Below are 68807 nucleotides of genomic sequence, written 5' to 3'. Positions count from 1 at the left end.
GGCGACGGCTGGTACTGATTCCTGGGCATCGCCCACGGCTCTCAGCCAAGTCACGGGGCGGTGGGCCACCCTCGTCTGCCCTGTGGGTCCCCTGTGATCTCACTCTTGAGGGTCTGGCCCAGAGTCGGGCCGCAAGGGTCTCCGGAACGGTGAGGCAGGCAAGCGAAGGGAGCCTTTTCCAGAAGGAAATGGACAGCAAGAGGGTCTGCAGCGCAGCCGGGCCCCTGGCAGGGGCGGGGCGGGCTCTGGAGAGGTGCCGGCAGCCTGGGCTCGTTGGGAGGGAGGCGGGGCTGCTGTGAGACCCCACAGCGGCCCTGCGAGTCACTGGGGCTCCCGCGGCCCTTGACTTTGGGGAAGAGAATCAGATGACAGCGTTTTCCTCTGTTTTTACGCTGAACTTTCGCAGCCACGCCATCTGACCTCCTTTTTTTTTTTTTTTTTTTTTGCTGTACGCGGGCCTCTCACTGCTGTGGCCTCTCCCGCTGCGGAGCACAGGCTCCGGACGCACAGGCACAGCAGCCATGGCTCACGGGCCCAGCCGCTCCACGGCACGCGGGATCCTCCCGGACCGGGGCACAAACCCGCGTCCCCTGCATCGGCAGGCGGACCCCCAACCACTGCGCCACCGAGGAAGCCCTGACCTCCTTTTAACATCAGACCTGAAGCACAATTCAGCCGCTGGGCTACCGACCCAGGCGTCCACGAGGGACATTTCTCCTCCTGAGGGAGGGACTCGGGGCACCACCGCGGTTCCTGTGTGACTGTTTCTGACAGGTTTTGCACGCTCAGTGCTGGAAACTTCTATTAAATGGATGCATCCTGCAGACAAGAGGATTGCTTGTAAGGCCTCCCCTCCATGGCTTCAAGCTCTGGGCCTGGGTCTGCCCCAGCCGCCCAGTTTCAAGGGCTAGAGACACTTGCTCTGGTCCCCAACCCACTGGGCCCCACAGGGAAGCCCCTACCCCAGGGAGATGCTGCTGGCCTGAGCCTTCCCGAAAAGCAGGAAGCAACTCAGGTGGTGGCGGGGACGGGGTCCAGGAGGGCTCCCTGGCGAGCTGCCCGGCCCTGGAGCCCGGCTGTGCCCAGGAGGGGCGTGTGCCCCACGCCAGCACAAGGCAGCCATGTTTGTCTTGGGGTGGGGCCCCCGCTCCTCCAGAGAGTATTCCCAGAGGCTGGCGTAGGGCGGGGCCACACAGCTGCTGGAGGGGCCTGCCCTGAGGGAGGGGCACACTTGCAGTTCCTCTCCTCCACACTGGCTGCCTGGGGACACCCCCTCCTGCCCAGAGAGCGTCTACATGCCTAGGGGATGGTGTGGGCTGTGGGCAGTCAGGAAGGGGGCTGACCGGCTTGGGAGACCCCAGGGCCCTTGATGGAGCGACAGGCCGCCAACGTGGGCTAGGGTGGCCTCTGGGGCCAGGGCCCGTCCCAGCAGGGTCAGTGGCTCCTGGGGTCCTGCCAGTGAGCGTCGTCTCCTGCACCCGCCACCTCTCCTGGCACCCACGCTCCAACTCCCTGAGGGGAGGGGACCCTGCTTGGCCGCTGGACCGGGGGCTCCAACCAGGTGGGGCTGCAGCCCCTGGAACCCCGGCAGGGATCCTCAGGAGTTGCCTGACTTGAGTCTGGGGTGCACAAGACAGGCGGTGAGAAGTGGGGTTCGTCTCCAGACCGGGATGCACACTCACACCCACTGCTAAGTGCAGACAGAGGGCCCAGCGGAGGCTGGAGACCTGCATCCAGGCGCCCTGACCGAGCGAGTAGAGAACATTTCTCAATGTTTTGCCGAGTTTTTCAAACATAACAAAATTAAGAGAAAAACCTCTGTTTTTTTTATTCCTATAGAAAGCTGGTCAAAACAATAATGCCAGCAACGTGCTGGCCATTCCAGCTTGTCAAGGGCGCAGGGCCTGGGAACACCGGCTTAAGGTGCCCGCTCGCCCCACCCCGGAGCCGAGTGTTCACAGGCAGACGTGCGGCAGGTGCAAGTGGGCACCCAGGCACGGGGCGGCCGCCCAGAATCTCACAAAGAAGTGCAACTGGCAGCTGGGGGCCGAAAGGATACGGAACCACAGCAAATGCTTACTAAAGCCAGAGAAGGCAGAAAGAGGGAGAAACAAAGGACAGGGCGTGCACAGCACAGTCCTCTACCCCAAGTCCACCTGTCAAGAGAGGAAGGAGGCCCCTCATCGGGACGGCGCCGGCCCACCCCATGCCCCGGAGGCCGAACACGGATGCGTGTTTGGCCTCCGCAGGACCGTAAGGCGGGCACCCCACAACGCTCTTGGCCCTCATCTCGACCCCGGTCCACACCCAGTGGTCTCAGAGGTGCCTCTTCCTTTCAGGGGCAGCTGTGCGCCCTGATGGGTGGGTCTCTCAGAAGAGTCGCAGCATTTTCCTGTGAGATTGGCGAGCTACGGCTTCCTGCGTCCCAGGCAGGGCTGCGTCCCGGGGTCCCCCGACAGGCGTGCCGGCTGGGGTGTGCCGTCCAGGACCTTAGTCTGCCCGCTCTGAAGGCAGCCCCGCCCACCTGGGGCTTGGGGGGCTCAGCTGGGGCCTCCAGGGGTGGGGGCTGGGGGAGCACCCCCGGCATTCCAGGCCCCCAGGGGTGGCCAGATGGCCAGAGCCACCTTCGTCCTCCGTGATATCAGCAGGAGCTTGGGGGCCTAGCAGGGTGGTCTCGGGGAACTCGGATGCCCAGAGCAGGCCCTCCAGGCGGGACTGTCAGAGACAGTCTGCAGCACGTTCCATGGCCCTGGTCACAGAGCACAGAGCTGGGAATGACCATCAGGTCCTCCATGCCCCGGGCACCCTGCATGGGCACCTCCAGGTACCCTCAAGGGCCTGCCTGGGGGGGTGGGGGGGGCACACAGCACTGAACCACACCCTCTGCAGCCCTTCTGCAGCAGGGGGACCTCCTGGCCCCTAGCCTGGCACACCACTGCAGGCTCCAAGAGGCCCGCTGGACCCGGAAGTGTGGGCCAGGCTTGGCTGCACCTTCCTGTCTCCAGGGGGACACCCTTCCCGGCAGCCCGGCCTCTATCAGGGACCTGACTGTGGCTGTGAGTTCCCAGCAGGCCCGAGGCCTCGCCTGTCAAGGGCAGAGAGCTGCCCTCCCAGGTCCTGAACTCCAGCCGCTGCCCGGAAGATGGAGGAGCAGCAGACCATCCGTCCTTCAGGGAGGGGCCGTGGTCAGGACTCTACCTCGCCCTCCTCTTGGGCACCTGGGAAGCCTCAGGGGCCAGGCAGCCAGGAGGAGGTTCCGGAGCATGAGGTTTGCACTGGGGATGCGGTGTGAGCGTGTGGAATGGGGGGGAAGAGCCCGTGTCCACCCGAGGGTCTCGTCGTGGCACTCTAACACCCCTGCCTGGGCGGGCTGTGGGGTCCCTGTCACCCCAGGGCCTGTCCCCTCTCACGAGGACTTGGGCAGAAGGTACAGCAGCATGCCGTGGGCTAAGACCTGCCTTCCCGCCATCCCCAGGCAGGCTTGGGGCTCGGAGGCTGCAGACTGTACCCGGTCCCGCTGTGGGCCCTGCTCTCCCACCAGGGAGGGGACCCTCAGGCTTGAGTCTCATACTTTAGGAGACTGTGGTACGGGGGGCGAGGGGTGCAAGATGAGTCTTGGATAGAAAAAGCACCTCTACCCAGGACTATTGCACACCAGCCTCCCCCAAGTTCCAAGTGACTGAGGCCCAAGTTAACAACGTGGGTTCACAGTGGACCTCCATTCTGGCTCTGGTCACCTGCAGGGAGACCACCCGGCCCCTGCAGACCCCTTCTCTGGCTGGGACCCCTGTCACCTCAGAGCGGCTCCTCGTCAGGGGTTAGGGTCCCGGAAGGTGTTCAGGGAACCTGGCCCCGAGGCAGGGGTCCTCGAAGCCAAGCACCACACCTCCAGGGTCCCTCTGGGTCATGCTGGGGAGGACAGCTCCCCCAGGCCGCCTGCCTGCTGCCCCGCACCGTCCCAGGGACCCGGGCCACAGCCCCCGGGATGGCAGGGGCTCCACACGCTGGGCGTCTGCCACAGCCCGTCCTCCTGCCCATCTCGGGGCCGGCCCTTCAGGCCAGCAGCCCCAAGAGTCCGGACGGAGGGGGCCCATGGGGAGCTCAGTGCCCACCTTGGCTCTGAGGCAATCCCTGTGGCTGGTTCCTGGCTGCCCTGCTGCACAGGGCGGTTCGGGGGTCTTCCCAGGGGAACTCCTCCCCCAGGGCCTCCCCCAAGAGCTGGTGCTGAGCCTGGGTCCTCACTGAGGGGGGCTGAGCCTGGGTCCTCACTGAGGGGGGCTGAGCCTGGGTCCTCACTGAGGGGGGCTGAGCCTGGGTCCTCACTGAGGCTGGACGGGGAACCAAATAAGCCTTGAGAAACGCTGCCTATCACAACACCAAAAAGAGAGTGAAGAAGTGCTGAACAGGTATGATAACACAGAAGATAACATAAATATGCTTTAAAAACTTACCTTCTGTATATTGTTTAGAAAAAGATAGACGACCCAGCAGGAAAATAAGCAAACAACTTGAAGAGACATTTCACAAAAGAAGAAAATCAAGAAGACAAACAAAGAGATTGAAATATGCTCTACTCATCTGTAACCAGGGAGACGCCAATTAAAAACACTAAGAGGGGCTTCCCTGGTGGCGCAGTGGTTGAGAGTCCGCCTGCTGATGCAGGGGACACGGGTTTGTGCCCCGCTCCGGGAGGATCCCACATGCCGCAGAGCAGCTGGGCCTGTGAGCCATGGCCGCTGAGCCTGCATGTCCAGAGCCTGTGCTCCGCAACGGGAGAGGCCACAGCAGGGAGAGGCCTGCGTACCGCAAAAAAGATAAAAAATTAAAAAGTGGCGCAGTGGTTAAGAATCCTCCTGCCAATGCAGGGGACACAGGTTCAAGCCCTGGGCCGGGAAGATCCCACGTGTCGCAGAGCAACTAAGCCCGTGCGCCACAACTACCGAGCCTGTGCTCTAGAGCCCGCGAGCCACAGCTACTGAGCCCACGCGCTGCTACTACTGAAGCCCGTGCACCTACAGCCCGTGCTCCGCAACAAGAGAAGCCACTGCAATGAGAAGCCCGCGCACCGCAACGAAGAGTAGCCCCCGCTCGCCACAACTAGAGAAAGCCCGTGTGCAGCAACGAAGACACAACGCAGCCAAAACTAAATAAATAAATAATGCTAAGAGAAGGGGTTATATTCCAAACACCAACAGTAAAAAAAAAAAAAAGCCACGCTTTGGCATATGTGCTGCTCCCATAAAGAATCCTGTCTAGATTATTTTAAAATCTTCTATGAATCCGTAAGAAAAAGAACCACCCAGTTAGAGTGGCCCAATTGAAAGTGGGCAAAGGAAATGACCAGAATCTCCCAGAAAGGGAAGCGTGAATTTGCTCTGTAGACATCTGAAAAAATGCTTCACCCTCATGTCAGGGGACGCCCAGTGACACCAGCAGGACAGCCGTTGGGATTCCACGTGAGCCCACCGTGCACCCGCTGTGCCAGCCCGAGCAGAGCCCCCGCACCCCCCGACCTGCTCTGAGACCCCAGGGCTCGTGGGCTTAGTCCCACAGGATGGACTCCCCGCCACGCCACCCCCAGTGGGACTGCACCCCGTGTGGGCGGAGGGAGCTGCAGTCCACGTGGAGGCACGTGGCCCTGCTCACCTGCTGGGGCCCAGCCCCTCCCAAGCCCAGACGACAGGGCGAAGGCAGGCACCCGAGTCAGGGCTCCTTGTCCTGGGTCCCCAGAGCCAAACCCTGAATCAGCAGATGACACCCCGTGGAGAGTCCTCTGGGGATTTTGTGTGGGGTGGCGGCCCATCTGCAGACCCGGCGGGAGGGGTCGGCACCTGGAGACTTTGAACCTCGGGCTTAGTCACACCTCCGGGATGCCCTAAGTGACCGTAAGCGGCTGTTCGGGGAGTCAGCAGTGGGCTTCACTTCCCGTGACCGCCCTGCTCAATGCACGCGCTGGTCACGAGCGGGTCTGGAAACGCTTCAGTTTGCATGCTGGTCGCTGTGCTTCTAACCCTCACCACCTCCTCCTGTGCTTTTCTAGGAGGACTTTTATATCTCTGCCAATAAAGACGGTTTGGGCTTTTCTCCTCCTACCTTTAAACCTCCTGTTTCCCCGTCTTATTACAACGGCTCAGATGTCCAGGAAAGCCCTGGCTACTCACTGTGACCACAGGCAAACTGGCCTCCACCCTGACTTAACAGTGAAACACTGAAAGTGTCCCCAGTTAAGTGTGGGGCTCGCTGGAGGTCTCCAGCGGGTATCATCAAATTACGAGAATTCTAACGGCAGCGTTTTTCATCGTGAATAATACCTACTGAACGCCATCAACGTTTTTTTACATGTGGTTTCCCTCTTACACAACGTAAATTACACTTTCTCACGTTGAATCTTTATCCCCATTTAAACACTGCTGAGCATAATGTCTCAGTCTGGGTTCATTTTAGTATTTTATATTCACCAGCAGGAACTAGAGCATGATTTTCGGTCCCTGTGTCTTTGGCCAGGTTTTGATGCAGAGAAACCGAGTTGTACGCGTCACTCTACCGTGTGGCCTTGCACAGCACCCCTACCTGAGCCTCCTCGCGCCTGAGATGTGCCCTGCCCCGCCCCCAGACACACCTGAACATCTCTGAGGGTGTCTCCTGGTCAACGACACGGCACAGTCTGCATGACAGCACTTCCCCTTCTTGGTGGCACATCTTAAAATTAAGGACATCTTAGACCAGCAGACACGGGTCCTTCTAGTCACCCGTCTCAGAGGCTCCACGAGGACAGGGCGCCCAGGGGCCGCTTGCTGACGCCACCTGCCCCGTGTGTGCGACGTCCGAGTCTGCGGATGCCCGGGAGGGTCTGGAAGCGTGGACAGCGGTGACCCCCTGGGCACTGGCACTGGGGGTAGGCAGCCTTCAGCTTCCCCTGGTGTGATTCTCAACTGTTTACTGCATTTGATGCTTTTAAGGAGTACATTATTTTATAAATAAACAAAAGTAACATAAAACACAATTGTCCGGAAAGCAGGGCTTGTTTGTTCATTTGATCCATTTCTAGTCCAAGGAAAGCGTCTCCAAGTAGGGAGCACTACCCAGTGTTTCCTCAAGGGCGGCGCCTTTGGGCAGAGTGGGTTCCGGGCAGTGGGAGGCCTGGCGGTGGGTGGGTGGGGGGTTGCCCTCACTGAGGGCTGCCTGCCCTGCGCAAAACCCCCCAAGTTCCAGGGCAAGGCCTTGCCCTTGTACCTAGTTCTATGCAGCTGAGGTGCCACCTGCCCGGGGCTTCTAGAACGAGGTCTGCAGCGCCAGTGTTTACGTGAGGGCCTGGGCGCTCAGAAAGCCAGACCAGATGCCCCAGTCCCGGCACCCAAATCACCCGTAGGTCTGTCTCTAACAGATGATCCTGCCCGACTTCAGGGTGGCCCTCCACTCCTGCCCTTCCCATGGGACCATACCTGGCACCGGACGATGAGCAGGGCTCCAGGTGGGATGGGCCCCGCCCCGTTCTCCAGTCCACGTGTGACCGGGCAGTGGCCTCCACATCCCCATCCCTGGGCTCTGGGCCCCACCCTACGCCCCATGGGTCCCCAGGATTTGTGACGCAAACGTCCCGCGAGTTCATCCCACATCCAGGTGCAAGAGCGAGGGCTTGGCGTCCCCCAGCCCCAGCCCGGCAGCAAGTTTAACCAACTTTCACCAAACGTCCAGCTGGTGCCGGCAACATGGTCCGAGGGCCGAGAACAAATAAAGAGAGACGCCCCCGCTGCCCCCAAGAAGCCCCGTGTCCGCCCCACGTGCCCTCACCTGGCCGGTCATCTGCCCCCTGACCCTCCCCCTCACGCATACCCTCCCAAAGCAGCCACGTCGTCCTAAGCAGGTGACACCTAATGCCTGACCCCCGTGGATTCTCCCCGGGAGGGCTGCCTCTCTGGTGCAGCAAACACTCCTTGGATGAGGAATCTTAGTGCCCATAAAACACAGGGCGCTCGCGAGCTGAACAGGAGTCTGGTGTGAAGAAATATAAAGATAACAACGTATTTTCCACCCCGCACACAGTGGCTTGCAACAATGCTTCTCCAGCTGATCGACTCCTACTGGCAGTTCCATGCCTACTACGAAAACCACACAAAGTAACCATTAATAAATATACTTTAGAAGCAAAAAACTCCAGGGAGAACTCTGGTGACAAATACTGAGAGCCACTCATTTAAAAAATGAGAATAAACACTTTGTCAAATTTTATCAAGCTCTGTACTTGGGATCCGTTTGCTTTTCTGTAGGTACGTTCTACTTCAATTTTAAAAAAAGAACAAGAGTTGTATTGTGATGAAAACAACAAAAAACTCACCACCTAGAATTAAAAGGGCAAAAAACCAGATTGTTTCTTGCAAAAATGGAGACTAGAGAGGTTTATCAGTTCAACTGAAAATAACTGCTTTAAAAAAAACCCAAACACACACTTTAAGTCCTGACGCTTCAGCCTGCCTAGCAGTGCTGCTGACGCCGTCTGGATGCTCAGAAACTCCCATCACAGGATCCTGACCTGGATGAGCAAAGAGCACGCATGGTCCAAGGCCATCTGAGCCCCCATCTCAATGCCTGGTCCTTGGAGCTGCAGGCTTGTCCATTTAACCAATCACATCATTACAGCATTTCAAACTGTAACCTTGGAACGTGTGCGCAGCCGAGGCCCACAGTAATGGTACCTCAGCATTCCCAGTTCCAGACAATCAGTCACCAAATGAAAACACAGGCCCAGAGATGTGACTCCAAGGCCAAGATTGCTAGCTTCTGACCTTCGTAATAGCACCAGCCTAGACTTCACTTTTATGGGAAAGTCGGTTTTTATGCTGTTGCTATTTCTTTGCACCAGCGGCGACCCCAAATTCTCATTGCCAAGAAAGGGTTCCCGTGAAACAAATCTTTCACAAATTACATCCGGGCTTGACGACGTGGAGTTCAGGCTATAATTTTTACTACGCTTTGTTCAATTATTCATTCCCACTGTAAGTGGCTTTTCCTTGCTATTTAGGAAATCACTTGGATACGGTAACTTGCTCTTTCTAAAGAACAGAGAACAACGTAAGGAGTGGAGATCACCCCCTCCTAGATGAGCACAGGGAGGGGTAGGGAGACAGAGGGGCCTTGCTTCTTCCCAGGGCAAGTTCTGCCCCCGAGATCGCAAACGGTCCCCACAGCTCGGGCCTTCGCACGGAGATGCAGTCAGGGACGGCCCAGAGAAGGCTCCAGACCACAGCAAGGTGCCCCCAATCCCTGCAAGAGGCGGCCTGGTGGGATGCCACCCAGACGCGTTCTGCTCCCCGCCAATGCTGGCGGACTTGGCCGTGACTGTGACGCAGAAGCGCAGCCCATCCTCCCCACACGCAGAGCCCCCACCAGAAACGAGGGCCATGAACTGGGAGGGGGCTGCCTAAAGCCGCTCACTGCCGCTTCTCAAAGGCCAAACCGCGTTTCACAGAGTAGGTCAGCATCAATTAGGAAAGGCTGGCTAAGTTCATCTTAACAGGAAATTTTATTTCAGGTACTTTTCCCCCCAAGTAAGAACTACCGTTTCAAAAAATAAAAGTATAACCTAGGGACTTCCCTGGCGGTCCAGTGGTTAGGATTCCATGCTTCCACTGCAGGGGGCGCGTGCTCAATCTCTGGTCGGGAAACTAAGATCCCACAAGCTGTGCAGTGCAGCCAAAAATAAATAATAAGTAAAAGAAGATAACACACACACAAAAAGTATAACCTAGACATAACTTTGGAATTATTCTATTTTTCAATTTGCCAGAGCAAAGAACATAGTTTGGGTCCAAACACACTACTCTGCAGTGACGTGCAAAGTCAAGTCAAAGGACACACAGGAAAGACAGTCCGTCTCTGGTGTGTGCGAGCGTCCACCCCCCCACACCCCGCCATGTACACACACTCATGCACACGTGTGTGGGGATAAGTTAATACATCTGCACATATATTTGTAAAATATGGGGCTCACTCACTGCAGTTTTATTTGGGCTCCTGGGATCCCAGCTCACCACCAAGGACTCATACATGAACCTCATCATGTGCTCAGCCATTCAGGCAACGCTTTCTTCACCAAGTTAAATTCTAAACGGGTAGACAGGTGGCTGGTCAGAATGCTGAGAAGCAAGGAAAGACGTACAACCCTCCACCGTAAGAACACGACACAAATATGCAGGTACCCTGGAAGGCGAAACAGTTACAGAGAGACCTACAAGGCAATTAACGACTTTACCACCACCAAAGCCAGAGAGGACTGAAATCTCCACCACGAAAGGGAACCCCGCGTCTGAAACTTCCTGGGACGCACAGGGGGCCCGAGGGGAGCATCCGTCCCCACGCCCCGAGCACTGGTCCTCACTGGCTTCACGAAGGGCACAAAGCACCACATGCGAACAACCTTCACGACGCTCCACAGGCTGACTGACTGTATCAGAAAACCCAGAGTTCACCCAGAACTTTGGGAGGAACGAGATTTCCAGCACTGGGCCGGCAGTGCCTCTAAATCTTCACTGAAAACAATCAAATTCCGCTGACTTCAACAGGACTGTGTTATAAAATGACAGAGAAGTTGTCACACGTCTTGTCTGCATAAAGGAAGAAGTTGGAAAGCGTCCCTTCTCTAGAAACATGTGATTCTCTAATAAAAGGGACGTTAGTTAACTAGAGACCACATGGAATTTCTCTACAGCAAGGAGCTGGGGACACTGACCAACAAAACAAGTCACGACAACCTCACGCAGACGTGATCATAAAAAGCAAATTAGTTAATTACTTTATTACATTTTAGTGCTTTCTTAAAATAAATATAATAATATAATATCAAACATACAGTGAGAAATAAAGCACACGTGTGAACGGCATGGTAACAGGAAAGTTCACTCAGGACTGTTTAATACTCAGCACTGGAGAAACCGCACAGCTTCGTTACCTATTTACAGACAGAGCTGCTGGCTACCGATATATACAAACCCAACCGGGAGAGGGCAAGGCCCTGCCGTTTCTGTACCACGTTCCCTCCATCCTCATGGACACAGTCCACTCACCCTTTCATTGAAAATTACCAGTATACTTGTCTTAACTGTTTCTCTCCACTGATCTTTAGTTTTTTTCTGCAGTTTGAGATAGATTCAAGTAACACTCCCGAGAAAACATGTGCAAAACTAACATATGTGACTCCAGAATCTTCCGGCAGTCGGGTCAGCTGCTCAGCTGCACAGGTGTCGGCAGACTTCCGGTGCCGTGTGGAGTCCGGGCAGGAACGTCTGGTCCGGAGGAGCACTAGTGACTGTCAGGACCACCGTGGAGAGAACCCAGAGCATTCCGCTGACCTGGCATTCCGAGACAGCTGCAAATAACCCCTTTAATTGTCTTTAAGCAGGCGACACAACAAAATGCTCAAACTAAACCGAGATCCGCACCCTTACTGCTCTTCCAGAAGCAAGAATCAGGACGGGTGAGTGATGACGTGATCAAAACACGAAAAGAACTGTCAGCGTAAGTGCATCACCTTTTAAGAGAAACATGCTCAGAGTGAAAAAGATTCTGCTTTACCAAAATCCGTCTTTATTACAGTGAACAAAGCATGAGTGCACTACCCCAGACGTAATGAACGAGGGCTGTAATTGGCTCTGCTTCCTAGTTTCAACGAGGCAAGCGCCAGCAAGAGTACCATTCACCATCCTCGTGATTGCGTGTCGGCGAGAACCCCTCCGTACTTGTAAACGTTATTTTAGCAGAAGACAGACTTTGCAGATTTCAGTGCTTTTAGTGAACTGGTATTTTCAGTAAACTTTTTCTGAGCAGCAAGGAACAAGAATTTTTTTCAGAAATCTTAGAATTGGATATAAACGTTGGCAGTAGACACAATCAATAAATATACAATTTCTCAAATGAAAACGATTTCCCCAACACGAGCTCCTTTCCTACAGACATTCAAAAACCCTGACCCAAGATCGAGTCTCAGTCCTATAATCTCGTGAGATTACAGCTGGCCAACAAGAGGGGTGTCAGGTCATGTGCAAAAGGGGGTGAGGTGAGAGGCAAGAAAGCAAAGGAAATCACTTTTTAATTTATACCGAAGGAGAACTTCAAGTAAAAGGAATCCGCTGCCTGGAGCTTCTGGGCACGCACCCCCCGTCTGGGAGCCTCCGCGTAGCGGTGACCACGGCGGCCGCGAGCCGCTGGAAACGGAGCTGAGTCCTCACTCCGGCTCCACCTGCCGTCCTGTGTGCTGGGACCTAAGGGAGGGTTTTCTCGTGTTGTCTAGAAGCCTCTTTGAAAAAGGTCTGTGATTTTGCACACTTCGTACCCAAAAGGATGAACATAATACATATCGAGCTGGCCGGCGCGTCCTCGGACTCCTGCCGCACCAGGGTCATTTACGAGTCTGTGTCTTCTTTGGCACCGAGGGCCGCTTGGGCTGCCACAAGTGGTTGTGAATGGTGAGCGCGTCCACACTGACGGACATGGTTTTGGCCGGGATCAGGTTAAACTGTTTTCGGTCTGAGCTGTATTTATACAGTTTGTCGATCATCTTCTTGGTGATGCTCTTTGGCCCTGTGCCAGTTAGTTTGTAGATTTCTTCAGTGTCAGGATAGTAGCAATAAAGTGCCCTGAACTGGCAGCCAGCATCACGAAACAGTATGATGTAGTGATTCGCGTCACACTTCTCCAGCTCCTGTGTGGAGGGAGTGAAGGAGGAGAGACAGGGAATATGAGACCCCCCCCGCAGTCAAACCGCAGCAGCCACCATCCTGACCAGGAGGCCCGCGGCCAGCGAACCGCCCACCCCGGGGCAAGCTTTCTAGGACACAAAGCTCTGGGTTATCCGTTCAGTGGAGCACCATCTACCACTGAGATTTTACTTCAGTCCAGGTATCCAAGGAAAAAAATGCTTTTAACATTAAGTGAAAAATCACAAGAAAAGATGCTCGATATCATTAGCCATCAGGGAAATGCCCATCAAAACCACAATGGGGGACTTCCCTGGTGGCGCAGTGGTTGAGAGTCCGCCTGCCGATGCAGGGGACACAGGTTTCAGCCCTGGTCCGGGAAGATCCCACATGCCTTGGAGCAATTAAGCCCATGTGCCACAACTACTGAGCCTGTGCTCTAGAGCCCGCGAGCCACAACTACTGAGCCCGCATGCCACAACTACTGAAGCCCATGCACCCAGAGCCCGTGCTCCGCAACAAGAGAAACCACCACAATGAGAAGCCTGTGCACCACAACGAAGAGTAGCCCCCACTTGCCACAACTAGAGAAAGCCCGCGTGCAGCAATGAAGACCCAATGCAGCCAAAAATAAGTAAATAAAATAAATTTAAAAAAAAAAGACAAAGTTCCATTTAAAAAAAAAAACAAACCACAATGGGGGGTACTTCCCTGGTGGCACAGTGGCTAAGACTCTGCACTCCCAACGCGAGGGGCCTGGGTTCGATCCCTGGTCAGGGAGGGAACTAGATCCCACACACATGCCGCACCTAAGAGTCCACATGCCGCAACTAAGACCCAGCACAACCAGACAAATATTTAAAAAAAGCCACACGGGGGTAGCACCTCATGCCCACTAAGCTAGAGTCAGACAGACAGTAACAAGCGCAGGCGCTGGTGCGAAGAAGCAAGCACTCATTTTCCGCTGGTGGAGGGGAGGTGACACAGCCTCTGTGTCGGCCAGTCAGTCGGCCAGTGGTTCAGAATGTCACACAGAGTTACCATGCGACCCAGCAATTCTTCTCTCAGACACTCGAGAGAAGTTAAAACACGCATCCACATAAAACCTGTGCACAAACGTTTACAGCCGCACTATTCCTAACGGTCAAAAGTAGAAACAACCCAAATGCCCATCAACAGACGAAAGGATAAACAAAATGGTCCAGCCGTACACCGGGAAGCTGTTCAGTCACAAAAAGGAATGAAGCACCACACTCGCTACAGCTCGGAGGAGCCTCGGCGACATGACGCCAAGTGAAAGAAGCCACCCCAAAGGCCGCCTCGGGTGTGGGTCCCTTCGCGGGAAGTGTCCAGAAGAGGCAAACACAGAGGGGACCGCAGACCTGGGGGGCCGGGGGCTGGGGGACGAGCGCGGGGAGCGGCCTCGGTACAGGACCCTTCTGCGGGGGGCAGGTTCTGGGATCAACTGGTGATGGCCGCACCCCCTGGGAACAGACTGAACAGCCCTGAACTAGCGCTGAAGGGGGATCTCACGCTGCGTGAGTGACCTCTCGGTAGCGCTGCCACAAGAGAACCGGAAGCAGGCGCGACCGTCAGCACTCGTTACAGCGTCTGCCGTGCCGTGTTCTCAACGTTAAGAAATCACCAACACAAAAACATTTTAAAACAGATTCTCCTCGTGCCTGAAAATGTCTAGTTTCGTTTTCTACTCCTGCAGCTCTCTGAGTGTGGGCCAGGGCTCCTGACACCCTCTCCGGGTCTCTGCTTACTACCGAGACCTGTCCCACAGTATCCTGAGACGTCATCTGCCTCGTCACCCGCCCCTCAGGGTACAATGTCATCGTCCAGCGGCCACGGGACCGTGGTCTGTAACAGAGAGACTCGGGAGCGGGTCACACCCAGCTGTCTTCTACGTAGCCAGGAGCTAAAAAGACTCGTATGATGTAAAACAATGCCGCTCTTCTCACTCTGATTTTGTTTTAGAAAACTGTCATTTTTCACAAATAGATACTATTCTTTTCAGGATCTAACAGGCTTGTTGTTTTTTAAAATAAACAAATATATTTATAAAATTAAGAAGAAAAAGCAAAATTTAAAGCTGCAAGTATAATGCTGATTTCAACGACATAAAAACTGTTTAGACGTGAACAGAACTAGAGGCGCAAAGACACATCCAGGCCCCCGGGCCCCGCCCTCCGCAGGCTCATCACGGCCCCGCCTCCCCCCTCTCGCCTCTCGCGCCTGTCCCTGCCGGCAGCCGACATGGCCGCTCAGGAGGCCGTGGCTCACGGCCGTCCTCTGCCCACAGCTGCATTCACCCCCTCACCCAAGGCAAAGCCAGGTCCCCTTCGGCCCACAGAGGCCCGACTGGAGCTGCCCTGTGACCTCTGACCCCCCAGCTCCCCGGCTCCAGCCCCAACCGGGGGATCAGTCCCACCTGGAGCCCGTGAGCCTCCCCAGATCTGCGGGGCACCCTCCCCGCTCCAGGCCTCTGCTCAAATGACACCTTCGAGTAAGACCCACTGACCGACCAGCCTACTGGCCACTGCAGCCACCCTCAGGCCCGCGTCCGGCTCCCCTTGCACTCTTTCCAGACCGCGGCCAGAATCAGCACCACCCACTTTTGTAAACAGGTTTTTGGGGACCGAGCCGCCCTCTGGTCAGGCCATGGCTGTTCTCACGCTGTGACAGCACAGATGAGCAGACCCGCCGGCCTCCAGTGTTCCTCGTGTGACTGCTCTGTCACGGGGCCGCCTCGTGCCTGGGACCGTCGGCTCCACAGCCAGGCCTTTGCGTCTGCTCCTGGACCAGCCCAGAGGCTGGAGCAGCTCGGTGACACGTGAGTGGAGAGGAGCCCCGCGCCCCGCACGGTGCCCCGAGCCAGAGCGTCACTCAGGTCACGGCACGCAGTCCTGACCTGGACCCTCCTTCCACATCTTCTACCCGCTGAGGCCACCACCACTCAACGTTAAGTGACCGAGGGCTGCTGCCCCCGGGGAGCAAACAAGTCAACCCAACGGGACAGAAACGACCAGCATTTTGCCCTGAACTCCCACTTCTCCAGTGGCCCCAGCTCAGAGCTGGGGTCCCTCCTGTCTCCACCGGACACCACCTCCGACCCGCCCGCAGATACCCTGCCCTCGACACCAAACTAACTCGAGAAACCTCACCCACTGCCCGTGGCCCACCCTGGAGGGCCTGCCCTGGACCCCCAGCCCCAACCCCAGCGCAGCCCCATCCGTCTCGCTGGTCTGAATCCCGCTCTTCCACGGAGCCGTCCCAACCGCGAGGGCCTGGGACACGAGTGTCCTGCGTGTCGTCACACACAAGTCACACACGTGCAGGACAGCAGCCTCACGTGTCAACAATCAGGATTCTCTCCTCTAGAAAGACCCCTCCTTTATAAACACCCTTATTCTACATAAAAAACTGGGGGTGAAATTCGATACTTGCCTCTAATATTGAATTCTTGTGAGGTTCATTCACCTTTCCGGCCAGACAGCAATGGGATATAGCATTGTGAATAATTGGTTTGTTTGATTTGCTGCTAGGCTCCTTAAACAGCTTGGGACCTATGAAAAGCAGGCCAAGATTGGCAAAATTATTATGTACAGCATACACACACACACACACACACACACACACACACACACAAAAGAAAGGCAACAATTTTGTAGAACCAAGCAGCAGGTAGGCTGAATTAAGGATGTTTGTAATTTTCTGAAAATGGGAAGTAATAGCCACTTCAAATCTATAACAGAATTCTAAGTTACAGATTTTAAATAAACTAAGGAAAAGACTAAAGTAAGTAATAATTTATTCCCTTTCTAATTTGGGTTTCTTTGATAAAAAGAAAAAAAGAAACCAAGCAACAGTAATTTTTAAAAGCCTAAGGTTCCAAAGTGCCCAGGACGCCAGTGAGCCATGGGCTGTGCAGACACAAGGGCATGTCACCCACTGCGCCCGTGCCCCGCACCCCCACCACGACGCAGCCGTGTGCCCGTGCCCCACAGAGAGGGAGGCTGTCACCTGTGTACTCGGCCACCGAGGCAAGGGAGGACGCGGCGGACGCCGTCTCCCAGTCTCTGTCGGTGCTCCTGCTGGGGTTGCGGCTCAGGATGGGCAAGGTTTCCAGGGACTCGACTCTGCTGGGGAAGAGGATGGGGGCGGGGCTGGGAGGGCGGCGGGAACGCCTCCTCTCGCCCGCAACTGGCACCGGCTGGCGGGATCCCGCCCTGAAACGGGCCAGGCTGCACCATTGGCACATGAAGGGCCATCGGCCGCGGCAGGAGGCTGGCAGCAACGGTGGGGTGCGCAGCCGGGCTGCTCCCTGGAGAACACAATGACAGACTCGGGGCAAGACACAAAGACCCCACCCGCCTCGGGCACCAGAGTGACCTCATCAGGGAAGGTTCGCCCTCACGCTCAGCCTTGCTGGCGTGGGAACCAGAGGACCCGGTTTGGGCCAACTGCACCGCTGCCAGACAAGGGACGGGACCCCGGGAAGGAAGGACGGGCAGAGAGGGCCGAGTCCAAAACCCCGGCAGGTCTCAAACGACTCTCCAATCCCTGGCAGGCCTGAGCCGCGTCCCTGCAGGGTCGTCTCCGCTGAGCGGGACACAGACGCTCATGCAAGGGAGACAGGTGTGGGCACAGTCTGAATCCAACCCTGGTAACCGACCGCCTGGACAAAATTCCAACCAGAATTCAGAATCCCTGGGAGGTGTCCTCCACAAAGCCCTGGAGACAAGAAGCCACCGGACGTGTGGAGAGGCAGGACAACACTCATGATAAAGGACAGGAGGGGACCCTGCCTACCAAGAGGCCAACCCCGGCCGTGGAGGTGGCCACTGAGGCCCGCGGGCAGACGTTCAGGGCCATCGGCAGGGTCCCCAGGCCTCCGCCCGAATTCCCCCTTAATCACAGAGGGAAATTCTCCAGCACCCGTGGGAAAAGAGCACCTTAACCCAAGTCAAAGTGACACACACAACTGGCTGCACTGAGAAAGATGCATCCTCCTCTCTGGGGTGTTCCCGCCAAAAACACACAGCCTGGACCTAATCCTGGGAAACCCACTGGGGGACGGGCAACAAAATAACTGGCCCGTACTCAGCAGAAGCGTCAAGGCCCAGGAGGACAAAGGAGGGTGAGGGCCTGTTCTGGACAGAAGGGACACAGTGACTCAGGGCGACCGTGGACCCGCACGGGCCTGGGCTCTCAAGGACACTCCGACAATCGGCCACGGCGGGCGTGGACTGGGGACCTAACGGCAGCAGTGGTTTGATGACCGTGGTGACACAAGACAATGTCCTTGTTCAGAGAACGTACGCTCCAAAGCGTTTAAGGATAAAGAGGATGTCACCAGCTTACTCGTCACCGATTAAAAACGAAACCGCGTGCAGGGCTGGGAGGACAAGGGGACAGGGGACAAACATGTCGAAACGTTTCACTAACTGGTGAACCTTGGTGCAGGGCGGTTAGCTCCTGCGACATGACTGCCACGGCCCTGGACGTCTGAAACCGCACCAAACTCACAGCGACAGAACCACTGCCCACACGGTGCCCCGCTGCACGGCCCCCGGCCCCTTACCGCTGGGAAGGCGTGCCCCCCGAATGCACGCTCTCGGGCTCTGTGGTCGCTGCGGAGGCCAAGGACAGGCTGGAGCCCGACTGGGCCCGGCTCAGGTCATCCGCTGCCAGAGACAAGACAAGACAAGCTTTCATGACACGCGTGTTTGGCCCGCCAGCCACCTGTGCGGCAGGAGAGAGAGTCGGGGGCCCGACGCCAGCGGGACGCGGGCCCCAGGCTGGGACCCTCCCCACGTGCACGGCTCCCACCACCTGAGCACCCAGCGCTCAGTCCCAACCTTCCCTTCTGTGCAATGGGAGAGCCCCCTCCAGCCCAGCCTCACGGCCTCGGGAGAACTGCAGCGGGCAGGGGCCGCGAAGGGGGAGGGCCCCGCGCCGCCCGCTCACGTGGGGGGGTGCTCTTGGGCCCCGAGTCGCCGCCGGGCTCCTCCCGATGCACGGACTTGGGCCGCGGCTTCCTGGGCCTGGACTTGGGCTTCCCCAGGCCCTGCTCCTCCAGGACCTGCTGCTGCTTCCGCCGCAGGTACTCCTGCTTGATGAGCTCGCGCCGCGCCTTCTCCTCCTCCTTGCGGATCCGATCTTCCTCCGCTTTACGCCTGCGGGACGGAGCGGCCAGGACGCCCGGTCACGCCAGCGCCGCGCGCGGGAGGGCACGACAGGCGCGGCGGCCACGCCGAGCGCGCGCGGTGCCTGCCAGGCCCCCGGGCCACCTACCGCGCCTCGTCTCTCCTGAGCTCGACCTCCACCTCCAGCTGCTGCCGCCGCACGCGGGCCTCCTCGGCTTTGCGTTGCTGCTTCAGGAGGAAGGCCGCCCGCTTCCTGGCGAGCTCGTCATCCGCCTTCTGTTCGTCCTGCAGGGCAGACGCCACCTACAGCGCGGCCGGGCACGACCCCCGCTGGTCCCCAGCACTGCCGCCCCCGGCCCTCAACGCACCCCAAGAACGTGAGACGTTCCCCGCTCCTCGTAACTGAGGGGGGAGCAAGCGTCTCTGTACAGACGCCCGAATACAAACGGGGGCCAAACCGCGCCCTAGAGAAGCATTTACTCTGCTGGCACCAAACTCCATTCGCCTTAAAAACTGCACTCGTATCTCCACAACAGGAGCCAAAACCCAGAGGGGTCATTTGTCTGTTTCCAACTTAAGAGCACAAACGTCAGGCAAAGGCCGTGCGTGTCTCGTGAGAAGACGGCCCTCACAGCTCCGGGGTGTGTCAGCCACCTCCTAAGCGCCAGGACAGAAGGAGACGCTATCGAGACAGAAAGGAATCTCACAACTCACTGCTCTCTCCTGAAGGAAACGCTACAAGCAAGGCACTCATAGAAACAAAAACGTTTCCTCAAGTTTCTACACCCGCCGGGACCCTTAACAGGGTGAAGCAAACCTTGGCCCAAAGGCCAAGTGCAGCCCGTGACCTGTTCTGCAGAGCCTGCGAGCTAAGAATGTGTTTTCACTCTTCAACGGTTGGAAAACCATCAAGAGAAAAACATTTCGTGACACACGAGAATGAGTCAGAACTCCCATTTCAGGGCCCAGGGCCCAAGGTCAAGCTCTGCTGGCGCACAGCCAGGCTCCCGCAAGCAGGTGCTCCCGGCTGCTTAGGGCAAGTTGGGTCCTTGCAGAGACCACGTGGCCACGAAGCCGCACGCGTCTCTCCCCAGCCTCCACAAGAGAGGTTAGGTTCTCTGTGACGCCCTCACTAGGCCAGAGTGGCGTGCCTGCCCACCAGGTGACACAGATACCACCAGCGCTTTACCTTGAAGAAGAAGCCGACCCCCGGCTTCTGGTCGCCCTCGCTGGCGAGGTCCGCGGAGCTGTGGCGGCCTTCCGTCGCCCCATCATCGTCGGGGGCCTTCAGGTCGGAGAGGTCCACCTCGATGAGGCTAGCCTTGCCCCTCGGGGGCCCGTCCAGGGCCGCGCCCCCCTCTCCTGGCCCCGCCCCCCTCACGCCGTCTTCCAGAACCTCCCTGAAGCCCATCTGTTCCGAGGTGACGCCGGCATCCCTGGAGGAGGGCAAGACAAATGTCCGCTGGTTGCTCTCATCGTGGAGCCTGTAACCGGTGAAGCAGCACTCCTCGTGGGGGTCACTCCCGGGGTCGGCAACCCCCTCCCAGCCTGGGTCAGAGGGCGTCCGGGGGGAGAAGGACCGTAGGCGAGGGGCGGCCTCGACCCCAGGCGTGAGGGCCTTGCCCCGGGAGGAAGCCTGCGCCCGCTCCTTCGGCACCTTCAGCTCAGCCGGTCTTCCCGAACGGGAATTCCGACCCGCACCGAGACGAGGGGGCTTGCGGTGGCCGGCCAGTGCCGTTGGAGAGAGCGGCTCGACGAAGTGGATGGCCCCCTTGACCTTCGGGTCCTGGGAGTTGTTCCTGGGGCCTGGCGTGGGCAGCGTGGGGGACGTGAGCAGCAGCTGCTCCTGCTGCTGGGAGATCCTGAGGATGGCCTGCTGCAGCGTGCTGATGGTCTCATTCAGCTTCTCAATGGACAGGTCGCACTCGCCCACGTCCACGCCCACGTCCACGCCCTCGACAGCCTCCAGGAGCACCGCCGACAGCGCCTTGCTCCGCTCCAGCTCGGGGAGGGCGGCGGGGTCCTTCCGTGGATGCTGCTGGACCAGAGCCAGGTCCTCTCCGTCCAGGTCGGGAGGCCCCAGGAGGTCTCCCCGCCCCTCCTCCTTGCCGAGGAAGTCTCCCACCCGGGACACGCCGCCATCGAAGTCGTCCCCATTGTGCTGAGAATGCCCCCCCGCCGAGGCCCCCGCTCTCAGCGGCCGAGGGGTGGCGTCGGCCCGGCCCCTCCTGACCACGTGCAGAAAAGCCGCCTTGCCCAGCTTCAGGCGCTGCCGTGCCGACAGCGCCTCCACCTTCTTCTTCTGTGCCTCGATGGCCCGGCGCTTCTCCTCCAGCTGCATGTGCAGCTGCACCAGCTCGGAGGCCAGCAGGCTGGCCCGGTCCGCGCCCTGCCAGCCGGGGCCCTGCTCGCCCCTCGGCGTCCACGCGGCCGGCGGGGCGGGGCAGCTCTCCGAGGCATCGGGCGTGGTCTTCCGGGAGCTGCTGGTGCTCGACTTGCTCTCACAGCTGTTGAGCCGGTGAAGCTTCCTCTCGGCAAAGCTGGTCATCTTCACGCTCCCGCTGGCCACGGAGACGCTGCTGAGCTGGCTCAGACACGGGCTGGAGCGGCCGCTGGCGTCGTCCTTGTCCTCGTGCTCCTTCACTTTCAGGTCTTCCTGCAGCTTCGCCGATTCCTCCTCCCCAGCATACCCGGCCCCCGCCACGGGGCAGTCCTCGCCGGCGAAGTCCTGCTCGGCTCCTTCCAGGTCTGCAACGTCCGAGTCGGAGTCCTGCCTCAGGAGGGCCCAGGCCTCCGGGCCAAGGGTGCTGGGGCTCTGCACACAGCTCGCGGACAGCCTGCCCTCCACGTCCTCGTCAGCTCTGCCCACGTGAAGGAAGAAGCCGTCAGCTGGCTGTCCCTGAGATGGCAGGTTGAAGATGCCGCTGGCCGGAGGCCCGCCACGGGCGTCCCCCACTGCCTGCGGCCTCGCCTCAGTGGGCGTGGGGTCGAAGCCCGTGGGAAGCTCTGAACAGGAGATCGGGGTGAAAGTCCTATTCAAGTCTCGACTGACGTGACCGCCGGGCGTCTTCTTCCGCCCAGGAAGCTGGTGGCCCTCGCCGGACCTCCGGGACGTGAAGCCCCTCGGCCGCCCCTCTCCACACTCGTCCTCCTTGGTGACCGCCTGTTTCTCCTTGGCTGGCCTGAGCACGGCCGGCATCAATGGCTCCAGGAAGAAACTGTCGGGCTGACTTTCTAAGGCGTCCGCCAGCCTCTGGGGAGACCTGGCACTTGCCACCCGGCCGGGGTCAGCACCCTGGTGAGCCGCATCCGTCCTAACGACGGCCAGGAGCTCCTCGTCCTCGTCCTCGATATCGACGTTGTTCAGGAGGCTTTTTCCATCGGTCCTGAGGGCTGCGGGCTGGGGCTGGTTCTGCGGGGTCAGATGAATGACACTGGATGCCAAGCTGTCCTTGCTGATGGAGCGGGCCAGGCTGACGCTGTCACCGGAGCCCGGGTCCACGTCGCAGCTCGCAGCATGATGGAGAGCAAAGGGCGCTGGCTGAGACGCAGGCCTGCAACATGGGGAAAGAAGCCACTGCACACGCCACGTCCCCACGAGAGGCTACGCAAGCTCGTGGGTGACAAGAACGTGAGCTAAGAAGAGAGAATCCAGATCTTACACGCGGGAGACTTACACAAACCCTCTCCCGGGCCAAAGAAAACCGGAGAGCCTTTCAGTCCAGCAATTCTCGGACACTCTGGCCCAGCTCCCCTTAAAGATGCTGAGGATCCCAAAGAGTTTTATTTATTCATCAATATTTATCACTTTGGAAATTCAAGCTGAGATGCATGAGCAGTGGCCATATTTTCTAAAACAGACAAGTGCAGAGTGTAAAGAGTGGTACCGTTCACATTTCTGCAGATCTGACATCTGGTTGGATGCTTGTGTCTGATCTGATTCAACCTGCTGTGATCCCACACTTCGTGAGGCCCTTAGAACGGGAAAAGTAGTGACAGCCCAGTGTTATCACGGATATAATTCTGACCTCCAAGGGACTCCGTGGGCCCCAGGGGTCCTTGCACCACATCTGGGGCACTGCTCTGCTAGACTAACGAGCACTTCAAGTAGAAATGTATTTGCAACGCGGACAGGTCACCTGTGTTTTTTTTCTGTCCAGGTTACTGACGCTCCTCGGGGCTGACCGTCGACTCGGGTTAAGGAATTAGATCGGTGTCGCTGGTCTGCAGTTTGGAGGAAACAGTTTATGTTCAGCATTAAGTAACTGATTTTATATCATTTGAAATTCTTTCACTATAATAACCATTTCTCAAGGAAATGCACCATAACTCAATACACCAAGACTGCTAAGGAAAGCAAATAACCACAAGACAAAAATTTTTAATAGTTTCGATAATAGGCGGTGTGTAATTCAACCGTGATCACGGTCATGAAAATAATCAGTGTTAATTACACGTCGATATCAATTAAATGCTGTCAACGCCCACTGAGATAACCAGTGGATGTCAATGTAGAAGCTCTTTTTGCCGCAAAGACAACAGTAATCTCCTGTGCGCTCCATGCGATTCACTACGTCTCAGTAATGTTTTCGCTGTAAAGACTATAAATTCTAAGATACATCAATAAAAATCAAAACAAATTCTGCCACCGTCTTCTCAACTAACATTACTACATCATGATGAGTCTGTTTACTTTGAGAGCCATGATATTAATGAACTCCAGTGAGAGGGATGAGAAACAGCAGGCAGAGGGGAGACGGCGCTTCTTACCGGGGGGCTCCTCTCCCTGCACTGTCTTTTGCTGTTTCTGTCTCAGTGGCAACAACGGATGCGACGGGCTAAAGGCAGAGGCCCCTTTCCCCCTAAACAGAGAAAGGATGGGAGAGAAAAATCACTACCTCACCAATCTTCAAGTTCAAAAACAAATGTGTAAGAAGCTACGGAGACCGTCATGAATTCACACCAACCTGTAAGAAGTTCACAGATTCCTTGGGAAAATTAATTATTATAAAAATGAACCAAAAATGTGCCAAGAACTTCAAACTTGGGATAAACATCCAAACTGCAGCTAGGGGACATACTGACCTCCGGTTATGACCTGTAATACAACAGGTTTCAAGTTTTCACAGTAAATTCAAGTTCGCATTAAGGCTCCCCTGCTCGCCTCCGGGGGAGCAGGGGCCAGAGGAGGCCTTCTCACTACCAACTCCACACAGGCCTGCCATCACCCCTGAGAAAAGGTAATTCCCACAGGAACTGTAAACCAGCAGGAAAAGGGAGGCAGGATGGCGGCTCTGCCCAGAGAGCAGAAAGACTTACAGGAGCTCAGGCTCTTCGAGGTGCAGGTGGTGCAGCTGGGTGGGGGGCTGCAGATCGGCTGGGCTCGCCGCCGCGGGGCTGCCCAGGAAGCTGCGCTTGGTGGCGTTGGAGATGGGAACAGGAGGCCGAGTGCTTCTGGGGTGCGATACTGATTTAGCTGCAAAAACAATTTTATAGAAATAGTTATTACACAAGTTACAACATTAGCAAGAAGACTCTTAAAAAAAAATCCATTTTTATAAGCACTAAAAACCCAACTTTTTTACCTGAAACCAAAACTTCTCTAAAAAAATAAAATAGTTTCAAGGTCAACAAGTGTATTCTGTAATGAATACGAGAAATATTATCCCAAAATGAGTACCAAGATCCAAAGACCCACACCGAGCAGAAGAGCGAGCGCCGGGACCGGAGGCTGCGTCTGGACAACTAACCAGCGGCCTCGTCACCGGGGCCCTGGGGGTGGAGCTGCCAGGACGCCTTGCCGGCCCAACCCTCAAGGAGGCAGCTGCCTCAGCTGCAGAAAGACCTGGTCTTCTGAGCCCAGCATGCGACCGAGCACCTCAGTGGTCACTTCAGCTCAGGCCCCCGTGGGGTCAGGTGAGGAGATCAGGCCCAGCCTGAAGCTCCAGTCTGAACAGGAACCCCGTCTCTGAGGCTGCTCCCCAGAACGCTGGCCCAAGACAGTGCCAGGGACGGTCCCGGCAGCAGGAACCAGACTCCAGAGCCAGACCGCTCACTGCCCAGGGGTCTTACGTGAGGGGAGCCGCCGAGGTCCTCAGGGGCAGGGGAGCACGCCCTGGCCACTGCCCCGAGCCCTGGCCGTCTGCTCTGCCGACACGGCGGGGGTGTATCTGTATGTCACTTCTGTTTTAATCCCTGATGAGGCTGAGCACCCTTTCCTAACGTTATGAGGTGCCCGGAGTCCTGCTTGCACGAAGCACCTGTTCAAGCCTTTTGCTCTTTTTTTTATTGGTTTGTCTTTTGCTTCTTTTGATATGTTCTGGATACTGTGGATCTGCTGTAGGCATACGACAAGGATCTTCCACCCCTGGTAGCTACTTGATTTCCCCTTTTTTTTACTCTTTGCATCATCTTTTAATGAAAAAAAGGTCTACTTTTTTTTTTTTTTTTTTTTTTTTTTTTGCGGTACACGGGCCTCTCACTGTTGTGGCCTCTCCCACTGCGGAGCACAGGCTCTGGACGTGCAGGCTCAGCGGCCATGACTCACGGGCCCAGCCACTCCGCAGCATGTGGGATCCTCCCGGACCGGGGCACAAACTCGTGTCCCCTGCATCGGCAGGTGGACTCTCAACCACTGTGCCACCAGGCAAGCCCAAGGTCTACATTTTAATGTGGCCAATTATCAATCTTTTCCTCTGTGGCTAAAATTTTTATATTCTTTGTAAGAAATCACAAGGACATGAAAACATTCTCCCATATCATCTCCTTAAAGTTTTGTAGATTCTCAAGGCTGGCAGATCATTTTACTCTGTGGTAAAACAGATTTTTTTCTGCCTTGTTTTAGGGGCAAAAAATTCAGAGCTGTGGAGCGTGAGGATTGGCATCCCGGACTAGAGCACTTCCTGCCCGAGGTTTGTCAGAATCACCTGGAAGCTTCTCTCCAACGTCTCCTGCTCGCCCCTGGATTCTGACGCTGCAGGGCCAGGACAGACCCCGAGCTCACAGTCTGGAGGGGCTCTGTGCGTGACCACCATGGTGCACCAGACAGGGGCCCAGACTGTGACAGCGCTCTGTCCTCCCGAAAGAGACCACTTAAACACCACTGTCGTACAAAAACCAGGAACCAGTTAAGCACACCTTCTGAGTGCTGTGCCACGACTCCCTTAGAGGAAACAGCTGTCACTTACGGAAAGTGTGTCACTCACCATCTTTCAGTTCCTGAACATCCCTGGGCTGAACAAAGTCTGGTTTGACGTTCTCAAACCACCAGAAGAGCTCGGCAATAAAAACCATGACGTTTGGCTAAAAGGAAAACAAGAAATCAGGACACAGTGAGGAGCTTATTCACGCAGGGCTTTAAAAATGTGTTTTTCATAATTCATTATTACCTTCAACACTAAGGGAGAGTAGAGCATATCTTCCAGAGTGAGATAAAAGCACTTGTTAAGATATTCATTTGAGAATTCTCTCAGAAGCCGAATATTATACAGACTGTCCGCCATCGACGTTACCTCTTTCAAGCATATATCTAAGAGATAAAAAGAAAACTACAATTTATTAGAAAGATATTCTGCTTCATAAGTGTGTGTGGCATTGTGCACATATATTTGTGTGTGTGCGTGTACATATACGTACAATTTTCAAGTGAAAAACAATTTAAATAAAGGTAGAGGTGAGATTTAAAAAGGTAATAACATTAACAGATTTAAACATCACAACAAGTATTATATAAATAATGTTAAATATAGAAAGAAAACACTCAAGAAAAAGACAGGAGGAATCTCCAGGAGCTGAATTTAATTGTTAACATCTTAAAAGTATACAATAATTACCTGAGCTTTTAAGACTGGGCTTCCAATAGGAATAGTAACAATCACCTTTCAGTTTATAAAGGACCTGGCGGCATAAGGCCACTTAACATTTAACCAAGTTCCTTTCCCCCATCCTTCGAGTGAGGTGATCTCCGTGGTTGGGGGAGGGGAGCATAAAACAGGAAATGTCAGGCTTATCCACAGAGAAGCACAGGAACACGGCTAATCACAAAATTCAGGGGCTGTGCGGAGCACAAGTCCTCCTCTGCTGCCCATCTGCACCTGCAGCAGGACAACTGTCCATCTTACGCTGCTCTGCAGGATGCCAGCCCCCCACCCAGGAAATTCCAGCGCAGACACCCACACTGGGCACTGAGCAGGCTCCGTGCGGGGAGGTGGGCCCACCCTCAGACAGGAACCGCTAGAACACCTAGATACCACTCAAGACTAAACTGGAGGTAGCTATAGTGACGACTTAACTTTGCCTGTAAATAAATAAACAGGACTGAGAAACATAACTTATTTTAAAGTAACTTTACTCCTAAGAAGAAATCATTTTCAGTGATTTAGAAATCTCATGCACACATGGGATTCACAGCATCCGGGATCAAGGTATGAATTCTGTCCTACGCGGCGATGCCCTAGCACTATGACTTCTCAAGAGAAAACTTCTATAAGCTGAGTAACTGTGCACATTTATATTGCTAAGAAATGTTTCTTTTTTAAAATTCAGATTATGAAATATTACAAATGTAAAGAACAGACTCCCATGTACTCTCTACCCAGATGGAACGAATATTAACGTCATACCTTCTCTGATCCAGATCTTATTTTCTTCCAGTAACAAAGCATCACAGTGCTGAAGCCCACCTCCCCCCAAGGCAAACACTCTCCTCAAGCCCCGTGACCCGTCTCGTGTGGGTGTCTTTACCACGTGTGGTCTCTGCCCATAAACCATATAAACAGTGCACTGCCGACCTGGCTGTCTTCAATTTACATTCATGACAACAAACTGCCTATCATGTTGCACCCTGTTATTTTCCCCAAACTCGGAATTACGTTTCCAAATAGTTCTCCGCTGCTGTGGGCAGATTTCAGTCACTCATTTTAACAGCTATTTAGGATTCCACAATTTTCACTATTACGTAAAATGCCAGAAGAACCAAACTTGCATGCTCTCTGCACCGGCACCTTCCCAGAAGGGGCTGCAAGCTGCGCTGCCCACACCTGACCGTCGCCTGGCCACGTCCCACCCCCACCCATACCATGGGGCCTCTCACCTGTGCCACCCCGCTGGGCCTGCTCTGCCTTCCTGCAATGGTGCACCCACCACTGCTGTGGGCTCGCCCTGACCTCCTCTTCTGTGAAAAAGCTGTTCTTGTTTTGCCTCTGGGTTGTTCATCTTTTTCTACTGATTTGTAGGAATTCTTTTTGTATTATGGTTACAAAACAATTGTATGACAATCCTTTGTCAAGTTATATTTGTTGCAAATACTTTTTCATGGGTACAGTTTTTATCACTTAATTTTGTCTGTGATGTTCCTCTGTCACCACAGTGAATTTTAATATGGTTAAACATAGGAATCTTTTCTATTACTTGGCTATTTTGTAATTTAAATAATCCATCCCAACACTAATGTCATAAAAATATTTTCCTATATTTTCTTTTCCAAGTTTTTTAATTCTGCTTTTCCGGTTTATGTCTTTCATCCAAGAAAGAGTGTCTGGCTCATGTGGGGTGGAGTCTCACTGCATTCCCCCCCCCACAGATGGCGCTTTGCCCCACATTCTGCACTGGCCAGTCCCCCTGCCCTACAAGCTGTGGGCCACCCCAGGCACTGGGGTGGCCCACAGAGAGTCACCATTCGGACCTCTCCGCATGGCTCCCCTGCATTTAGCGGATGTAAAGTTAAACAAAACTTGGTCTTTGCAGAGCAAGTACCCCATGTTCCTCTTCTTCAAAATCACAAGTTGTCTGAAATCTGGGACAAAGCAAAAGAACAATGAATGTCACGGATCATAATCCGTTGAGTAAAGTAAGCATCCATGGGGCCATCTTGATACAAATCACCGCGCGGATAAATAACGGGAGAGGAGAGGAGAGCAGCCCTCTGCACAGCAGTGCTGACCCACCAGAGAACAAGCGGCAGAGCTAGAAACTCCCGACAGACGGCAATGCCGGGGTGAGAGCGCGATGAGAGACCAAAGCCACTCCACAATCAGTAGTCGGTCATAAAGCAAAGAGCAGTGACCTCAGAGGGGAGGAAGCCAACGCACGCCACCTGAACCCAGGGACCATCCCTGCGGCATCATTCCTGTTGGAAACCCAGGCCCTGAAGGCCACCAGGAGGGAACGCCGGGCAAAGCCAAACAAGGGACAGTCGACCAACTAAGCGACCTGCGTGCCTGGAAAACGTCAAGGGCGAGAAGGGCTGAGAAAGGCTGGGACTCAGCTCCACGTACAGGGAAGCAGAGACGTGACCCTCCACAGGGTGGTGGTGCTGGGCCAGAGCCTGGATTGGACAGAAAAAAACCACACCAGGGACTTCCCTGGTGGCGCAGTGGTTAGGACTCCACGCTCCCAGTGCAGGGGCCCAGGTTCAATCCCTGGTCAGGGAACTAGATCACACATGCATGCCACAACTAAGAATTCACAGGCCACAACTAAGGAGCCCGCCTGCCGCAACTAAGAGCTGGCACAACCAAATAAAAATAAATAAATAAATGATAATAAATAAATATAAAAAACAAAAGAAAGAAAGAAGACCACACCAAGCCCCACACCAAGTCTTCACACGGACCCAAACGTGTGACGTGAGACATGTGAAGGCTGCCACCCTGGGACAAGATCCACGGCGTGGACCCCATCAAGCTCACGGGTCCTGCTTCAGTGTTCGGAGACCTGGCCCAGACCCGCACAGTCTGGAAAACAGTTATAAAGAGCTGTCTGCAGACACGACGGTTTTGTTCATCCTGGTCACGGAGGTGTACCTAGACGGGCCAGTGAGGTGCTCTCCAGCTCCCTGTTGCCCTCGCCACCCAGCACATCAGGCCAGTTCTCACACAGGCTGGGAGCACCTCACCAGCACAGTTGCGTCCTGGCACAATCCAACTGCGAGAGGCCTTGTCTCTGGCTCTGGGGCTCCTACGTTCAAGAGAAAGGTGGTGCCACAGACCGCGCATCCCTCCCCGCTGTTGGTGCACAGAGAGCTCCTTGGGTGCAGACATTTCTCTACAATCAACGCGCTGCTGCCCAAGGCCAGCGAAGTGCCCGTCAGCTGGAAGGGTCTGTGACCGTGACCCCGGGGGGCAGGGGGGGTCCTCTGAGCAGTTTTCTAGAAGCTGCTATCCAAGTATCCGTCAGTGACAAAGTCAAATTGAAAACATAATTTCCCTGGTAATTCTTTTTTTTAAATTCTTATTTTATCTATTTATTTTTTGGTTGTGCTGGGTCTTAGTTGCAGTAGGCGAGCTCCTTAGTCGCGGCACGTCTGTTCCTTAGTTGCGGCTGACGGGCTCCTTAGTTGCGGCTCTCCAGCTCTTTAGTTGTGGCATGCGAACTCTTAGTTGTGCTATGCGTGTGGGATCTAGTTCCCTGACCAGGGATCGAACCCGGGCCCCCTGCACTGGCTGCGTGGAGTCTTAACCACTATGCCAGCCACCAGGGAAGTCCCCTCCCTGGTAATTCTTAAGCACCCTGCACAAGGGAACACAGTGTCCATGGAGCAGCCATGAGCCAGGCTGCCAGGAGCGGCCAGAAATGGCAAAGCTCCCCTGCACCCTCGGCCTGGAGTACGCCGCCCACGGCTCCAGGCTCCTGGCAGGGAGATGAGGTCAAACACTCTGGACTCTCCTCCTCTTTGTTACTACTTTTATGGGTAAAGCAGGGAGACCAGCACTTTTTGGGCAGGGCCAGCTGCTACTAGTTTTCACCTGGTAGGTTAAACTTCAGGTTTGAAGGTGTCGGGTGTCTTCATTTGGAAAGGCCCCCTTCACCCAGCCTGCATTCCCATCTCGGTCAGGTTCACGGAGCCCCCAGGAAGCCTGAGGACATTTTGCAAGTTCTCAGAAATTAGGGGTCAATTTCCTGACTGCAGTCGCGGTGAAAATCGCTAAGGAACAGTCCTTGGTGGGAACCTCCAGCGACAGGCAGAGGCTGGAGAACGTGCCTGGGTCCTGCTTGGGTATTTCTAGGAATAAGCTGCGCAAGTTGAACAGGAAGAAGGAGATAGGTGGCTTTTTTTTTTTTTTTTTAAGAGGAAATGCTTTTCTCCTAGGTGCATCCTGAGTTGAGGTTTCTGAGCCAGCACAGACTGCCAAGGCTGGGTTTTGGGTTTTTTGGATTGAAATCACTTGGGGATTTTTTTTTTTTTTTTACAAGACTGGTGAATTTTGCTTTTTTAAAAAATACTTATTCAAGTGTGTGTAGATATATTTTTTTAACAGACAATCTTTATTAGGTGTGCACCTCCATCTTAGATCCTGTTGGAGATGCTGTTTTGCTGTTAGGTGGGTTAAAGGGTTAACCCTGCATGAGTTTGGTAATAAAAGGTTGTTGAAGTTTAAAAAAAAAAAAAAAAAAAGAATGTATTTGTTCTCCAGTTATTCCCAACTAGCTCAGGGAGAAAGAGCACAAATGTGACAAGATATAACGGCTGGAAAGTCTGGGAACAAGTATGCACCAATTCCTGTACCTTCTCTGTAAAAGTAAACTCACATCGAAATAAAGTCTCCAGGACTTCCCTGGTGGCGCAGTGGTTAAGAATCCACCTGTCGGGCTTCCCTGGTGGCGCAGTGGTTGAGAGTCCGCCTGCCGATGCAGGGGACACGGGTTCGTGCCCCGGTCTGGGAAGATCCCACATGCCACGGAGCGGCTGGGCCCGTGAGCCATGGCCGCTGAGCCTGCGCATCCGGAGCCTGCGCTCCGCAACGGGAGAGGCCACAACAGTGAGAGGCCCGCGTATCGCAAAAAAAAAAAAAAAAAAAAGAATCCACCTGTCAATGCAAGGGACACGGGTTTGAGCGCTGGTCTGGGAAGATCCCACAGTCTGCGGAGCCACTAAGCCTGCGAGCCACAACTACTGAAGCCCGCGCACCTAGAGCCCGTGCTCTGCAACAAGAGAAGCCACCACAATGAGAAGCCCCCGCTCGCCGCAACTAGAGAAAACCCACGCGCAGCAACAAAGACCCAACGCAGCCAAAAATAAATAAAAATAAGTCTCCAAAACAACCATTTTGCTTGTCCCTTTGGCCTCCAGTCTTCCACATGAATGTTTACACTCCCTTGTCAATTTCTGTAAAAAGGACTCGCAACAACTGCATGAACAATCAGGGGAAATCACAATTTTTATACTGCTTCTTGGCATCTAAGAATATACTTTAAGTCCCACCCTACAGCAGAGTTCATGATTTTTCCCACGGTCTCACATCTTTTTGTTGAGTTTATTCCCCAGCACTGCAGACAGGTCTTCTGTGGGTCCCAACCCTCACCAGGAGCTGGCACCGCGTGCAGGGCAGGTGGACAGAGCCACCCTGCCAGGGCTGGGGCTACCGCACCCGCTCCCGTCCCCCTGACTGCAACAGTCCAGGGTCGAGAACCTCTGTGGGGTCAGAGCACGTCAGCAGCAGGCCAAGGGCATCCACCACAAACGGGCAGTGGCTTCTAACAGACCTTGGTCTGTGCCTCCCGAGACGACTGCACAGAACACACTCAGCCGTTCAATTCTTGTTTTCTAGGACTTTACACAGGATTTTCAACCCATGTTCAGAAGGAAAGAAAGCCTGTGCCCTTCCTCCCATGCTCTGCCCCTGGTGCCGGAACAACCCCGACACAGACGCCCTGCACGTCTGCGCTGGAGCCCTCCCGGGACCCTTCTACTCCGCTCCTTCACCAGGGGCTTGTCCGGAGCCCAGGCCGTCCTCTTCAGGACGGAACCTGCAATTCAGCCTGTCTCCTCCATGTGTTGGGGTGATTTCTGATCAGAGGAGAAAGACGACTCTTTATTTTTCTTCCTTCGGCTTTTTTTGGTTTATTTCTATGTTCTTTTCGAATGCACTGAGATCAACCTGGTTCATTAATTCTTAAATTCCTTACCGTCCAGACTATGCACTGAGGCGACGTTTCCCTTCACCTGTCATTCTGAGCTGCGTCCTGTGAGTTCTGGCATGTACGTCATTCATTCATTTAATTCAACAAATACCTGACCAAAATTGTCCCAGACGCTATTTTAGACGGTTGGGATGTATCAGTGAACAAACAGATAAAAACGCCTGCCCTTACAGAGCTCCCACTAGAAAATTCCACTATGATTTCTACTTTGATCCATGAACTATTCTGAAGTATCTTCTTTGGTTTCTAAGCATTAACAATTTTAAAGGTTTGGAGAAAGACGCTGCACGTTTTTGTTACTGACTTCTCGCTGTACTGTGTTGGGAGGAACTATCAATTCTCTGCAATCTGTCGAGGTTTCTTCCGTGGCCTGAATCAAGCCCACTTTTGTAAAGGCCTCCGGGCTTCCTCATTTTGACAGAGCACGACGCCCACGAGCCGGTGCACTGGGCCCAGCCTGCGTCCGTGTGTTCAGGCCCCCTCCGACCTCACTCTGCTCGCACCTGCTTCCTCAGCCTGGTCCCGCAAGTTAAGTCATGAATCTGGCTCTGGTCACTCCGCCCTGTGGTTCTGTCATTTTCAAAGCCCCGTTCTGACGTTCTGCTATTAGGGCGCAATGACCTTCGACACTCACATCCTGCCGTGGCTTCTCCCTTCCTCGGTAGCGCGGGCTCTCTGTCCTTCGTAGTTGTTTTTGTCCTGAGACCCCGGAGGACAGGTTAGAGACAGGCTGGACAAAGCCCAAGCCAGGAGTGCCCACCCACACACGCAGCGGGCGGAGGGCCGAGGGGAGGGAGCCCCGCGCGCTCGAGCGCCCCACACGCTGGCATTTTCAACACCCTGCGCTCGCACTCAGGGCTCTTCCTCACCCAGGTCATCCGCGGCGCCTGCCGGCCCGGTGGGGGCAGGGACCCTTCTCCGCGGGCCCAGCGGGCCCTGGTGGTGGCCGCGCTCCCACACGGCAACGCTCTGCTCTGACTCCAGCCCAACGAGTCCTGGACCCGAACGAACTCGCCTGGGATGCAGCCTGGCAGCTCACTTCCTCAGGAACGACCTCCGCCTCCGCCCCGAGATGAGCCTCCTGGGTCTTCCCTGGCCGCGGGGGAGCCTCCCCAGTCCTTTCCAGGGCCCCGGTTACAGGTCTCAGTGGCACACGGCCCAGGCCGCACGGGGACAGAGGCCTAACGGGCCCGGGGCCACCACGTGCCAATTTGGGAGTTTTCAATCACAGATGGAGACCCCCTCCTGGAACCTGAGCCCCCCTTTCTTTCGAGGTCAGCTGTGTGCTTTAGAAACTACGAAACCCAGCACTTCTGCACTTGGATCAGAAGCAGGACCGACGTCAGCTCAGCGCCGGCAGTGAGTCTGACAGACACTCTACGTGCGGCCAGCGGTCGGGGCATCTGTGGGCCTCACACCTCCCTCCCCCAGAAAGAAGAGGACTCAGGAAACCTACATCAGAGTTCCTGTCCGCACGGCCCTGGACAGGTGTCCAGCGCCACGCTGCTCACGGCATCACCCGCACCTCTCCCCGCGGCCAGGCGTGAGCACCTCAGAGACACGCGACACGGTGAAACCACCAACACCAAGCCCACGTGAGTCACTCACGGCTTGGCAACAGATGGATCTGCACTCATTTTCCTAAACCACATTCTAGATGTTTTAAATCAACTAGAGTAGGGCTGACGAGCTCTCAACCATTCTGAGACTAAAGTACAGTCACCAATATTTAACACGTTACCCAAATATTTCAAAGTCCCATTTCTCCACCAGAGAAAACTGGTGGAGGCTAAAGACAAACACATCACCGTCAGATCTGTCCGCCTCTGTGCTTCCCCAGCTGGCGCTAAGGACTCGGGGTGACTCCCTGGTGTTTTGATTGTCTGGATCAGAGCATCCTAACAGCCTCCCGAGCCTCAGGTGCATTCCAGAGGCACGTGCTCCACTCACCGTCCAGCTTCATCTGCTCCGGGCAGTAGTAGTGGACCACGGCCAAGAGGGCAGCCCCGTGGCTGCCGTCCCGCATCAGGTCCTCCAACAACGGGAAGTAGGGTGGCTGCCTCGTTGACAGGTGCTCTCGGCGGTAGCGCACCTGCAGTGGAGAAAAGGGAAAGGGTCACTACGCACGAGGTGCCGTCACCGCCGCCTACGTCACAGGCAGGCCGTCAAATCTAGACTTAACAGAAGTCCTGCGGGACGACGTTTAGAACAACGGCAATCCCAGGGGAAAGCCCCAGATGTCTGGACTGCAAACTCTGCCTGGAACGTATGTCAAGATCCAGGGAACTGGGCTTCGTGGCCACACTGGGTGACAGCAGTTAGCCGCTAATGACACCGGGCCGTCTCACCCTAAAGGGCTGGGCACACCCAGGGGAAGGAAGCAGGACACACATCTACACTGCCAGAGGCCGCGCACCACCAGCGGATGAGAAACAAGTTAAACGGTGAGCACGCTACGCTGGGAAGACCCACGCTACTGTTACTTGTCTCAGGATTAGCAGCATTAACCTTGGCCGTTATGAAAAACACAAAGCAGCAGCATTAACAGAGTGTGAGGAATTCCCAAAACTAGGTCAGACAAAATGTCGTCTAATCTGTCAACCAGCCCCTCCATAAGTGCACGGAAGCGTCAGGAACCCGAGTGCCATAAAAAATAAGCATTTTTCAAGGTTTCTGTGCTTCTGCCTTTACAGGAAACCACGTGCACGGTGCTCTGAGCCTCCCCGCACCCCTGGGCGCTGCCCGTGCAACTGGGCCTCGCTCACGAGCACAGACACACAGACCGCCAGGGGACCACGTCCTGTGGCACAGGTGAGCCTGGCATTTCCTGCAGCCGCGCTTTCTCCAGGGGAGAACACAGTGCCAGCTCGAGGGAGAAAACCCGCCACCCGTGCGGCCCGCTATGGATCTCCGCGAGCTGTGCAGGGGAGTCAACCCAAAGGAAGGTGTCCCGGCAAGAATGCAGTGTGTGCACAGCGCAGGGCAGTCAGCACTGGCATCTGCGCAGAACACACCTCACCTGTGCATGTGCAACGCACGCCACTAACATTGGTCTCAACACGGACTTTAACTTGTTTCTCGGGCCGCCGCGCCCAGGGGCCAGCCTTGGGGCTCCCGCATGCAGAGCCCGAGGGACACGCCGGGCCAGGTCTCCACACACACAGACAGCACGCGGGCCGAGCACAGCATGCAGGAAAGCAGGTGGTTTCGCGGCTGAGGATGGATGGTGTGCGTTTGCATCAGGAAAGCGCTGAACGCCTGGGTCGGGGGAGCTGGTGCCACCCCTCGAGGGGGCCCTGCTCCAAACCCCCAGCGGCCTGCTCACGCTCACCCCACTACCCATGAGCCAGACATGCGCTCGGGCAACCATGGTGACCAACTGCTGGGAGGAAAGCTACAGGCGCTCTGCTCTCGGCCACATTTTCCAGTTTTTATACGAGTCTCATCTGAACCCCACTTCCTAGAGGACGCCTGCATTTCTGACTGGTCCTCACTGCACCTCGTAACTGCTTTTAATAGTTCTCTCTTTGGCCTTCAGTTTTCGAGAAGTTAAGAGATACGTAAATACGCATAAAAATGCTTACCCCCTCTTTGTTATTAATATATTTCAAAGAGAAGCAAAATTACCCATCAGCTACAAAGCAGACTATATCACCGCTCACACAGACCCCACTGACAGTTTTATATCCACGGTATCTCCTTTATGATGGAATTCTAAGGATCACGTGCTCCAAATAATTAAACTAAAGGATCAGGCAAATAAAGGAGTCTTCAAAAAGATTTGTTCTCCAAAACTTCATTTTAAAATGCACCACTTGGAGCAGCAGGTATTTTTCCGTGGGAAACAGTGTAACAAACTGGTTCTGCTTTCAGAACAGGTCCCCAGGTGGAGCACAGCTAGAGCTGCAGACCAAGCCACCATGGACCATAACGTCAGAAAGGACAAATCCAAAGGGGAACTGGGCAAATTGGCTGATTGGTCATTCCTGCTGGTACCTATTAGAAAGGAGAATACAGCCTGTCATTGACCTCGAAGTTCATCATATAAAGAAGTTAACTATGTGTCCAAGGAAGAAACTGTCTGCAAGTCTACCTAAGAAACTGGGCAAAACCACACGCTGGGTGTTGGCTACAAAATGCACCTTAGGGCTCCGGAGGGCCTTGTTACGGTCTACTCTGCCCAGAACCGGGCCATCACTGCCCCGCAGGAAATGCAACAACACCACCAAGGAGGACATTCAGACAAACAGTCACGAGCAATCTGTAATGGAAGCGAGTGGTCGCGGTGGGGTGGCCGTCTGGACGGCAGCTGGGCGCACACGCGGAGCTCACTTACAGGCACTAACTTCCAGTACCACTTGGAGGGAGACTGCTCGGGAAGCAAAGGGAAGGAAGGCAGGAGAGGAGGTCAGCGGGGCAGGTCCACGCGTGGACAGACGAGACACACACTTGCACACCACGTTCACACGAGAGGCGGGACGTCCTCTGAGAGGTAAGATCTGTCCAGCGCACGGGACCCTCTGCACTAGCAGGTGACCGCAGGGGCAGCTCACAGGCACCTCTACGACACTGGCCTCTGCGGGAGCAAAGACTACTCTGGAAACTCCGCGCAGGCCGGGCACCGAAAAGGACAGGAGCCAACCGCCATTCGGGGAGGGGCTCAGCGAGCTGTCCACGCCCACCTGAGGAAGCGGGGGGCTCACGGAAGCGTGGCCGGGGTGAGGTGCCCATGGACAGCAGCCCCGGGGTCCAGGGTAAGAGAGGGGAGCAAGGGGACAGTCGCTCACCCCGCAGCCCAGGGGCCCGCAGCCCAGGCCGGGCCACGTCGTACACGCGTTTGAAGAACAGGGATTCAGTCACACACGTGCTTGGCCAAAAAATAATAATAATCAGGTCACACAGGACGTTAGGGGGTCATTTCACTGGACACGTGACATTTACCCGCCTGAACCCCACACTGGGCTCACAGCCCGTGAGGGCTCCAAGGGGACCTCTGGCTGCAGGCAATCCCACCCCCACCCCCCATGCTGACTTCACCCCGGGTGACCCTACGTCCCTTCCTCTGGAGCTTCCGACACCTCCCACCTCTCCCCCACCCTCCCAAGTTCAACACTAGGCTGCCCCTGCCTGGGAGAAAGGACAGTGGGCCACCGCGTCCTCGCCACCAGGGCCGGGGCCCAGGGCACTCGCTCCCTGCTTGGTGAGTAAGAACAAAGAACCAGCACGGAGCACACACAGACACAGTTCTTCAAAACGGGAGCAACGTTAACTTGGTGCGTTCCAGAGAAGTGAAATTTACCCTTTACCTTTTGATGAGCTGGACTTTCCAATAACTGCTGTTTTAACTTAACTTCTTTCTCTGTTATCTCTCTCATTTTAAGATTTACCTAAAGTAGAAGAAATTAAATGCATTAAAAAGGCAACTGAAATTGATTTCCAACAGTGGTGTGTACATCTTTCCAGAACCCACCTTACTTGTTTGAACTCAGGCTCTTAGATGCAGGTAATGTTTAGACCCATTACAGAAATACACGGATTCCCTGTGACCTGGGATTCGACACGGAGAGCAAGGAAGGCCCTCATGCCCCACAGCACCCGCACGACGCTTTCCGCCTCACGACAGGATCGACAGCCTCAGCGCCGAGTGTCCCCGGTGCCCAAGTTCGCCGCCACTATCAGCGAGTGCTGCTGATGACATGGTCTGGCTGAAAACCCCCGAAGCCTAACAGGTGCTCGCACATTCCCTGACCACCAAAATAGCGCTAAGAACTGTCATGAGACACTCGTAAGCAATTAATACAACTGCTCGGAAATAAAAGTATCCTCTTCTAGAATTATTAACTCAAAGATAAAATCAAAATTGCAATTATAAAATAATACCGTGGAGAAAAACACTCATCAATGCTAACAGGGACATGGTCAAAGCTATAATCAGGTGAAATGCCACAGAACTGAATGTCTTCGCATTAAACAAGAATAAAGATAAGTGAACTCATGCACATCAAATCAAGAACGTAGAAAAAGTGTTTTTTTAAAGAGAAAGACAAAAGAAAAATCAATGTTGATAAGTTTTAAAATAAATGAATTAGGGCTTCCCCGGTGGCACAGTGGTTAAGAATCCACCTGCCAATGCATGGGACACAGGTTCGATCCCTGGTCCGGGAAGATCCCACATGCCGCAGAGCAACTAAGCCCGTGCATCACAACTACTGAGCCCGCGCTCTAGAGCCCACAAGCCACAACCACTGAGCCTGCAAGCCACAACTTACTGAAGCCCGCGTGCCCAGACTCCATGCTCCGCAACAAGAGAAGCCACCGCAACGAGAAGCCCGTGCACTACAAAGAAGAGTAGCTCCCGCTCGCCGCAACTAGAGAAAACCCGCGTGCAGCAACAAAGACCCAACGCAGCCAAAAAGTAAATAGATAAAATAAAATAAATGAATTAGAAGAATAGATGGATGGATGGATAAGTGATAAAGCAAGTATTGTAAAAAAAATGTTCACTGTAAAATCTAGGTGGTGGATACAGGGTGTTCTCTGTATAATTCTGTCAACTTTTCTGCATGTTTAAAAATTTTCACAATAAAATACTGGAAGTTAAAAATTTTAGAAAATTTGTTTCTGCCATAAACTAGATACCTTCCTAACATGGAAAGGATTTTCTGATTGGATTGGTGATGATATTAATGAATGTAATTTTTGATACTATATCATGAAATGTGACATTGGGAACATCCATACAACTCAGCAAAACAATTTTCCCAATGACAAGGCATGACCTTACAAAATCGTGAGTAACAGGACCAGGAAAAATTAAGAAAGATTTTAATACAACAGAGTACAAAAAGTTCACTGGGGGCTTCCCTGGTGGCTCAGTGGTTAAGAATCTGCCTGCCAATGCAGGGGACACGGGTTTGAGCCCTGGCCCAGGAAGAGCCCACATGCCGCAGAGCAACTAAGCCCATGTGCCACAACTACTGAGCCTGTGCTCTAGAGCCCGTGAGCCACAACTACTGAGCCCACGTGCCACAACTACTGAAGCCCACGCACCTAGAGCCTGTGCTCCGCCACAAGAGAAGCCACCGCAATGGGAAGCCAGCGCGCTGCAAGGAAGAGTAGCCCCCGCTCACCACAACTAGAGAAAGCCCGCATGCAGCAACAAAGACCCAATGCAGCTAAAAAAAAAAAGAAAAAGAAAAAGAAAAGAAAAGTTCACTGGGCTAGTATCTAGATTATATAAAAGAATTGTTGCAACAATAAAAAGAGAAATAATACAATTTTAAAATGGGCAAAGGATGTGAATAGACGTTTCTCCAAAAAAGATCTACAAATAGCCAATAAACACATGAAAAAAAGGTTTCCCATCATTACTATCAGGGAAATGTGAATCTAAACCACAATGAGATACCATCTCACACCCTCCAGAATGGCTAGAATCAAAAAACCAGAAAATGAGTGTTAGCAAGGACATGGAAAACTGGAAACCTCTGGTGTCGCTGGGGGAATATAAACGGTGCAGCAGCCATGGAGACAGTCTGCCAGCTCTTCACAGAGTTTAAACACAGAGTTCCTATACTACCCAGCAATTCCACCCCTAGATATAATCCCAAGAGAAGTGAAAACACAGCCACTCAAACACTCATACTTGAATGTTCACAGCAGGAGTCACAATAGCCAAAAAGTGGAAAACACACATGCCCACCAGCTGAGGAATGGCTAAACAAAACTCAGCATATCTATACGACTGAGCATTACTCAACCATAAAAGGAATGTGGTACTGATAAGTGCTACAACACGCATGAGACGTGAAAATATGCTACTTGAATAAAGTCAGAGACAACAGGCCACGTACTGTAGATTTCATTTAAATGAAATGTTCAGAACGGCCAAATCCAGAGAGGCAGAAAGTAGAGGAGTGGCTGCCAGGGGCTGACAGGGAAGGACTGCGGATGGCACCAGCGTCTCTCTCTGGGTATGATAAAAATGTTTGCAGTTGGTGGTGACAGCTGTACAACCTGGTGAATATCTTAAAAACCACTGAACCACACACTTTAAAATAGTGAATTTTACGGCATGTGAATTATATCTCAACTTTTTTAAAAAGTTAATTGGTGGGTTTCCCTGGTGGCGCAGTGGTTGAGAGTCCGCCTGCCGATGCAGGGGACATGGGTTCGTGCCCCGGTCTGGGAAGATCCCACATGCCGCGGAGCAGCTGGGCCCGTGAGCCATGCCTGCTGAGCCTGCATGTCCGGAGCCTGTGCTCCGCAACGGGACAGGCCACGACAGTGAGAGGCCCGCGTACCGCAAAAAAAAAAAAAGAAAAAGTTAATTGGTAACAGTTTCAAACTCCATATTTCAGTTAACCTTCAAGAAATGACCACTTGTCAAGTTTTGGTATAGAATCAAAAAGAGATGTGCATAATTATCTGCAAAGATTATGAAAGCACTGTCCCCTCTTCAACTACGTATCCACATGAAACCAGACTTTCTTCCTTTACGCCAATAAAAACAACATATTGTAGCAGATGAAATGCAAAGGCAGGTAAGAATCCAGCTGTCTTCTGGTAAGCCAGACATTAAAGAAACTTACAAAACTGTAAAATATCACCACTTGTTTCATTTTTGAGAATACAGTTATTTTTCATTAAAAACACATCGCTTACATTAACATGGAATGAGCTGTTACTTTTAAGTGAATTAATAAATATTTTTTAATTTTCCTGTTTTTAATTTCTAATACAGTAAATACTGAGAGATTTTCTAAAAATTCTTTGAGGGCCACGGTATTTAAGAGTGTAAAGGGGTTCTGAGACCAAAAGGTTTGAGAACTCTTTATCTACACAAGGGAATGAAGAGCAATAAAAATGGAAAATATGTGGATAAATACTGCTAACCATTTTTAATTACTTTAAAAGATAACTGGCTGTTGAAGGCGAAAGTAACTTATCTGGCGCTGTAATGAAATGAAAGACAACAGGAGCGCAAAGGCCAAAAGGGGAAAAGACATTTCTGATCTTATTTGTGAAATGGTATCACTTTATTTGAAGGCAGACTATGAAAACCTGAAGATGAAATTTGTAAACCCTACAGCCCCCCAAAAAAATATTGGAGATAAAATGGAGTAGTAAAAATGCCCAATCCAAAATAAGCCAGAAAAGAAGGAAGACAAAGAAAAGATATAGAAGGCAGACAAGACGTAAAACCCAGACGTCTCCATAATCACATGAAATGCAATTAAATTGAACACTCCGATGGTAAGGCCCAGATTGACTACAGGGTCCCCATAAGAAACTCGCTTTAAACAGAAAGACAACGAGGAGTGAAAAGTAAGAGGAAGGGAAGGGATAAGTCGTGCACACACTGGCCATGCCAAGGCCGGAGGCAAGGATTGTCACCTGTGATAAAGAGCCATTTCACGACCACAAAAGGACAGAAAAGTCCTGAACATGTATAAATGTAACAAGAGACTAAAAATACACAAAGCAAAAACTGACACAACCAAAAGGTAAAATAGACAAAATTACTGCTGGAGAACTCTCCCCTCTGGGTAAGTGACTGATGGGGCCTAAGACTCCAGCGATGCAAACACACCCAAACCAACCTGAACTGACACTCACAAAGTACTTCACTGACAACAGCAGAACACACGGGTTCTTTTCAAGTGCACATGGAACAAGCTGCAAGACCATGCAGTGGACCACAAAACAAGTCTCGATAAATCCAGAAGGACTGAAATGAAACCACACAGACTATACGCTCTCTGACCACAGCACAATTAGAAACCAAAACACTAAGATACCTAGAACCACCCCACCTCCAAACATATGAAAACTAAACGACAAACTTCTAGGTAATCCAGTGATAAAACGAGAATTTGCAACTAAAACGAAATAAAGAGAATGAAGAAAACCACAACATACAAAAATGTGTACAGTGCAGCTAAAGCACTACTTAAAGAGGAATTATCAACTTTAAATGTTTATATTAAAATGTAGAAAGGGGTAAAAGAACTAACCTTCGACTATAACAAACTAGAAAGGAGAGAAAAATAAATTGAAAATAAACAGAGAGAAAAATAATAAAAGCAAGAGGAGGAATTAAATAGAAAATTGTTGAAATCAACAAAAACCAAAAGCAGGTTTTTTAGAAGATTGATAAAGTTGATAAACCAGACCAACAAAGGGAAGAAAATGAGACAGAAATTACAGAGCAGGAAACAAGAGGGGACATCACTACAGATCATAATACACTAAAAGGATGATAGAGAAATATGAATATGCCAATAAAGTCAAAAATTTAAATAAAATTGACAAATTCGTTAAAAGTCACAGAATTAAACAGAAATCCTAAATACCTTATATATACACTAAAGAAACTGAATTCATAATTAAAACCTTCCAAGAAAACTCCAGGCCCAGGTGGCTTCACCAGTGACTCCATCAAAGATTTAAGGACAAAATAATACTAGTAATACTAATAATACAAAAAGTGTTTCACAAAATGAAGGAGGAAATACTTCCCAGCTCTTTTTCTGACACCCGCATTATCCTGACACCAAAACAATGAAAACACATTACAAGAATATATACCTTGGAAAGCACTGGATCCCTAAATCTTTATACACATAAAATATTCTTGAAACTCATTAAGACAAACCACCTCATTAAAAATTGGGCAAAATATGTGAACAGACACCTAACAAGATACACAGAAACATCTTTAGTCATTAAAGAAATGCAAATTAAAACCATGACGTACCTCTACACATGCACCCAAACGGCTGAAACCGAAAGACTGACAATACCAAGTGTCAGCAGAACGTGGAACACTGGAATTCTCTGTCTTGCTAGTGGGACTCTAAGATGGCACAGTCACTTGAGAAAGCACTTTGACAGTTTCTTCTAAAGGTAAACTGATCGTCATGTGACCCAGCAACTCACTCCTAAGTATTTACTCAAAGAAATGAAAATATACCTGCACATAAAGACTTGTGCACAAATGTTCCCAGAAGCTCTATGCGTAACAGACAAAACCAGAAACAACCCTCGTGCCCATCAACAGGTGAATAGATAAACAAACTGCAGTGCGTTCGTGCAGTGGAATCCTACCGAGTTTCAAAAGCACCAAACTACTGACGGACACAATGACATGATCAACGTCAAAAACGCTGCAGTCAGTGAAAGACACAGAAGGAGGACATACCACGCGATCCGATCTTTACCAGGACCTAGAAGAGGTAAAACTAATCTCCAGTGAAGAAAGGAGACCAGCAGTTATTTGGGCCAGGCAGGAGATTAACTGCAGACGAGCACAGAGGAACTTTTTTTGGATGACGGAAATGTTACCTTGACTGCGAATGCTAAACATATGTAGCCACTTGTCAACACTCAAGGAACTGGGTCCATTTATTGCATATAAAACATGTCTGGGCAAAGCTGGGGAGTTTTTTAGTAAAAGACTCAAGCTACTGGCTGGGCGTCAATGAAAAATAAAAAGAGCCACAGCAAGATGGTTCGTGGGAAAACTCCCCGGACACAGAGGAGGTCACCCAGTCACACGCACCCAGGACAGGGAAGCTGGCGGATGGCTCAGTGGCGCCCCCAACCCCAGGGAGCAATTCTGGCCCCCAGGGTGGCTGATCACCCGAGGAGGGAGGGGCTGGCTCAGAGGGCGCGGTGTGGGAAGGGGAAGCTGCGGCCTTTCTGAGCAGGGCTGGGGTGCACTGCAAGGACGCGCTCCCCACACGACGCACAGGCCGGGGCAGCAGCTGGGCTGGCCCAGCGCCAAGCGGAGGGGTCTCTAAACGTGTCAGGTGGCAAGCGTGCAGGAGGCCTGTCAGCAACCATCCAGTCTGCAGCAGGACAGTCCCCAAAGTCGATGCCACACAGCAAGAGAAACTCAGAGGCCACTTGCCAGGCCTTCCCTGTGAATCCAGAGATGCTGACGGGGATGAGGGCACCTGCACATGGAGCCAAACCCCTGGAAAGACCCCACAGGAGAAAGGCAGGCCGGGGCGGGTGTGACGGGAGCTCACACCTGCCTCAGGTGTGCACACACAGCCGCAATCCTGGGAACACGGAACCTAGCAACAGAGTTTCCAAGAGACTTCAGATCTTGTTAGACATCTAAGATGGATGAAGAGAAAACTCACCAATGTCAAACCTTCCCAGAGCCCAAACCTCATTAAACATGCAGCAATTTTCTGTGGAGAGAAAACACATCCGCGTGAGGAAGGAGGGAAGGTCTCCAGGCCTGGCTGGAAGCCTGTCAGGTGACAGCGCCCACAGTGGAGAGGCCGCGGGGAGCTAAGGTCCCATCACAGCTCAGGGAAGGCATGTGAGCAGAGACCCCTCGGAAGGCACAGAAGGCAGGAGCACATCTCACCCTGCACCAGAGGATCCGCCCCTGAGAGGAGCCCCAGGAAGGCAGCGACTGCGGGAACCCCCCCCCTTGATGGGACACTGGAGAGAACCTGCAGGACAGCAGCGGGTGTGGAGGTCAGAGCACGCACCTGAGGGAAAAACCTCCTAACTGAGAAACTGAAACTCACATGGATGCTAAGGAAATAGCAAAACATGGAGCACATGGAATAAAAACATAAACACTGGGAGAGGGAAAAAGGATCATGCAAAGCTGAAGCCAGCATTAACTCCTGGGAGGATGGAGTGCGGCATGAGGGGCGTGAGCTGTGACAAACCCACACACAGCACAGTGTCAGGTGCGACTGCGCACCTGGCCACGGCGGCCACGTGACCACCGAGCAGTGGGGACACCTGTCACAACAGCAAGTCAGGAGGCGGTGTCCACACGGCGGGGACACCACACTGGGGGAGAAGACACAGCGGTGCTGCTGGGCCGGCCACCAAGTCCCAGGCAAACAGGCCACGAGCACCCGGGAAGCGCCGACGAACACACGGCGAACACCCTGGAAACAGGAGGGTCCTGAGCAGGAAGGGGAAGGCACGTTCCCCCCACCCCCACCCAAAGAATCCTGGGCAGAACAAATTACCCAAAAGGGAGAAAAACAGCCAGACATACACTCTCTTCCTTAAACTTCAACTTTATCAGCGAGTGAAGAAATAACAGTAAAAGGTGCTATTTTTCACCTCTCAACTCGGCAGGTATTTTTTTTAATAATATCCAATATATGAGAAGACACAGGGGAAAAAAACACTTACACAGACTAAACAGTATGAGAAAAACGGTATAGTCCTTATGGTCAGAATTTGGCAAAAACTAATCAAAAGCCTTTAAAAATGAACCTCAGCTTAATCTCAACCACTACCCACCAGAAACATGTGGGCGGAAGTCACCGAGATGCTCAGGGAGACGGCTGCTTATTGCGGGAGGGGACAGCTCGGCCCCGACGCGTCGAGACCACGGCAGGCGGGCGGGCGGCCTCAGAATGGCCCGAGCCATACTCACCGCATCTCACCAAATGCAAACCTCAGCCTATGGTCAAGTGCCTAGAAGACCCCAACTGTGCCTTTAAGTCTGGATGTTACACCCAGATAAATAAAAACTATGAGAACTTAGTCCACTTTACTACAAAACACTACGTTTACAGGTGGCAAGGTCATGGGGAATTTTCACTTTCTTCTGCTTGCTCATCCGTGTTTTCTAAATAGCTATAATAACCATGCCATTCCTTTGATAAGGGGGAAAAATCAATACAAGTTGTTAAAGGAAAAGGAAAAGAAAATCTGAACCTGTGGCCATAGGAAGGGAGCTCGGGCTCGGATCACAGAACCATCCCCCGGAGGCCCGGGCTCCCGTGGAAACACCACTCCAGAACATCGTTTTTTAACCAAATCCCTGTGGGACGCTTCCCGCATGTACTACTATGTGAAGCCAGGGGACGAGGACGAGGAGGTGCCGCCACCGGGAAGTGACCTTGTGGGCACTGGCCAGCTCCCGAGCCCCACCAGGACCGGAGGTTCCACTTGAGTCCTAGAAAAGCCCTCCACCTCACTGTGGGGTCAGAGGGTGAAGGCGGTCTGCTCATCCACTTGATGCCCCAGACCCACACGAGGGAGGAAACCAAGTAAAGAGCAGGGCGGCATCACCGTGATGAGGCGGCCGTCCAAGGGAGCAGCACGCAGACTCTGCCAGGCTCTGCTGCGTTCTTCAACTAATCCCACGGCCACGGACTTTCACCTCACCTCTGATGAAGCCCTTACGTGACAGGGAATACATGTACAAACTGTGTAACGAAATAACTCCAAATTCCCTGCGTGTGATACAACTCTGCAAGGAGCTGCTCGATCTTCCATTTCCTCTGCTTAATAAAGTGTCCCTAATTGAATACCTTTTGGCAAATGAGGAGGCTTAATAACCAAAAGGCTTTGGTAAGGTAATCCTATAATCACACACCATGAAAAATGAACGTTCTTTATGAAGACTGTATAGACAGGCACATTGTAAGCTTTGAAACATAAAAGGAAAAAAACAGCATTTAGGAAGGTACCATTTTTCTCTTAATCAAAATGCCTTCTAAATTGAGATCTCCATGAATGCACATAAGTGCTTGAGATAAAAATAAAACGAATTTATTAACTTGCACCACCAACACACCTATGCTTTCTACAGGCCCGTGCTGCTCCCCTCTGCAGCACCTGTCTGTCTGAACCACAGGGGACACACTTCTGAGGCCGCTGCTGGGCCAGGGTCACAGCAGGACACACAGGAGGGTGCTGCTCTCACGGGGAAGAGGACCCACACCCAAGGGGCACCCCGGCCACTCATGCTGCTCGCCCCCACTCCGGGCAGGGCCCCCAGCGCTCACCTTGTTGACCCAGAAGACCATGGCGTCCTCAAGGTCGTAGGGAAGCTCTTTCGAGGCACTGAACGTGGAGAAGCGCTGGACGCTGGCCACCACCTTCTCAATGCTGATCATCTCCACGGTGTAGGCCATCATGAGCGCGTCCACCATCGCCATGTGGGCGCCCTGGGGGCAGAGGCAGCAGGCAGTCACCCAACCTTGCCCTTCCGCCCCGGGTCATCGCGGGGACCCCCCCTAGACCCACAGCTGAACGCCTCCGTTGTCTGTCTTCCTCTGCATCTAAGGAGGCACTCAGATCTCTACTTGTACATGACCCCCACTTCCTCATCTCTGACGACCCCGTGAGAGCCCGGGGCTTCCCTACTGCTCAGCTGTGGGCAAAGGTACAAGGGGCCAAGAGACGCGCCTGAGGCCCCATGACCACCACAGGCCCCTGGGGCCGGTCAGGGGCCCGGCACACTGAACTCACGCCAGGCCTTCGAGCCCTTTCTTCCCAGAACTAGTAACATCCTCTCGATCCACAACACACATCCACAAAGGCCAAGAGTGAAAAACCACAGAACGTAGAACGCCTGAGAATGGCCTAAGCTTAAAGCCACGTGGGAGGTGCCACGAGCGGCTTAGACCTGGAGCAGCCTGGCAAAGTCACCCTGGTGGGGTGGCTTTCCGGGAAAGATGCAGGGAGACACTCGGGGAGGAAAGGTGTATTTCCTTCTTTATTTTGGCACAAAAATACTTAGAAGATACAGGTGAAACAACCTATCAGGGTGGGCTCAACAATTCTACGGCACAACACGTGCAAAACGTTTGCTCGCCATGAGAAAAAGCCAACAGGAAGCTGTTCCCTCCCCCTTTTCCAAATCAGCCACTGGCCCGCAGAGAGAAGGTGGTCTCAAACCCTGAACTTTTGGGGTGATTCTGCTGTGCTGCAGGGGGACAGTGGCAGCCCACCAGCCGCCCCCGCCCCACCGCCCAGGCCACTCACCATCTTTATGGGTGCGTGGCTGAGGTCGGGCTCTGTCACGGGGGTGTCGTCACTCTCCATCACGTAAATCCCTTTCCGGGACAGGGCCTGGATGACAGACTGGTGTCCCTGCAGAGCGGCCACCTGGTCCCCTTTGAGGATGAGGCTGCAGACGCGGCAGTACAGCTCGCTGGACAGCAGGAGCTTGATGACCGGAGGCTTGATGTGCTCCTGCTCGTACTGGTCGATGTAGAAGGGGTCCCTGAGGTCCTCCGGGATGTCATCTGCACGGGGAAGAGACCGCCGCGTGAGCATGACGGCATCCCCACTGTCTCCAGACGCGGCTCAGGGCTGACGGCACGCAGACGACGGACAGACGGGCCGTGAGCGACGACAGGCGACTAGCAACGCGGGCGACCCCGGCTGCTCGGCGAGCCCTGCTCTCCTCCACCGGCAGAGGCGAGCGAGCCACGCACAGCGCTGAGCGACACCACCGCCCGACCCCACGAGCATCTCTCCTGAGGCAGGAGAGCAAGGAGCAGGTGTGGGAGCTACAGGGGGCTCGTGGGCCGAAGGGAGGCCAGGACCGCGCACAGCCAGGCCACACCGAGCACCCAGCGCCAGCCCGTCTGCTGTCAAATCAGGTGACTACAAGGCCAGGCGCCAGGTCTTTAGAAGAAAGTGCCAGGCCTGCCGCTGCCGCGACAACCAGGCCGGAACCGCAGCCGTGAGCCTCTGCGCATCTTTGGACCGGGCAGCACAAAACGATATGAGCCATGTTACCAAGCATCCCCTCGACCCCATCAAATCAAGACTCCTGTCCCTACATCACAAATGAGGAAACCGAGGCACAGAGAAAGTCAGCAACGTGCCCAAGGCCACGAGAGTCAGAAACCAACTATGAACCCAGCATGGTCCACGGCATCTACACCGCTTCCCATACACACACACCCGCCGTGTGTGGAAAGCTTTCCCAGCGGCTGCGACAGTCTCCCCACCCGCTGTCCTTCACGCTTGCTCTGCAAGCTGTCAACCACGGTCCCCCAAATGGGGGACTCTGCAGTCCAGTCCAGCTGCACCTCACTTTGCTGCGCTCTGCGGACACTGTGTTTTCTCCAGGTTGAAGGTCTGGGGGAAGCCTGCCTCTAGCCAGTCTCTGAGCTCCATTTTTCCAACAGCATTTGCTCACTTTGTGTCTGTGTGCCATTTTAGTAACTCGTGCAGTTTTCAAACTTTGTCATTACTATTCTATTTGTTAAGGTGATCTGCAGTCTACTGTAACTGGAATTTCGCAGCAAGAGTGTTTTTTTTTTCTTTTTTTGGCTGAGTAGCGTCTTCGTTGCTGCACGCGGGCTTTCTCTAGTTGCGGTGAGTGGGGGCTACTCTTTGTTGCGGTGCGCGGGCTTCTCACTGCAGTGGCTTCTCTTGTTGTGAAGCACAGGCTCTAGGCGCGCAAGCTTCAGTAGTTGTGGCTCGCGGGCTCAGTAGTTGTGGCTTGCGGGTTCTAGAGCACAGGCTCAGTAGTTGTGGCACACGGGCTAAGTTGCTCCCCGGCATGTGGGATCTTCCCGGACCAGGGCTCGAACCCGTGTCCCCTGCATTGGTAGGCGGATTCTTAACCACGGCGCCACCAGGGAAGCCCCCAAGAGTGTTTTTAACGAAGCCGTGTAGGTTGGCTTTTAGACATAACGCTGCTGCACACTTGATGGACTACAGTCCAGTGTAAACGTCAGGTTCAGATGCACCGGGAAACCAGACCTCCGTGCGACTCGTTCGGCCGCGCGGCCTGGGGCTGAGCCCGGCTCTCTGGTCTCTCACTCCGCCCCACCCCCACCCCCGCACCCCCACCCCCGCACCCCCACCCCCGCGGCGCCCACGCTCAGGCCACGCCTCCAGGGCAGCGCCATCGGGCACGCGCAGTGACCCCACCCAGGAGCGCGGACGGCGCTCGCTCAGCACAGGAGGCCACCTTCTCCGCCGGCGGGGAGCAGGGGTGACCCACGCCGGGAGTCAGGGCAGGACCCGGACGCAGCCCCGCGACGCCGCCCACCTGCAGCTCACGCAGCTGGCTGGGAAGTGAGCCTCGGAGGCAGGCAGGGTCACCTCCGGGGGCAGCGCTGGGACCCGCCCCTCCCCGCTCGGCCGCCGGCTCGCTCGCCCTCCTGTCTCCCGACACGGGCCGGGGCACGGCCATCCCACTGCCCAGGGGCCCTCGGTCAGCAGCCGCGACGGCGCAAGGACCCGTGTGGGCGTCACCGCCAAGCGCTGAGCCGGACAGAGCTGGTGGGACAGCGGCCTGAGGACACCGACTTGGGGACACAGGTGTGAGGCACGGCTGTCTGAGGGACACTGTCATTCACCAGAAACATCAGGAGGCAAAGCAAGCGCGGCTCTGCAGCTGTGGCTGCAGCGATCTAGGCTCAGGGCTCTGAAGTGGGCCTGCTGGAAAGGCCACGAGAAGAGTCAGAGGATGCGGACAAGACTACAGTTAAAACGGCGTCGGAGCTCCACGCAGAAGAAGGAACAGGGCGCCGGCTGGTCGGGTGAACAGGGGATCCGAGCTGGAGGCCAGCACGTGCACTGAGAATAGGACCTGAGCACGTCAGCCTGGCCTTGACCGGGTGCGCCTCTCACCTGGCCGGTCAGAATCCCGGCCTCAAGTACAAAGCATGGACACTACGAGGCCTGTCTCCGGGGCTGGGAGAGGATTGAACCAAAACGTACGTGTGAGTCAGCAACGCTGCGGGCGGAGCCCGGAGCTCAGCACAACTCACGCAAGTATCAGTTATCAGTTTTATCATCAATCAGGCTAGAAAGCCTGCCCAGGAAGCACCCTTCCTGCTGCTGTCTGTCACACTGTCCCATCCTGTCTACCAAGGCCACATCACTCACGGGGGGCTGGGGGAGGGCGGCAATGGAGACGTGGCAGCACATGGGGGGTGGGCAAGGACCCCCAGGCAGGCGCCAACCCCAACCTGAAGCCCGAGACGGGTTCCCACCTAGTCTGAGGAAAACCAAGACGGCAAGCCTCCACGACCCAGCAGGACAGTGAGCCTCACCACGTGAGAGCTTCAAAAACACAGCAGTGTCCAGCCCCATCCCAGACCAACTAAACCAGAATGTCCTGTGGGCTCACAGGCATCAACACCTGTACCACTGAGAATCCACCAGAGAGGCTCCAGAGGCGGCTGACAGTCTCCATTGAGAAGTCCCTTACTTATACACTCTGGTTGTGGAAACAGGCACTCACAGAGGGCTTCTAATTCTGGACCCCTGCCTGCACCCCACCCTTCACTGGAGATGCCAGACAGAAGGGAAAGAAAACAGCCAGCAGCTGGCCCCACCGGGCACAGCCCAGTGACTCTCCTCCCCTACACCAGGCGAGCTCCATAACAAAACCATACCCCAGCGGTGGCGGGATAGGTGGGCGCCACGGGCTCTTTTCTCCCCCTTTGCTGAGGCAGGCTCGGTTGCGGGAAACACATAGGCTTGGCTTCTAGTCAAAAAGCCAGGAAGAGAGACCCCTGGGAACCCCCAGACGGGGTGGAGGATCACAGAAAAGAGGGGGTGGATAAGGAATCCTGAACCTGTGTACACTGTCCTGGATGACCCTAAGTGGCCCATGTGTGACAGACCCAAAGAACTGAACTGACCTTGGAACCACTGCCCACAAATGGCAAAACAGACTTCTGGTCTGAACCTAACGGGGTTTACTGCAACCCAGCTGCTAACAAACCAGCAAAAACACGAACATCATCCAAAACATTTTAGCAGGGCCCAGAAAACAGGCTCACAGTATAATATTCTAAGTGTCCAGGACAGGGGCTTTTCTGGTGGCGCAGTGGTTTAGAATCCGCCTGCCAATGCAGGGGACACGGGCTCGAGCCCTGGTGCGGGAAGATCCCACATGCCACAGAGCAACTAAGCCCTCGCACCACAACTACTGAGCCTGTGCTCTAGAGCCCGCAAGCCACGACTACTGAGCCCACAAGCCACGACGCTACGACTACTGAGCCCGCACGCCACGACTACTGAAGTCCACGCACCTAGAGCCTGTGCTCTGAAACAAAAGAAGCCACCGCAGTGAGAAGCATGTGCACCGCAACAAAGAGTAGCCCCTGCTCATCACAACTAGAGAAAACCCGCGCGCGGCAACAAAGACCCAATGCAGCCAAAAATAATTAATTAAAAAAAAAATGTCCAGGACACAATCCATAAGTACTCAACACATAAAGACAGGAAACCGTGACCAATTCTCAACGGAAAAGACAGTCAACAGACACCAACCCTGAGATGACCCAGATGTTAGAATTACTGAAGACTTTAAAACAAGGCCCCACGAGGCCCTCTTGAAACAAACAGAAAGATATAAGTTATTAACAGAGAAATAAAAACTATTAAAAAAAAAACCAAACCTTCAGAACTGCAAAATACCGTATCAACAAGAAATTCAATGACAGATTCAATAGATGAACAAAACAGAAGCGGACTCACAGATATAGAGAACTAGTGGTTACCGGTGGTGGGGAAGAGGAAGGTACAAACAATTGGGTGTGACAAAGGCTCAAGGATGTATTGTACAACGCAGGGAATATAGCTGATATTTTGTAATAATTGTAAATGGAAAGTAACCTTTAAAAATTGTATATTGGGCTTCCCTGGTGGCGCAGTGGTTGAGAGTCCGCCTGCCGATGCAGGGGACACGGGTTCGTGCCCCAGTCCAGGAAGATTCCACATGCCGCGGAGCGGCTAGGCCCGTGAGCCATGGCCGCTGAGCCTGCGCGTCCAGAGCCTGTGCTCCGCAACGGGAGAGGTCACAACAGTGAGAGGCCCGCGTACCGCAAAAATAAATAAATAAATAGATTAATTAATTTTAAAATTGTATAAAAAAATAAAAATTAAGTTAAATTTTTTTAAAAAGGCAAACAAAACAAAAGAGAAAAGAGTCAGTGAACTTGAAGACAGATCAACAGAAATAATCTACCTGAAGAGCAGAGGGAAAATCAACAGAATGAAAAGCAGAGCCTAAGGGAGCTGTGGGACAACATCAAAAGATTTAGTAATTATGTTACTGCAGAAGGTAGATTGGTACAGAAAAAGCATTTGAATAAATAATGCCTAGAGTTTCCCCATATTTGGTAAGAAACCAATTTTCAGGCTTAGGAACCAACTTGAAGAAAACCAGGCCCACACACTTCATAATCAAATGGCTGAAAACCAAAGATGAAATAACGGGCCCTCGGGACCCCTAACTGGAGGTATCAGCCAGACTTTCAATGACTATGCTTAAAACAATGAAAGGAAAAAAGATAAGACTAAGAATTTTGGCAGAAAAGTGGAAATTATTTTATAAAAAAGAGACAAAAGAACTTGGCAGATTTGAAAAAGAACCAAGTAGGAATTCCAGAACAGAAAAATACAGTAACTAAACTGAATTTACATACTGGATTGCTGAATAGCACATTACACACAGAGGAGAGAAAACGCAGCAGAGAAGGTCAACGACAAACACTGCTTCGTGTCACAGGGGTGTGACTGGAGACCCAGAAAGAAAGGAGAGAAAATATGGGGCAGAAACAGTATTTCGACACAGAATGGACAAGCGTTTGCCAATACTTGTAAAATTCATGCTTCCCAGCAGGAGAAGGAAGGGAAGGAGGGAGGGAGGGAGAAATGCACACACCAAAGAACATCACAGTGATACTGATAAAATCCAAAGACCAAGGAAAACCTTGTAAAGCGGCCAGAAGGAGCTTCCAGTCAGGACAAGACGGCACAGATCAGCCTTTCCCTGCTCCTCTCTACTGGGTACCACTAAAAACCCTGGAAATAACTCAAAGGACACACAACAGAGAACTCTGAAAGGTGGAAGAGGAAGGCAAACTGGTTGGGAACCCAGGACTGGCAAAGCACAGCAACAGGGTGTCTTACAACCCCCCACCCAACAAAAGGGGACCCAGGCCTGGTACTTCCTGACCCCCAGCCTAGAAACAGAAGGCAAGCCAAGCGGGCTCATTCCTGCTCCAGGTGGAAGGGGAGTTCCCCACTACTGCACCAGGCCAGCCTGGCAGAAGCAGCGAGGGATCGATAGGAAGCCCCACACCCACCTCCACAAGGCACCCAACCTGGAAGCGCTCTCCTTCCCCATCAGGCCAGAGACACCCCCACGCATCACTGGGCACCAGGGGAGGCCAGCAGTGTGACCTCACCGTGACGAGCAGCCCAGGAAACACTCTGCATCCCCCAGAGGCAGGGGCGCCATAACAAGCATCCAGCCTGGTGCTCCTCGTCCCGAGGGTAGAGAGTCCCACCCCACCCAGAGGCACTCCTTCTGCCTCCTAAAGCAGTACCAGCAGGGACGGCGGGAAGCCCAGAGGTACCAGGCATACCAAGCACAACAAAAGGGCACCACAAGGCTCTGCACATTAGACTGCTGCTGGAACCACAGTCCAGAGTGGGCCAGGACCTGCATGCTGAACCTAAGCAGGGAGACTGCTTACTATGATAAAAAAAACTTAAGTAGCACCCAGAGTCACCTAACATAACAGCCAAAATGACCAGGAGACACTCAAAGATCGCCTATCATAACCAGAACCAAGAAAATCATGACTTTAATGAGAAAAGAGAATCAACTGACACCAACATCAAGATGTTGGAGTTATCCGACAAAGGGCTTTAAAACAAGTATCAAAAACATGACCCCACAAGCAATCACAAAGTCTCCTGAAATAAATGAAAATTGGAAAAAAAATTCAGCAAAGGAGTTATAAAAGGAATCAAATATAGAACTGAAAAATAGAGTAACAGATTTTAAAACTCACTAGTCTCAACAGTAAAGTAGAGAGGACAGAGGACAGAATCAGTGAACTTGCAGACAGATGAACAGAATTTACCCAATCTAGACAACAGAGAAAATATACTGAAAAGATAAAATGAACAGAGCCTCAGGGACCTGTGGGAGAATAACAAAAGATCCAATATTTGTATCACTGGAGTCCCGGGAAAGAAAGTGAGTAGGGCTGAAACAATATTTAAGGAAATAATGGCTGAAAACTTCCCAAACATGGCAAATCATATAAACCCACCGATTTCAAGAAACTGAGTGAACCCCAAATAGGATAAACCCAAAAAATCCATGCCAAGACACAGCATAATTGAACTTATGAAAACTAAAGACAAAGAAAGTATTTTGGAGCAGCTGTAAAGAAAGAACACGTGAAGGAAAAGGGAACACCAACTCAACTGACAGTGGGTTTCTCCTCTGAGCCACAGAGGCCAGGGGGAAGTGGCACACATTACAAATGCTTGAGGAAAAGAACTGTCAACCAGATTCCATATCTGGCAAAACTATCCTCAAGGAATGAAGGAGAAATAAAGACATTCTCAGACAAAAGAAAACTTAGGAAAAAAAAAAAACTGTCTCTAGAAAACCTTAGAAGAGGCTAAAGGAAATTCTCCAAATAGAAAGAAAATGATTTAAAAAAAAAAAACAAAGGTCTTCCCTGGTAGCACAGCAGTTAAGAATCCGCCTGTGGGGCTTCCCTGGTGGCGCAGTGGTTGAGAGTCCACCTGCCAATGCAGGGGACAGGGGTTCCTGCCCCAGTCCGGGAAGATCCCACATGCCGCGGAGCGGCTGGGCCCATGAGCCATGGCCTCTGAGCCTGCGCGTCCGGAGCCTGTGCTCCGCAGCGGGAGAGGCCACAGCAGTGAGAGGACAGAGTACCGCAAAAAAAAAAAAAAAAGAATCCACCTGCCAATGCAGGAGACACGGGTTCAAGCCCTGGTCCAGGAAGATTCCACATGCCATGGAACAACTAAGCCCATACACCACAACTACTGAGTCTGTGCTCTAGAGCCTGTGAGCCACAACTACTGAGCCCGCGTGCCACAACTACTGAATCCTGCGCGCCTAGAGCCCATGCCCCACAAGAGAAGCCACCGCAATGAGAAGCCTGTGCACCACGACGAAGAGTAGCCCCCGCTCGCTGCAACTAGAGAAAGCCCGCACACAGCAACAAAAACCCAACACAGCAAAAAAAAATTTTAATAAATTTTTTTAAAAAGGGAACTGTGAAAATGATTTTTTTAAAAAAAGGAATCTTGGAGAAGGAGGAAGAAAAAATAATGTAAAGAAATGGGTAATAAGTGTAAATACAATAGACTATCCTCCTGAGTTTTCTAAATTATATCTGATGACAAACAAATCTACAACACCTTCAGGTACTCAAGACAATGGTAGTATTTAAAAGTGGGGAGAGGGCTTCCCTGGTGGCGCAGTGGTTGAGAGTCCGCCTGCCGATGCAGGGGAAATGGGTTCGTGCCCCGGTCTGGGAGGATCCCACATGCCGCAGAGCGGCTGGGCCCGTGAGCCATGGCCGCTGGGCCTGTGCGTCCGGAGCCTGTGCTCCGCAACGGGAGAGGCCACAACAGTGAGAGGCCCATATACCGCAAAAAAAAAATGAAGAAAGAAATAAAGAAATAAATAAAAGTGGGGAGAGCAAAGGAACCTAAATGGAAAAAAGGTTTCCACACCTCACTCAAAATGATAAAACAATACCTGTCAACTGTTGGAAGTCACATATGTATACTGTAATACCCAGAACAATCACTAAGACAGCTATACAGATATACCCCAAAATGAGATAAATAAATCAAGATGGAATCCTAAAAAATAGTCAAGTAATCCACAAGAAGGCCCCAAAAAACAAAACAAAACCAGGAACAACAGAAAACAAACAGAATAAATAAGTAATGTCAGACTTAAGCAGTAACAATTACATGAAATGTAAATACTCTAAATACACCAAGTAAAAGACAGAGGTTGGCAGAGCAGATTAAAAAACACAACACAACTATATGTGGTTTATAAGCAGCTTACTTCATATTCAACAATGTAGGTAGACTGAAAGTAAAGGGATAGAGAAGGCTATACCAGGCAAATATTGTTTAAAAAAAAACAGGAATAGCTATATTAATATCTGATAAAGTAGAAAGAAAATTACTAGAGACAAAGTGAGACATTACGTAACAGTAAAGGGGTCAATCCACCAAGAAGACTTTACAACCCTAGATGTGTATGCACCAAAGTACAGAGCCTCAGAACTCATTTAAAAAAAAAAAAAAAGGACAGAGCTGTAAAGAGAAATAGACACTACAAGCATAGTGAGGGACTTAAACATCACCTATCAGAACTGACAGGATTGCCAGACATAAAATCAACAAGGAGAAAGATCTGAACGACACAACCACTAAACAGAATCTAACTGACCTGTGTAGAACAGTCCACCCGGCAACAGAAAACACCTTCCTTCAAGTGCCCACAGAACATTCACCAAAACAGACCTTATCCTGGGCCATAAAACAAACCTCAACAGGTTTAAAAGAACAGAAATCACACAGAGTATGCTATCCTACCATAATGGAACCAGACTAGAAATAATACCTAAAACACAAACGGGAAAATCTCAACAACTGGAAATCACACTTTTAAATAATTCACGAATCAAATAGGAAGTATCAAAGGAAATAAGGAGAAATACACAGAACTGAACGAAAATACAACATATCAACATATGTGGGATGTGGCTAAGGCAGTACCGTGTGGAAAATTTATAGCACTAAATGCTTACACTAGAAAAGAGGATAGATCTCAAATCAATAATCCAAGCCCCGGGACTTCCCTGGTGGCGCAGTGGTTAAGAATCCGCCTGCCAATACAGGGGACACGAGTTCGATCCCTGGTCCGGGAAGATCCCACGTGCCAGGGAGCAACTAAGCCCGTGCGCCACAACTACTGAGCCTGAGCTCTAGAGCCCACTAGCCACAACTACTGAAGCCCACGCGCGTAGAGCCCGTGCTCTGAAACAAGAGAAGCCACCACAAGGAGAAGCCCATGCACTGCAACGAAGAGTAGCCCCCGCTCGCCACAACTAGAGAAAGCCCATGTGCAGCAACGAAGACCAAATGCAGCCAAAACACAAATAAATAAATTTATTAAAATTAAAAAAAAGCTCATCATCATTAGTCAGCAGGGAAATGCATACCCAAACCACAATGAGTTATCACAGCCCACCCACTTGAATGGCTACTATTTAAAAGACTGACAATGCTATGTGTTGGCAAGGATACAGAGCAACTGCAACTCTCATGCCACACTTTGCTGGTGGAAATAAAAAATGACACAGCTACTTTGGAAAACAACCAAGCGGTTAAACACACTTATATGACCCAGTAACTCCATGGCCAGGTATTTACCCAAGACAAATGAAAACACATGCCCACACAGACCTGAATATTCATGAATGTTCACAGCAGCTTTATGCATAGTAGACAAAACTGGAAGCAATCCGAGTATCCATCAACAACTGAATAAGTATTAAATAAATAAATAAATATTTTTAAAAGCGCAACTAAGAAGTCTGCATGCCGCAACTAAAAAAGATCCCGCATGCCATAACGAAGGTCCCGCGTGCCACAACTAAGACCCAACGCAGCCAAAATAAATGAATGAATAAATAAATTAAAAAAAAAAAAAAGTAAGTAAAATGTGGGTAGCCAAACAATGAAGACTATTACCAGGCCTAAGCAAAAAGGTCTATACACATGGATGGGTCTCTAAAATACTAATAAGTAAAGGAAGCCAGACAAAGAATACCTGATGCATGACTAGAGGCATATGATACTCCAGAAGGACCAACCTAATCTACAGTGACCGGAGCAGATCAGTGAGGCTACGGGCGGGGACTGACTGCAGGGGCTCAAGGAAACCCTTGGAGGTGATGAAAAGGTCTTACCTTGATTGTGGCCCTGTGCACAGGGGTGTATACATTTGTTTAAACTCATCAAACTATACTCTTAAAAACGTGTGCATTTTATTGTATGTAAAGTACATCTCAATGAAGTTCATTTTCTCAAAGGTGCAAAATAAAATTCTTCACTGTATACCCAACAATGGGCTTTAACCCATCCCACAGAGACTTCTCTAAAAAGCCAAGGTTTAATACATCTCTTCCCCCCTGAGAAATCTTCAATGGCTCCCCAATTCACATACAACAAAAACCCCCAAATTATCAGCCATTCCAGGCATTCCAAGACCTGGCCCTAGGCATTCTGTCCAATCTACATTCATCTTACATTCATCTCAACTCTGCAGCAGCTAAATTCACATTCCACCCCAACTAGAGCGCGAAGCTTTCCCTTAGCCTGGAGGATGCAGCACTCTCCCTGCCTTCCTTGTCCTGGTTCTCCGTTCCCTTACCTTCACTTGGTGCTTCCCCACCTGAGCCGCACACCCAGCTTTACTTTCTTGAATGGAACATTCCAGATTCCCTCAGGGGAGTTTCTCACCCTCCCTTACCCGTTCTGCCAGAGCACTTGCTCGTCTCTCAGGCAGTGGTCTCCTTGGCCTTCCATCACAGGTCTATGTTTGCAAGGCCACGGCCAGCACTCCGTGAGCCCTGAGAAGCACGCTGAGGACCCCACAGGTCACAACATAATGTTCAGCTGAACTGATTCAAGTTTACTTTTGCCTGAGTTTGAAATAACTGGAGGACAGTGACTGAGGGATATTTAAGTGAACTAGTCAGCATGAACGATAAGAGAGGGCTAGGCGAGGGAACACGAAAGAAATCAGAGACAGAAATAAAACTCAAAGATCACCTCTCTCTATGTGGCAACAAAACCAGGAAAGTAGGGGAGCTCCAGGGAATAAAGACTATAAATATTCCCATCAAGGGCACCACAGGCTCCAGGCGGCCCCCCAGCTGACCCTTCCCCGTGCTCGCCCACCTGCCATCCCACCTCATCACCAGCCCAGGCTCGACAACTCTGCTTTCCTAGTATCTGCTGGCCCAACCTACCTTTCTAATTCCCACGGCCGACAAACTGGCCAAGACCTTGGTTCTTCAAGCCAAAGCGACATCGGCTCTGCAATGGCCTTAATGTGTGTGTCCCCCAAAATTCACGTAATGAAACCTAACCCCCAAGGTGAAGAAGGTATGAGGAGATGGGGCTTTGGGAAGGCAATTAGGTCATGAGGGTGGAGCCCTCACGAATGGGATCTGAGCGCATATAATGAAGCTCCCTCGCCCTTTCTGCCACAAGGGCACAGCGAGAAGACGGCCGTCTACAAATCAGGAAGCAGGCTCTCACCAGACACCGAATCTACTGGCACACCTTGATCTTGAACTTCCACCCTCCAAAATCATGAGACATGAATGTCTGTTGTTCTTAAGCCACCCAGTCCATGATACCTTGTTACAGCGGCCTGAACGAGTCGAGCTCCTGGCTACTCCACTGACTACAGCCTCCTCCCACTCTAAGCTGCTAGAAGAATCTTGCCAGGCTGCCTCTCATCCCATCGCCACCCTACGCAAAAACCTTCCGAGGCATACATCGTGAAAGAGATCGCTAGCCAGCCTGCAACACCGTGAACAGTCTGGCCCTCACTATTTTCCAAACTAATCACCTACTATTTCGGTCCACAAATCCTCTGTCACAACAAGCTTAATCGACTCAGGGCCCAAGAACTCTTCTTCCTCTGCACGGAACCTGCCAGGTACGCTCCGCTCTACTCTTGGGGGTGGGGTTCTAAATATCAGCCACCCTTCAAAGCCTGTCTCCCCACGGAGCCTCCCCAGGCAGCCCTCCCACAGCGACCACTGCCCCCTGAAGCCCTGGTCCCTGTGTGCCCACCTGACAGTTCCATATTCTACCTCAAGACAGCTCATGGACTAATGCCATGCTGCCATTTTTCAGTCCTTGCATTATTTCATTTTCCTTTGTATATGTCAATAATTCATGTGACTTTTAAGCAACTAAAGAGATAACATCATACAACTTCCCCCCTTGCACTTCCTGTAGTGCAAAACACAATTATGCACGTGACAGCTGTTACTGGCTGAATGAATGTAATATTGGCTCCATCCTGGTCACCTTGTGATTAGATGAAAAATGATAGCAATCTGAGTTTTTCAACAGTTGAAGTAGGAAGTAAAAAAGGAGACTGGTACATATAATGGTGATACAGCCACCAAAAAATCAATAGCAGGAGAAGCCTATAAGCTATTAGGAGGATAAATGTAATATAAAGAAAATAGTAAGGGCTTTTTGTAAGAATACTTACACAAATTTAACATCCTAAAGCACAACCGTGGCCGACCCTTTTGAGGGTCGCTCAGATTCAAAGGATTGGGACAGTCTGAACATAAAGACAGATTTACATTCCTTGGCTAATATTTAATTTGTGGCATCAGGACAGGAAAGGGAACTTGTACAAACTGTTATAGCTTTAGAAATGAAAATTCATCCACGTACAGCCACCAGGACAGAAATCTTTCTATTCCACCTGTTTCAAAGGCATTTCCAACTGTATCACCAACCTGACAAGTATGTGAGCACTGACTGTCCTGCAGACATGGCATTAAATAGGACAACCATAACCCCTGACCTCACAGACACCAGGAGGTTCTCGGCATACCCAAGCCGAGGGGAAGGTCAGGCCACAATGTCAGCAAGCGACCTGACTGCCACAGTACCTGGGACCACTGAGCAGATGCACCCAGGCTGCTCTGTAAGCTCCTAACTAAGCAGCACTCAAATCCCGTGCTATAAACAAGACTATTAAAATATAAAATCTAACTCAATAACCAATAATCTGAGCAAATCATCACATCCAAAAAACTTGCCCAGGGGGCTTCCCTGGTGGCGCAGTGGTTGAGAGTCCGCCTGCCGATGCAGGGGAAATGGGATCATGCCCCGGTCCGGGAAGATCCCACATGCCGCAGAGCGGCTGGGCCCGCGAGCCATGGCCGCTGAGCCTGTGCGTCCGGAGCCTGTGCTCCGCAATGGGAGAGGCCACAACAGTGAGAGGCCCGCGTACCGAAAAAAAAAAAAAAAAAAAAAACTTGCCCACATGCTTACGTATGAGGGCCTCAAGCAGCCACTGTGCCCCCGCACAGTGGTCCAGGGGCGAGAGCAGCGGCGGATTTCACTTCCAGTTCTGGGCCAGGAGAGGAGTGCTGAGCACGTGCTCCCTTTTAGCCAAACACCAGACAACAAAGGAAGGTGGTGACCCCCTGGAGTTGACAACGAAGGCATTTTGCTCCTAATATCAATTAAGCAAACAGAGAGCCCGAGCTGTCCTTGTGGTCTAAGTAATGAGACAGCCGGCAGCGGCTTGGTTACAAATACCCTGCCAATGGCTGCACAGATTTGCCTTCCCACAACGTGGTTTCCAAATCAGCGGTTTAATTAACAAGATTGTGGAAGGACAAGAGTGTCAACCCCTCACTAGCAGTGGGCTCTGGACAGCCCTGTGGCCCCTCTCAATCCCAGCTGACTGTTGGTAAAAAGGGAAGGGTGACCCTGGTGGCCCCTACGGGCCAGTCTGGCGTGGTTCAGGGCAGCTCAGCTCGTGGTGAGTTGCAACTTGGTTTCCAGGGCTCCTCAGATGACGAAATGACCACCACTGAGCTACACAGCAACACACTTGCAAGTAGCCGAGTGCCTTCTAGTACTTTCCCTGGGTCACTTTTTCAACATTGTCTTTGGGAGATAACAAAAGCTATTACTCCCCCACTGTCCCTGAAACCAAGGCCCAAATACCTTTAGGTTTCCTAAGGTCATGGACTAAAATCAAAAGCCAGGAATGCAGTAGCTCCAGTCCAGCACTCTATTCTGTAAAATAAACTTCCAAGTCACACCTTTAAACTTTACCAATTAACTACAACTTTCACCCAAAAGGACGTCACAAAAATATTCCAGCTGAGCAGGTCCTACTACTTCTTACTGACACTTTTAAGTGAACAACTTTCCATATATCCAATATATTATTTCTGAAGAAATAATTAAAACACTGTCCATGAAACAAGAGTTAACCCAAAAAAGAGGAGAAGGATCTAAAAATAAAAGCACAAGCCGGCCCACAGTTCTTGGCTGTGGCACCAGATGCAGAAAACTGGAGGAAACGTTTCTGCATAACCATATGCCACCTCCAGGCCTGGCCAAGGGTGAGCTCTCCTGAGCCTCCCCACTTACTCCAAATGGCAGACGGTGGCCTTGGGGACACAGAGAGAGTCCCAAAAGGCAAACGCAAAACAAGGCAGCCTCAGAGCACCTAGCCCTGGAGTGTCCGCATGCTTTCAGTTCCTATACAAACAGTGTTGGGTTTCATTTAGCTACTTAATGAACAATTGTGTAACAAGTAAAGATTTAAGCCACTTCCACCATCATCCCCACCAAAAGCTGATTTACAACTAAAGCACGCAGACTGAAACTGCCATGTCTAATTAACTGAAAGCTAAGCTGGAGACGCACATGGAGACGTCCAGAAGACGGAACAAAGAATAGGCCCCTGGATTAGGAAGAGTTCTGGAGGGGAAAGATCCACACTATCCGAACAAAACCCCCTCCCCACCCTGTCTCCTGAAAGACAGCACCCCACGCTGGGTAGCAGGGAAGCTCCCACCCAGGCTGTGACCCCCACGCCAACTAAATAGAAGAAATCACTTCAGCTGAGCCCAGGCGAGTGTTCTCAGTCATGTGAACTGGGATCACCCAAATTTGTAAATTTAAAGAGCAGTTCTCAGTTAGAAAAAAAAAATACACCAGCTTCCCTTCCTGAAGCAAGGTACAGAATGGAAAAGCATTCTCATTTTGCAAACATAACTGGAAAGCAGACCTCCTGAGATCATGTTTGATGAGCACAGCCCAGCCAAGGGATGGGCAACGTGCAGCCCAGTCTTAGAGCCTCAGACAGCCTCTAGTCTCCTGCAGCTCCTGCCCACGTTCTGTTCTATAAATACACACCTTCAGTCATTTCAAAACTTTAAAGCCAATTTTAATATCAGCTTTTGAATTAGTTATCTGAATAGTCAACAAGTATTAAAGAGTGACTTGGTACTGGAAATAAAACCCGACTAATCCAACAGTGACACTGAAAGAGATGCATATTTATTGCCAGAGAGCTGACAAATCCCATGCTGAATGCCAAAGCTAAATGCAACAAGATAAAAATGCATTCACTAAGCTTAAGAAATTGGAAAGCAAACAACGAGAGGGCTTTTTAAAAGCATCTGTGTCTGTATAGCATTCAGTACCAGAACCTTAGCCACCTCCATATGCAAAAATCTTAAAAATACACACAGGAGTGAAACTTTGCACATGTGCCCCAAGAGCCATGCCCAAGAACGCACTGTGCTCAAGCGCAGAGAACTGGGACCCAGCCAGCGCCCAGGAGCGGTGAACGGGCTTCCTGTGAAATACTACACAGCAATGGAAAAGCAAGGCGGGGAAGATGGGAGGAAGCGAGGAAGAATCCAAGAACCTGATGAGAAAAAAGCGGTCGCTATGACAGGTGCAGAAACCCGTAAAACTAAACCGCAAGAGTTTAGCGATGTAAACAAATGTGCTGAAATATAAAGGAAAGCAAACCAACGGCCAACACGAGACCTGAGGTGGGTGTAAGGGGAGGCCACAGAGCTGGGACAGCCACACACTGCCCTGCGAAGCTCAACCGTCATACCTGAGTGGCCGCTCTGGGATGACTCGTTCACTGTCCCTAACTCTAAAACTTCATACGTGCTTCTCATCAATTCTGTATCTTCCCAAAATCACTGTTTCCCCACCACACTACGCGGAACTGGATAAAGCTTGGTGGAAGTATAAAAAAGAACTGTAACACAGAAAACTACAAAGTAAAGGGGGAAACGCTCCTTGCACGCTATAAAACCAACTTAAAATGAGGCGCTGCATTTAATCCCTAGGACTTGCAGGGCGTGTTTATCCTCATGACGAGTCCATCCATAGCACAGGCCACTCCAACCGGTGAGATCCTGTCACCGGGAAACGCCCGCTCAGCAAGTTTTCACAACCAGTCAACCAGACTCTCTTCTGAAACGATTCTCTCCAGTTCCGTCTCACTCTACAAACAGGAACGTTTTCACCAGAATAGAGGCAATTTTTAAACAAATGCTTCAAATTTAAAGATTACACGGCACTCAATTTTGTACCTGAAACGAAGCACCTGAAATTAATCAAAGACAGCTTTCGGAGCCAAGCAATCAGGAGAATCACTTGGTCTGTAAGATTCCAAGAGCTGGAAATCGGAGCGTCTTAATCCACTAAACATATTAGGGCCTGACCAATAACAAGGTTATCTAGTTCTTCGAAACAGGAATTAATCGAAGGTAATGATTCGAATGAAACCCTACCCATTTAAAAGGAATGCTCGTTAGGGAATTCCAAACCTGACATCTGGTAAGAATCGAGAAAGGCCGGCCGGGGTCCAGGGTTTCTGCCCTGGACTCCCGCCCGACCCGCCCGAACAGGAGAGGTTCCGCCCGCGAGCGCAGGGGAGCGCCGATCCCTGGCCGCACCTGCAGGACCCGCGCGCCCCCCGACGCGAGCGCAGAGCACACCGGGCCAGCCCGCGCCTCCGCGCCCCGCACGCGGGGGACACTGCACAAAGGCACGGCCCCTCCCCCGCGCCCCCGGCCCACCTCGGCCATAGGCCTTGGCGCAGATCCACTGCAGGTTGGCGGCGATCTTGGCCCGCGCCGGGTCGTAGCGGTCCAGCGGCACGATGTCCACGGCGCCGTCGGGCGCGGCCTCCATCCTCCTCCAGCCCTCCCCGGTCGGGCAGCCGCCCGCGTCCACCATCTGCACACAAAAGGGCCGCTGCAGCGCCAGCCGCGCCGGACCCGGCGGGACAAAGGCGCCGCGCCCGGGACCCGCGTGGGGCCGCGGGGCACCGACCGCCCGCGCCCCCCGCCCCGCGCCGCCGCCCGGCCCGCGCCCCCACCGCCTCACCTCAGAGCCGCCGCCGTCGCCGCCGCCGCGGGTGTTGCTGCTGCATGCTGCGCGGCCGAGCCGGGGCCCGCGGGGCCGGGGGGCGGCGAGCCAGGGGGCGCGGGCCGAGGCCTCGGGCCGGGGCTGGGGGCGCGTGCGTGGAGCCGGAGGCGGCGGTGGCGGTGGCTAAGGAGGCGGCCAAGCGGCGAGAGCGCGCGCGCCGCCGAGGCCGGCGCAGGCGCAGTGGGCGAGGCTCCAGCCCGCGCCCGCCCCGCCCCCTTCCGCAGGCGCAGTGGGCGCCGGCCCGCCCTCGCCCCGCCCCCTTCCGCAGGCGCAGTGGGTGCCGCCCGAGGCCCATTCCCTTTCCGCGGGCGCGGGCGCGGGGCCGCGCGCGGCGCGGGCGGCGCGGGCGGACAGGCCCCGGCGGCTCCCGCAGCATCTCTTTGTCTGGGCCGGGCCACCGCCTCCCCGGCATTGGGTTGTCCGGACCACTGGCTCCCAGCCGCCGCCCGACGGGCCGAGCGCCTGTGCAGGCCGACCGCGACCCTGCACCCCACAACAGCCCCGGGGGTTCCCCCTCCCGGAGCGCAGCGCGGGGAGGCCGGGGGCGCCTCCCCCAATAGCGGCCCTCGGTGCCTAGAGACCCCCCCCACACACAAGTAACCCAAAGAGCCTGGGTCGCCTCCTACTATAGGGGGCTGGGAGCCCGGGGACCCCACCCGGAGAGCCGCCTCCGGAATACCCCTCCCCCCGCAGCACTGGAGGCCAAGGAAACCCCCTCCTCCTGCAGCGCGTGGAGTCTGCCAGGATCACCTGTTCCCGGGCGCGCCCCGAGTGGGCTCTAGCCATGGTCTCCAGGGCCTGGTCCAGGGAAGGTGGGCGTCTGGACACCCGAGACAAACTGCAGCGTCCTCACCGCTGAGAGTAGCCATGGGGACGGGCCTCAGGCACATCCTCCAAAAGGGGCTGGCTTAGTCCTGACAAAGTCACCACCACAGGGCCTGTATCGGGCTAATAATTATAATAACACCGTGAAACCTCCTGTGTAAGTGATGCTTCTGAAGACCTCACAGCCAAACTAAGACAGGGCGACTCACTCCTGTGCCAAACGCCAGGGTCCAGGGACCCAAGGCCTGGAGGACAGCAGGAAGAAATGGTTTCCCATGAGTAAGGGGCCCTGGGAGTGAAGGTCACAACTGCTCCCAGCCTCCAGCGGTTTTTAAGGTGCTACCAACCTCCACTTCACCCAGCATCCTAAGCCAGGTTATCAAGCGATGAAAGCTCAGAGGACTCAGCCTGTCATTCACAAACACTTATTCCTGTGCAGGCATGAGCCTCACTCTGGCTCACAGCAGAGAACAAAACACAAATCCCGGCCCGCCCCATCGTCCCGCCAGGGAGCTGAGGTCTAGCGGAGAATGGGACCGCGTGTGTAGGACATGAGGGTGAAAGGGTAACGGGTCTGGGGGCAGGCAGGCAAGGAAAACCGTAAGGGGGCATTTGAGCAAAGACCTGCAGGAAGTGAGGGGCAAGCAGGAGCGCGTACCCGGGGCAGCTGTGGTCTGGGCAGGGGGTACAGCAGGCACAGGGACTCTGAGGAGTGCAGGGAGGCACTGAATCTGGAACCCAGGATCCAGAGACACTGGTAGGAAAGGGGCGCGGGGGAGGAGAGGCGGTGGCAGATCCTGCACAGTAAGAACCTTGACCTGTTCTCTGAGTGAGGTGGGAAGCCACGGAGGAGCTTTGAACACGGGGAGGAAGGATGTGACTGACCCTTTAGAGGGGTCATTCTGTTTCCTGGGTGAAGAATAGGCGGTAGGAAGGACGAGGAAGGAAGACCACCCCCTGACCGGTGGGGTTCGGAGTTCATAGAGACGGGGTGGAGGGCAACTCCAGGGGTTTTTATTGATCTTGACTTTGTCTCCTGCAACCTTATTAGTTGTAACAATTTTTTGGAGGATCAATTAGGATTATCTATATATGAGATCGTGACATCTGTGAATAGAGGTAGTTGTACCTCTTCCTTTTCAGCTGAATGACTTTTATTCTTCTCATCTAATTCCCTGGCCAGAACCTCCAGCACAACGATAAACAGAAGTAGCAGAGTAGATATGTTTGTCTTGTTTCTGCTCTTAGAAAAGCATCCAGTCTTTCACCACGGAGTATGTATGATGTTAACTCTGGGGGTTTTGTATTTATCAGGTTGAGGAAGTTCCCATCTATTCCTGTTTTGTTGAGTGTTTTTTATCATGAAAGGGTGTTGGATTTCAGCAAATGCTTCTCCTGTGTGTGACTATTGAGATAATCATGTGGTATTTTTACTCATTCTATTAATGTAGTATATTACATTAATGATTTTCAGATATTGAACCAGGCTTGAATTCATGGGATAAATCCTCTGGGTCATAGCGTATAATTTTTTTTTTCAAGTTTGGCAAATCATTTTTTGGAGCTTTACTGAGATAAAATAAATGACATAATATTGTGGAAGTTTAAGGTGTGCAATATG

The 68807-nt window shown here is 52.7% G+C and overlaps 1 protein-coding gene across 11 annotated transcripts; it reads right to left on the bottom strand.

Moving 5' to 3' along the window:
* Nucleotides 1-11557: 11557 nt before the first annotated feature.
* Nucleotides 11558-67200, bottom strand: CAMSAP1 (calmodulin regulated spectrin associated protein 1). 11 transcript variants are annotated; one of them, XM_060101507.1, is made up of 20 exons: nucleotides 67112-67200; nucleotides 66010-66169; nucleotides 48533-48795; nucleotides 47551-47712; nucleotides 38071-38151; nucleotides 37101-37133; nucleotides 34715-34856; nucleotides 26233-26372; nucleotides 26050-26146; nucleotides 24164-24320; nucleotides 23615-23706; nucleotides 22984-23068; nucleotides 22732-22818; nucleotides 20034-22398; nucleotides 18993-19147; nucleotides 18666-18874; nucleotides 18280-18382; nucleotides 16719-16837; nucleotides 16143-16261; nucleotides 11558-12694 (listed from the first exon to the last, which is right to left on the bottom strand). In XM_060101507.1, the coding sequence occupies exons 1-20, from the start codon at nucleotides 67145-67147 to the stop codon at nucleotides 12392-12394; spliced, it is 4908 nt and encodes a 1635-aa protein (XP_059957490.1). In that variant the 5' UTR covers nucleotides 67148-67200; the 3' UTR covers nucleotides 11558-12391. The 11 variants fall into 11 exon arrangements, with proteins under 11 accessions (XP_059957490.1, XP_059957491.1, XP_059957492.1 ...); XM_060101508.1 differs by having other exon boundaries at nucleotides 16719-16834; XM_060101509.1 differs by having other exon boundaries at nucleotides 18993-19129.
* Between the last annotated feature and the right edge of the window lie 1607 nt (nucleotides 67201-68807).

The sequence above is a fragment of the Mesoplodon densirostris genome, chromosome 6 (genome assembly GCF_025265405.1).
Source record: "Mesoplodon densirostris isolate mMesDen1 chromosome 6, mMesDen1 primary haplotype, whole genome shotgun sequence".
Lineage (NCBI taxonomy): Eukaryota > Metazoa > Chordata > Mammalia > Artiodactyla > Ziphiidae > Mesoplodon > Mesoplodon densirostris.
This window is presented reverse-complemented; position numbering and strand designations above follow the sequence as displayed.

Coding starts and splice junctions, on each gene's coding strand:
- CAMSAP1 (XM_060101507.1), bottom strand. CDS start 67,147: ATGGCTAGAGCCCACTCGGGGCGCGCCCGGGAACAG. Junction 47,713..48,532: donor GCCACGCACCCATAAAGATG/GTGAGTGGCCTG, acceptor CTCTGCCCCCAG/GGCGCCCACATGGCGATGGT. Junction 23,069..23,614: donor GCAGGGAGAGGAGCCCCCCG/GTAAGAAGCGCC, acceptor TCCAAACTGCAG/ACCAGCGACACCGATCTAAT.